Source organism: Orcinus orca, chromosome 15 (genome assembly GCF_937001465.1).
Source record: "Orcinus orca chromosome 15, mOrcOrc1.1, whole genome shotgun sequence".
NCBI lineage: Eukaryota > Metazoa > Chordata > Mammalia > Artiodactyla > Delphinidae > Orcinus > Orcinus orca.
In genome coordinates this window covers 74,466,333-74,536,405 of record NC_064573.1, presented here as the reverse complement: position 1 = coordinate 74,536,405, position 70,073 = coordinate 74,466,333, and the positions used below count along the sequence as shown (strand labels likewise).

Genomic DNA, 70,073 nt, shown 5'->3' with positions numbered 1-70,073 from the left:
GCACGGAGTAGACCAAGGATCTCCTCTGCTGCCATTGGTAGATCCAGGTGCAGAGAACCACAGTGACCACGTAGAACACGTAGAAGCCCAGGTAACCTGCAGACAAGGGCACACTGTCACCAAGTGGCATCCTGGCCACAGGGCCCAGAGAACAAGAGCTGCCAGTTCTGTCACTGGGGCCTGGTGGCGGTGGCTATCTGTGTAAGCCCAGCCCAGCACCAGTAGGCAAATGGCCATTTCCTGGAGCCCCGCCCCCTCCCCACCACCAATCTGGCAGTCAACGGTGGGTGTAACGCCTGGTATAGACAGTGGCCTCTAGGACACAATTCAAGTGTGAAGGGTCGGTGTCCTGCTCTGTGGTCTGGGAGGCTGAGTCCTGCAGACTGCATCACCTGAACCCTGGCTGCCCTGGGTCCACCCACGGAGCCCTGACAGCAAAACAGAAGGCAGTAGGGGAGGGTCTGGGGCGCTTCTTCCCTGCTCCCTCCCTGCTGTGGTACCCTGTCTCCAGCAGGGACTGTGACCCTCCATAACTGTCACTCATGTTGGGTGGTCCCAGGTCTGGGCCTGTAGCCCTCAGCAGGCTCCAGGCACCCCATTCTCTGCCCCTTCAGGGGCTCCCACTGTTGCTAGTCCCTGGTATCTCTGCATCTCAGCATCCCTTGTTGGCTTCCTTAACCCTCTGTAAATTGTCCCGCCATTCATGTCATTTGAACCATCTGGATGGAATGGACATGCTGCCGGGACCCTGACGGCCACAGTCAGCATCCTGGCTGTGCTGCTTGTTAAAACCTGAAATTGTGAAAATTCAGAACATCACCCCGACTCTGCCCTGCCCTCTTTGGTTATCCGAACCACGAGTCCCCTTTTTTCGCTCAAGCCACCTTGAGTAGGGTTTCCAACATCTGGAACCAAAGGTGACTCTGTGCCCTGCTGACCACTCCCTCCTGTGCCCCCATGCTTCCCACGCATCAGCCCTGGGATGACCCCACACTGGTCCTGTGGCCACTCACCCAGGGCCCATGCCAGCGTGACCCTGCCGCAGTAGAGTGCAGTGAAGATCAGAAACACGGCCACCATGTAGAAAATGATGTCCCTGAGGAAGGGCCTCGAGGCTGCTGTGAAGGGGTGCAGGATGGCGATGCCACCAGCCACCACGGTGGTAACCAGCACGCCTGCGCCTGGAGGAGAGGATGCCAAGCTTGGTCTACCCTGCGCCCCCTCCTGTTGCCCCACCCCACCCTAGCCGGGGCCTCTCGTACCAAACAGTGCCCCAAAGGCCAGGCCGGCTGTGCGCGGACCTGAGAAGGCCACCAGGGCGCTGAAGATATCCGGTGCCCCGTTCCCAAACGCCAGGAAGGTGACGCCATGGGGGGAGCATGTCAAGGGGCCTCAGTGCAGGGGCCTTTCCTGGCCATGAGCTGCCACCCTGTCTCCCAGCCACCCGCCCTAACTGCCCTCCATCCCTCGGGGACAAAGGATACTGCCACATTGTGGGAAAGCTTGAGTGTGGTCGAAATGGCTGACAAGTTAGGGCAGAAACTATGGAGAAAAGGCAAACAGTGAGTGTTTCCACAATGAGTGGCTCCTGCCCCCGTCCTTCCCCCAAGCCCAGGGTCACCCCAATGTCAACCTCCTGGGATTCCATTTTCCAATCTATAAGGTGGATATGAGCCCAAGGCCAAACTCACAACTTTGCCGCGGTGACTCCCAGAATCAGAAACAGGTAGAGCAGCCAAAAAGCCTGGGTTGGGGGGCCGGAAAGGGAAAAGGGCATTAAGTCCCGCCGGGGCCACCAGCCCCTCTCACCAGCTCCCCGGAGCGGGGCCTCACGTAGAGAGTGACGGCCAGAGGGAGGAGGTCGGGTGGGAAGTGGCAGAAGATGCCTTCAAGGTAGTCCAGGTAGCCCCCTTCACAGCGGCAGTCAGGGTTGGAGCGGACGAAATCACAGCGGCTAGAGGCATTCAGGCCACACACTTCTCGACACTGTGGGAAGGGAGGGGGGACATCAAGGTCCGACACCCTGTGGTTGACTGGCCCAGCCCCACCTAAGCAGTGAAGATAACCTCCTTCATCCTGGTCTCTAAGCCTCCCAAGGCCTCCAGGTGCCAGCTGCACACTTTAATTTTTAAAAATAAACTTGTGTTTGAAACTAACCCAAGTAAGTCCTGAATAGGTGTATTTAAAATGAAACAAAAAGAAACAATACATAAAGATTTCTAAATTCTCCCTTCTCATCCCTGTCCTCCATGATCCCGCCTCTCTCCAGATGTCCTACTATGATCAGTTTGAAGCAGACCCTTACAGACATTTCTCAGTTTAACGATATTTGTATATACATCCTAGTATACAGTTTATTTCATAGAAATGAGTCCATCCTGAAGCTCGTTTCTGCAACTTAACTTTTACCACTTCACGTATGTGCCATGTATTGATATATTGATGCACATAATGATGAGGAGGATGATAAAAGTCAAAACATTCTGAGGGATTTCTATATGCCAGGTACAGTGCTAAGAGCTTAAAATGTACCTCAATTAATCTGCACAATGATCTTATGAGGAAGGTACTACTAACCTGCCCATTATACAGATGAGGAGACTAAGACACTATCCCAGGGCCCACTCAGTGGTAGAGACAGAGTTGGAACCCAGGCAGTTTGAGGCTCTAGAATCCCTGTCCTTAACCGTTACCACCCTCGCCACCCCCTGCCACTGCAGAGTCTCAGGATTTCACATCATGGATGATACATAGTAGACGTAACGTTTCCCTACTGATGGGCAGTTGAGTGTGTCTACTTTTCATTATTACCAAAATCAACTTCCTTGCACATGACTGAGTACATGTGAGAATATTCTGTCAGGGAGAATTCTAGAAGTGAAAGTGCTGAGTCAGAGAGTATCCCAGTCTGAGTTCCTCCAGAAGCGACCCAGAGACAAGGATGTCTAAGCAAGCAGAATAGTTGGGAGGTGTATAGAACACAAGCACCAAGAGGGAGAAGAGACTCAGGGACGGAAATGCAACCAGTGAAGGCTGGTTGAGATCGTTCCCACCATGGGCTGGTAATCCCAAGGGCAAGGGAGCTGGGGTATTTATACACCAACTCCTATCAGTCATCAGGTGAGCACTGCCGGGGAGGGAGGTGCTAGGTCCCCAGCACTTCTGGCCTACCATGCTTATGGGTGGTTCTGAAAAAAGATGCTGGGAACTCGAAGTCCACAGAAGCCCACCAAAATGGCAGAGTCCAAAGGATATGGGCGGGGCCCTGATAGCGTCTGTTGCAGAGGGAGAAACATCTTAAACATTTGATGGATTTTGCCAAAAGACCCTCCCTAAAGCTCTACTTAGACACACTGCCACCAGCAATGGGAAAGGAGTTTACACCTGCACCCCTACCGGGTTAGGGTGGCTACCGTAAGTCCGGTTCCAGCCAATGTAGTAGGAATCTCCCTGTTGTTAAGCTGCAAGTCCCGGAGGACAGTGAAGTGCTCTTTTCGTGTGTTAATGGCCATTTGCATTCCTTCTTTAAACTGCTAGTTTTTTCAATTGTTTGCTTCTTCTTATTGATTTATAGAAGCTCTTTATATAATGGATATTAGGCCTTTGTGAGGTTATGCATGTGCTTAGGCATTGCCTAGAAGCGCCCCCTTCTCAAACTTTATGTTCAAAAGCTTTGTCAGTACCACCTCACACACATTAGGATGGCTACCACACAAACCAAATGAGCAAAACCAGAAAATAACTAGCGTTAGGGAGGATGGGGAGAAATTGGAACCCTTGTGCAACTGTTGTGGGTGTAAAAATGGTGCAGCTGCTGTGGAAAACAGCACGGCAGTTCCCCTCCCAAATTAAAAATACAATAACCAGTACCAGGGATGTAATGCACAAGGTGATAACTGTAGTTAACACTGCTGTATGGTATACATGAAAGTTGTTAAAGTATTTCCTAACAGTTCTCATCACAAGGAAAAAAAAAACCTCTTTCTTTTCTCTCTCTATGAGTTGATGGATATTCACTAAACTTATCGTGGGCATCATTTCACAATATACGTTAAGTCAAATCATTATGCTGTACAGCTTAAACTTATATACAGTGCTGTAGGTCAATTGTATCTCAGTAAAACTGGAAAAAACCCCAGAATTACCATATGATCCAGCAAATCTACTTCTGGGTGTATGTCAAAAAGAATTGAAAGTCAGGTCTCAAAGAGACATTTGCACACCCATATTCATGGCAGCATGAGTCACAGTAGTCAAAAGGTTTAGAAGCAACCCAAGTGTCCATCAATGGATGAATGAAGCAAAACGTGGCATATCCACACGATGGACTGTTATTCAGCCTTAAAAGAGAAGGAAATCCTGACGCAGGCCACAACATGGATGAACCTTGAAGACATCATGCTAAGTGAAATAAACCAGTTGTAAAAAGACAAATACTGTATACGTAGTTCTACTTATGTGAGGTAACTGGAATAGTCAGACTCAGAGAGACAGAAAGCAGAATGGTGGCTGCCAGGGGCTGGGGGGAGGGGGAAATGGGGAGTTGTTTAATGAGGAGAGTTTCAGTTTTGCAAGATGGGAGAGTTCTGGAGGTGGATGGTGGTGACGGTTGCACAGTGTAAATGTTTTTAATGCCGCTGAACTGTACACTTAAAAATGGTTAAGATGGTGAATCTTAGGTTATGTATGCTGTATTACAATTTTTTTTTTTTTTTTTAAAAAGCTCTGTCAAATCACAGTTCCACACCCTCCACAAGCCTTCTCTGAACTCCCACCAATGCCAAACTGGAGATGAGATTTCTTGTCCCCGAGCCCTCAGGTCATCTCCTCATCCCTTGCTTACTGGCTCTCTACAGACGCCACACTGACCCACCGTACCTATTTCACGCACTGTTCCTTCTGCCTGGTACACCTCCCTCAAAAGACCACCATTCATTCATCCTCCAATTCTTAGACGTTTCTTCCAGGAAGCCTTCCCTGATCACCCCCAGCGTAGGGCAGATCCTCCAGTTATAAGCTCCCATCACCCTCGGTCTTCTCTTACAAAGCACTTCTCGTGTTTTGAAATCCCCAGTTATTTGTAGGATCACAGACTTGTTTTAATGTCTGTCCCTCCCACCAAAGTCTTGCACACAGTATGGCCTCATAATTGTTTTGCCACACATTGTGCTGGACCCCAGCTCAGTCTTCAAAACAGACCTAGGGGGCTTCCCTGGTGGCGCAGCAGTTGGGAGTCTGCCTGCTAATGCAGGGGACACGGGTTCGAGCCCTGGCCTGGGAGGATCCCACATGCCGCGGAGCAACTAGGCCCGTGAGCCACAACTACTGAGCCTGCGCGTCTGGAGCCTGTGGTCCGCAACAAGAGAGGCCGCGATAGTGAGAGGCCCGCGCACCGCGATGAAGAGTGGCCCCCGCTTGCCACAACTAGAGAAAGCCCTCGCGCAGAAACGAAGACCCAACACAGCAAAAATAAATAAATTAATTAAGAAACTCCTACCCCCAACATCTTCTAAAAAAAAAAAAACAGACCTGGTACAATTGTTTCCACTTCACAGATGAGAAAACTGAGGCACAGAGAGGCAAAGTGACTTGCACACAGCCTACCACTGCTAGCTGGTTTCAAACTCAGGTCTCCCTGAAAGTTACTAGCTGAAGTTCTTGGGGAAACAGCTCAACTGAGCAAGGGCAGCCTCCTCTTCCTGCCTTCTTTCCCACCTCCTGGTCTTCACGGTCAGCCAGGGAGGACGCAGGGAGATGGTCCCAGCCCAGCTCGTCTCCATCTCCCTGACAGCAGAGTGAGTCAGCAAGGCGGGTCCCCCAAATCTGGTCTCCAGAATCGCATTTCTCTGCAGCCTACCTGCCCCCGTGCCCCAAGGTGGCCATCCCCTCCCTCGAAGCCCATCAGGACCTGAACCCAGCTCTGCCCAGGGGTGGTAGAGTTAAAGGAGCATTGCTCTGAGTCTGGGGTGGGTGACTTTTCAGACCATCTCATTCCCTTCTCATCCTCTTCCCTGAATCACTAAGGACACCCAGGGAATCCAGAGAGGGTCAAATATTTTCCCTTCTGTGAACAAGTTTCAAGGGCCAGGCTGGACAGGAAAGGGTTGCAAACTCAATGCCTTGGGGGCCAGGCAGATCATATAAATGTCTAAAACCACCACGGCTGCTGGCAATGGTGGTGAGCTGGAGGGTGCATGCCCTGCTGAAAGGCATCCAAGTTATAAAATGAAAGAAAACCCCTCCCCACACCGCCCAAAAAACTGAAACCCAAACCAAAATCATAGCAGCTAGACAAGCCCGTGGGCCGTCAGTTTTCAATCCTATACCAGTAAGACTGGTATGGGAGACAGGGTCAGCTGAGAGGAAGAGCAGTCCTGGGTCTGAGACCCAGCTTTGCCACCAGCTGGCTGGGTGACCTTTAGCAGCCCCTTAAGGGGTCTGGGCCTTGTTCTCCTCACCTACAGAGCGGCGTTCAACAAACCCACTCTGGCCGCTGGCAGCTTGGCGCCACATGTTTTGTTAAGTGCTTCTCCACACTCCCTTTATTACTGAATATCAGAACGCACACCATCAAAGTCCACGCTGGCTCCATTAAGAAGCCAAACAATTAAACAACTTCAATATTAAGGGGACAATTTTAAATCGTTTCTATTTTGTTAGTTGGGGCCCAACAAGAAAGGCTTGGGGGCTTCCCTGGTGGCGCAGGGGTTAAGAATCCGCCTGCCAATGCAGGGGACACAGGTTCGAGCCTTGGTTGGGGAAGATCCCACGTGCTGCAGAGCAACTAAGCCCGTGCGCCACAACTACTGAGCCTGTGCTCTAGAGCCCTCGAGCCACAACTACTGAGCCTGTGCTCTAGAGCCCACGAGCCACAACTACTGAGCCCGTGTGCCACAACTACTGAAGCCCGCGTGCCTAGGGCCCGTGCCCCGCAACAAGAGAAGCCACCGCAATGAGAAGCCCGTGCACCACAACGAAGAGTAGCCCCCGCTCGCCGCAACTAGAGGAAGCCCAGGCGCAGCAACGAAGACCCAACGCAGCCAAAAATAAATAAATAAAAATATTTTTAAAAACTAAGAAATTAACATTGGTACAATACCATTAATTAAACTATAGTAGGATTAAAAAAAAAAAAGGGCTCAGGTTTTCCCTACCTAGATGCCCTCTCCAAATGTTGTTCCTTGCAGCCAGTGGCCCCTCCTTGTGCAGGTGCATGGGCAGTACGGGGATGGCTTGGGGGATGAGGGGGCTGGGAGGGACATGTGGAGTTACAAGCTCCTGGTTCATCCTCCCTGGCTGAACAGTGGTCCCTAAAGATGTCCAGGTCCTAATCCTCAGAGCCTGTGGATATGCGACCTTACATGGCAAAAGGGACTCTGGCAGGGGTGATTAAATTGAGAGTCTTGAGATGGGGGGATTATCCAGCATTATCTGGAGGCCTTTAAATGTAATCACAAGGATTTTTTTAAAGAGGGAGGTGGGAGTGTCGGAGTCACAGAAAGAGACGTGATGGAAGCATAGGTCAGAGAGTCAGAGAGAGAGACTGAGAGAGATGCTACGCTGGTGGCTTTGAAGATGAAGGAAGGGGCCACAAAATAAGGAAGGAATGTAGGAAGCTGCTAGAAGCTGGAAAAGGCAAGGCAATGGACCTTCCCCTGGAGCCTCCAGAAGGAACACGGTCCTGCCCACACCTTGATTTTAGTCCAGTGAAACCCATTTTGGGCTTTTGACCTCCAGATAACAAAAGTGTGCTGTTTTAAGCCACTACGTTTGTAATAATTTGTTACAGCAGCAACAGGAAACTCAAACACTCGTCTAGAGTCAGTTAACTGCAGACACTAAAGAACTCTCAAAGACTTCTCACGTTCTTAACCTCATTTGATCAGCCCCCCAAAGAGGCACTGTAGATGTGACCTGGGGCTACAATTCCACTCTCCTACGTCCTGTAGCTACACCTCCTCCTATTTTCCCAACCCTGCAGCTGGACCCCAATAGGGCAAGTTTTCAAAGGGGTGGAAAAATCACAGGACTCTCACCAGGACACCAACCCAGGAGCAGAAAATGAACACTGCCATTTCCCAAAGGCCCCATGGCCTTGTGACAACTGCTCAGCAAGGCTGGGTGGTCCAGTGCGTATGAGGAGAGGGCTCTGGAACCATGCAGGCTGGGTTCAAATTCTCCTTCCCTACTCATAGCTGTGTGACTTTGGACAACTCACGTAACTTCTCTGTGCCCCAGTTCCCTCCTTTATAAAATGAGGCAGCGGTCGGCAAACTCTTTCTATAAAAGGCTAAATATTTTCCCCTCTGCAGGCCAGACAGTCTCTGTTGAAACCATTCCACTCTGCTTTGTCGTGTGAAAGTATCACCTGCAATAATAAACAGGCATGACTGTATTCCAATAAAACTGGACTTACGGACACTGAGGTTCAAATTTCACAGTTTTCATGTGTCACTTAATAGTGTTCTTTTAAAAAAATTTTTCAACCATTTGAAAATATAAAACCCATTCTCAGCTCCTGGACTACAAAACCCAGCAGTGGACCTAATTTGACCTGTGGGCTGAAGTTTGCCGACTCCTGAAATGAAGGATTAAGTGAGTTAATCCATGTGCTTAGAACAGTGCCTGGTACACAGTCAGTGCTCAGTAAAATGAGCTTTGATTACTCTTTTTTCCAGAGGGGAAAATTGAGACTAAACAGCTCCCTGCACCTGTTAGCTTGGGCCCCTCCACCCCCCCAAGGGTCAGCCCCAAATGTCCAGCCTCGGTCAGATCTGTCCTAAATGGAGATTTTTTTCCAGACCCTCCTCTTTCCCGAAAAGAGTGTCCTGGAACCACTGGCCCCTGGTGGTCTGATGCCAAACCTGTCCCTGGCCCCTGAGGCCACACTTGGGCCAGCCCGGGCTTAGGGCATGGGGCACTGGGTGGCCCAGCAGAACCTTGTCTTCTACTTCCCCTCCAAAAATCTTAATTTGGACCCCTTCCCAAAGCTGCTACCAGCATCTCACCGGATCGCTTTGCCAGCCTACTCTCTGCCTCCGCCCTTACAGTTGATTCTCCCACAGCAGCCAATGGGATCCTTGTAAAAACTGAAATCAGATCACGTCCCTCCTGTGTTCTAAATCCTACCATGGCTCCCGTCTTACCCCTAGGAACGGGCCAACTTCGCACAGCGGTCCAAACAGCCCCAGGCGATCCGGCCTCCATTACCTCTCCTGTCTCCTCTCTCATCCCTCACCCCCAGCTCACTGTTGCAGAGGCCTCTCAAAGTTCGTTTGTGACACGTCATTCTGCTCTTGCCTCAGGGCCTTTGCACTTGCTGTTCCCCTAGATCTTTGCAAAGCTTCAGGTCTCTGTCCTCAGAGAAGCCTTCCCTGACAGCCCGAGGCAGAGCGGCTACCCCTCTCCATCTCACTCCATCACAACCCACCCTGTTTTGTTCTCCTCATCCCCCAGTGAAATACTGTGGATTTACCTGTTGATTTGCTTCTCATCTGTGTCCCCCACTAGAGTATAAGCTCCATGAGGGCAGGAACTGAGCTTATCTGCTCCCTGATTTACCCCTCACGTGTGGCACTGTTCCTGGCACGTAATAGGTGCTCAATAAATATTTGTTGAATGAGTGACTATGCAAAAGGACCTAGGTGAGGAGTCGGTGGCCTTTCCCAGCCTGCAAGCTGGCCAGACAGCAGCCAGCCAGAGGCTGGCGGGACTTCCAGGAGGGCAGCCACCTGTGTCAGTCCTGGGAGGCAAGTGAACCAGAGGGGAAGGGTCTGGATTCAGCATGAGGCAGCCACGAGTTCACATCCTGGCTCTGCTACTTCCCTCGTGGCCAACTTCCCCTCCCTGAACCTCAACGTCCTCACCTATAGCACAGAGATAACCATACCCATCTCAGGGGTTTGGGTACAGGACTTGATGAGCTAGGCACATTGCTGGCCTAAGTGCTCAATAACTCAGAGAGATTATCTGACACAAGCCACAGTTAACCCCCGTTTTCCTGCCCCCAAGAGGCAGCAATTTTATAACCACAGTAACCACAAATCACTTGCCCATCTGTAGAACAGGCATAATTACCTGTCTGTCTGCCTCGAATCATGGGCATGAAGGTACTCTGCAGCCCCAGAAAGCTGGTGTGGGCGCTAAGCACTCTCAGCTGTCAGTTCAAGTGGGGAGGAGTTTGTTACTCCGCTTGTTCTCTCACTGAAGAGAATACAAAGAGAGAACTCCAGCCCCGTGCAGCAGGGGGTCATCTTGAGCAGCCTCCTGCCTTCAGATTTTCACTCTGGATCCACTGTGACCTCTCCTCCCCTTACAGATATCAGAACAGAATGATGCAAGTTCCGTTTGGCCTGTCTCAACGGCCCAAACCTCCCTGCCTTGGGAGGAAGCCTCCTTGCTCTCACCAAGCATCCCCACTGCTTCTCCATTCATACAAGTCAGTGGCACTACCATCCTCCTCCACCCCCCCACTGCTAAGGCCAGAAATCTGGAGCCATCCTTGACGCCTCTCTTTCTTCCACCACCATGCCCCTCCATCTAAGCCATCAGCATACCCTGCTTGTTGTGCCTCCAATACTTCCTCCAAATCCCACCACTTCTTTCCTATCTCCCACTACCACCATTACCTGGCGAGCTGCAGGAGCCTTCCCACTGTTCTCCCCGCTGCCACCCTCAACCCTCTCAATCCATTCTCCCCAGAGAAGCCAGAGACATCCCTTGAAGAAATAAATCAGATCTTGACATCCCCCTGCTTAAAACCTTCCACTGGCTCCCCACAGTCATAAAACAAATCCTACCTCTTAGCCTCAGCCTATAAGGTAATCTGACCACCACTACATCTCCATCCCCATTCTTAACACTCTCCCCCTCACTCACCCTGTTCCAGCCACTCTGGCCTCCTCACAGCTCCAGAAACTAAGTTTGTCCCTGCTTCAGGGCCTTTGCACGTGCCTTTCTCTCCACCTGGAATGTTCTTCCTTCTGATGTCTGTATAAGTGGCTTCCTTTCTCCATTCAGGGCTTGGCTCAAAGGTCCCTTCCTCACAGAGGCCATCTGTGACCCCCCCCCAAGCTGAAATAGTTGGAAATACTCCTTCTTCCTCACAGCCCCCACCCTCCAATATCACTTTATCCCATTATCTGCTGAGCACGTAGCATCTTACCACCTGAAATTTACATGCTTACTTCTTTATCCACTCTCCTAAGAGACTGCTGGCTCCGTGAGGGCAGGGATTTTTGTCTACAGTCTACGTGCCCTGGCATATCCCAAGGTTCAGCTCACATCTACTGCTACACAGTAGATGCTCAATACATACTTGATTGGCTGAATACACGCCCACCTGATGCCAGTTTCCCACCTGGACACTCACATCTACCACGGGGCTCTGGTTCACACCCGAGGCTGGAAACTGGGAGCTAATGCGGGTCCCTGCAGATGGGCCCCCAGCCCCCGACACTGTCTCCACCATCAGCAGCACACAGACCCAGCTGAGCACCCAGTACAGATTCAGCAGTCCTCTGGCCACCAGCCCCCAAGGGGCCTGGCCCTCACTCTCCGCTTCCCCTTCTGTCATGTTTCAGTTCCAAACAGCTGGCACCTCTAGTGGCCTGTAGGGTAGGGGTGAGAAAGACGAACAGTGTCACTGAAGACTGCAGGACCCAACAGGAGGGGCCTGAAAACTTTTTCAGCTGAAGAACTGCCCCTCCTCCTCCCCACACCAACGGAAAGCCCAGGTAGGAGCCCACATTCCGGATGGGCCTGAATCATTTAGCATGCAGATTAGATAGCCCTTCTTCCTGAACCCCCAGTAGTGTTCCCATGGAAACCCAGGCTAATAACTGCCCTGATGGGGAAATCAAGGCCCAGGAGGAAGTGAATTGCTCAAAGTCACACAGCCTGTCAGCAGCAGAGCTGAGCTGGACTTTAGCATCTGTGTTTTTCCCTCAACACCAGGGAAAAACCAGCTTTGTTTTTCTTCCAAAGAAATTAAACTGGAAAGAAAAAAAAAAGTCCCCGGCACACTAATTTTCTTCTTTGGCTCTTCCACATGTTGTAGTTGAGCATGTTTTGTTTTGCCTTCAGGAAAAGCAAAGCCCAGAAAACAACAAAGCCCAGATTTACCAACGTTTTTCGGTAAATCTTTGCTCAATGTCCCGGCAGGGGCAGGAGGGGGAGGACGCGGCTCTGGGGGAAGAAAAGGGGGCACAAGGGCCTGTCTCAGCACTCTTTCCTCACCTGTTGACAGGCCCTTCCCTCCTGCTGTTCTCTGTAACTGCACTTAGCACTGACTTGGAACCGGACTCTCCAGGTCTGCAATATAATCTCAGCCACGAACGAGCTGTGCGGCCTTGGGGAGGTCACTTCATGTCTCTGAGCCTCTGATTCCTCATCTGTAAAATGAAGACAAATGCTGGAGCATCAGAGCAAACGATAAGGGCTTAATCAGGGCTCGCGCCTCAGGTGTTCCCAACTTGAGGATCAGCACGTGTCTCCTATTTATTGGCCGCCGATTTCTCGCACTCATTCACAAGGGAGCATTTATGGAGCGCTTCACGTGTGCCTGTCCGAGGTCAGGAGTTCAGACGCTCAGATCTGCACACCCGACAGGAAGGGGCAGGGGCAGGAAACTGGGGTAGTAATCACTTTTGCGGCTGCACTTTCTAGGTGCCAGACCACGGGAACGTCAATGTACTCCGTTTCCCAATCCGGGCGGATGTTGAGAAGCTGAACTCCGGGCGCCAGTCCTCCCGCGGCGCCCAGGCGGGCGGGGAGGTTCCTCTTACCTTGCGAGGAGCCTCGGACCAGCAAACTCCGCACCTCGACCCCGCCGGGCTTCGCAGCCTTTCCAGTCCCTGCCCACCGGCCCGAGCCGCCCGAACTTCTGCTCCTGAAGCCGAGAGCCCGGGGTTCCCGCCTGCGGCAGTGTCCTAATCAAGCCCAGCCGCTCAGCCCTAGTTCGGCCTCCGCTAGCCCGGCGCCGGCCTCGCCCCTTATACAACCCGCCCAGAGGACACTCCCCCAAGGGCTCGTCCCGCCTCTTCCCTTAAAGGCACAGGCTCCCTCGAGGTCTGTCGGTTCTGTTTTCGCCGCTAAAGCAGAAGCTGAGATGAAACCTGGTGGGTATAAACAGTAGGAGGCCGGAGAGGTACATTGTAGGGTGAAACTAGAGGGTTCTGTTCCCGAGGGACGGGTGGGTGAGACGGCGTCAAAATGCTTCTGGTAATCAGTGGTGATAAGAAGTATTTGAGGGGCTTCCCTGGTGGCTCAGTGGTTGAGAGTCCGCCTGCCGATGCAGGGGACGCGGGTTCGTGCCCCGGTCCGGGAGGATCCCACATGCCGCGGAGCGGCTGGGCCCGTGAGCCATGGCCGCTGAGCCTGCGCGTCCGGAGCCTGTGCTCCGCAACGGGAGAGGCCACAACAGTGAGAGGCCCGCGTACCGCAAAAAAAAAAAAAAAAAAAAAAAAAAAAGTATTTGAGAAGATCCCAGGCAGGGAACGCTCCGCCTTACACACAAAAACTCTGGCTGTGCTGCCTCCCTTTGAGAGATCTCCTAACTGGGTTCAGCATTTCCCTCTAGCAGGGTGGCTTTTAAAAGAAGAATATGGGGCTTCCCTGGTGGCGCAGTGGTTGAGAGTCCGCCTGCCGATGCAGGGGACACGGGTTTGTGCCCCGGTCCAGGAGGATCCTACATGCCGCGGAGCGGCTGGGCCCGTGAGCCATGGCCACTGGGCCTGCGCGTCCGGAGCCTGTGCTCCGCAACGGGAGAGGCCACAGCAGTGAGAGGCCCGCGTACCGCAAAAAAACAAAACAAAACAAAACAAAAACAACAAAAAAGAAGAATATGTCAGGGAAATCCCCGGCAGTCCGGTGGTTAGGACTCCGAGCTTCCACTGCAGGGCCCACGGGTTCGATCCCTGGTTGGGGAATTATGGTCCCGCAAGCCGCGCAGTGGGGCTGAAAAAGAAAAAAAGAAGAAGATGGCAAATAAGTCAAAACAGGGGAGTTAGTCGATCTACTCGCCCTGACGGATATAGCCCCCCCCTCCCCAGTTTCCTAGCCTCCGGGGGAAGTTCTGGTCGCCTCCGTTTTCCTTCTGTTGGGGTGGGGAGGGCACCGAGGCTGGCACTGGGGATGTTGAGGCTGAGGTCACGCTCCTCCTCCTCCAGCAGCCCCACCCCCACTTCCACAGTTTGCGCGCATCTAATCCCACCACCTCCCTCACTCAAAGTCCGTCCTGCTTCCTCATCACCTTCAGCACCGAGGCCCAGCTCTGAGCCCTCTGAAGGGCGGTCGAGGCCCTTTAGCGTCCAGTCCTAGCGCACCTTTCCGACTTCATCTTTTATCCCCACTCTAGCCCCGGAAGCGGGGGACTTACACACGGCCACACCGCTGCTCCTTCTGAGCCCCCTTGCCCGGGATGCCAGCCTTTGCTTTTTTTTTCTTTTGCTGTACGCGGGCCTCTCACTGCTGTGGCCTCTCCCGTTGCGGAGCACAGGCTCTGGACGCGCAAGCTCAGCGGCCATGGCTCACGGGCCCAGCCGCTCCGCGGCACGTGGGATCTTCCTGGACCGGGGCACGAACCCGCGTCCCCTGCATCGGCAGGAGGACTCTCAACCACTGCGCCACCAGGGAAGTCCCAGCCCTTCCTTTTTCTACCTGACAAACTCTTATTACTCATGTGCCAGGCCCAGCTCAAATGCTACCATCTCTGGGTGGTCTTCCACCCTCCTCCCTGCCAGCCCCCGCCTTCCTTACCTTCCAAGCACTCTAGTTGCCCACCCTAGAGAGGACAACTGTGGTCTCTGTGGTGACCACCAACCCTGTGGTCTAGAGCACGATATCTTTGGAATCTTGGCATATAGATTACAGTGATTATTACAGAGTATAGCCATGTAGATTACAGTGAGTGTCCGCGTGCTTGTCCCATTTAATAGCCCTGTGGGGTGAGGGCTACTGAGATCTCCATTTCACAGAGAAGGGAAATCGAGGTTCAAGGAGATGAAACGACCTGTCCCCAGGACACCCACCGGGAAGTGGCAAAGATTTGCACCTAGGTCTGTGTGACCCCAAGTGAGTCCCCTTCACCACCATGGGCTGAGTGTCCTACATCACTCAGAGGTAAGGCTGGATCTGTCTGACATTCAGCCTCCCTATTCAGAAGGCCCACGGCCTGGGTGATGTCAACTGAAAAAAATGCACAACAGTTGAGTCTTGGTTTTATTGGGACCTCACTGAGGACTATAGTCAGAGAGACAGCATCTCAGAAAGCTCAGAGGAACTGCTCCAAAGAGGTCAGGGAGAAGCCAGTATATATATAAATTTTTTGGCTGGGAAATACATGTAGTCAAGCATACATCTCCGTAAAAGATTACTGCTAATCACTAAAATCAGACATCTCAAGTTAATGATTTTAGTGCTTTTCTATGGATGGGAAGATGCAAGAATCTGGGGTCATTGAAATCCTTCCCTAGATATGCATGTTGACCATCTGGAGGCCATATATCCAAAACACAGAATACTTCCTCCTGTTTTTCTCCATCCTGAATTCCCCTCAGGGTATACTGGAGGAGGGCAACTATAGCAGTTGATGACTAGATCCTTGTAGAACTGGAATGAGGCAACACTTTTTCTTTACAACTTAAAAATAATAAAATGGACAAACAAATGCCCTCCATTTAGGTTAAAAAACAGAGCTATCAGTACCTTAGGGGTCCCTTAAATCACCATCAACCTGCTGACTGTGTAAATCACTCCATCACTATAAGTGTAAAACTTAGTTTTATACACGTATTTATTCACACATATAATGTATATAATGTATCCTCTATAAGATATTTATATATAATACACATAATAAATACATTATAATGTATAAAATGTTATAATCTATGATATATATTATATATGATTATATATACTATAGATTATATAGTATATATAATCTATATAGATTTTATATACCTATTTATATAGCTTTACCACTATATAAGTATTCCTAAGCAATGACATTTGTTCTACCTGTCTTTGAAGTTTATATAAATCAGGGCTTCCCTGGTGGCGCAGTGGTTAAGAATCTGCCTGCCAATACAGGGGACATGGGTTCAATCCCTGGCCTGGGAAGATCCCACATGCCTCGGAGCAACTAAGCCCGTGCGCCACAACTACCGAGCCTGCGCTCTAGAGCCCGCAAGCCACAGCAAGAGAAGCCACCGCAATGAGAAGCCTGCGCACGGCAACGAAGAGTAGCCCCTGCTCGCCACAACTAGGGAAAGCCCCCACGCAGCAACGAAGACCCAACGCAGCCAAAAATTAAAAAAAAAAAAGTTTATGTAAATCAAATAGTGCTTTCTCTATTCTTAGGTGACTTGCTTCTTTCTAGCACCATCCTGTTCGTGAGCTTCAACCCTGTCGTCTGTGTGGTGACAGTTTGTGCGTTTTCCGTGCCGTGTAATGAACAGTTCATGGCAGGACTACGTCAATGTTTATCTATCCATTTTTCTGTTGATGGATATATGTGTGTTGTTACCAGGTTTTTGCTACTGACGGCATCTTTTTAACACATCTTATGGTGCACTTGTAAAATAATTTTTCTAGGGCATTGTGTCGGTCACTGTTCAACCAGAGAAACAACCTCAGTAGGAGACCCACGTTAATAGGTCCGTCATGGCTTCCCTGGTGGCGCAGTGGTTGAGAGTCCGCCTGCCGATGCAGGGGACACGGGTTCGTGCCCCAGTCCAGGAAGATCCCACATGCCGCAGAGCGGCTGGGTCCATGAACCATGGCCGCTGAGCCTGCACGTCCGGAGCCTGTGCTCCGCAATGGGAGAGGCCACAACAGTGAGAAGCCTGCATACCGCAAAAAAAAAAAAAAAAAAAAAGGTCTATCGCAAAGAATCGATTTATGGACTGTGGAGGCTGGCTAGGCAAGTCTGAAATTCACAGGATGGGCTGGTTGGAAACTCGGGGGTACCAGCCATCCTCAGGCAGAACTGCTTCTTCCAGGAAGACTCAGCTCTGCATATAAGGCCTTTCAACCAATTGGATCAGGCCCACCCAGATGATCTAGAATAGTCTCCCTTACATAAAGTCAACTGATTATGGACTTTAATCACATCTACAGAATCCCTTCACAGCAACACCTAGCTTAGTGCTTTTTTTAAAAAAAAAAAAATTATTTATTTTTGGCTGCGTTGGGTCTTCGTTGCTGCATGCGGGCTTTCTCTAGTTGTGGCGAGCCGGGGCTACTCTTCGTTGCGGTTACACGGGCTTCTCCTTGTGGTGCCTTCTCTTGTTGTGGCTCGCGGGCTCTAGAGCATGGGTTCAGTAGTTGTGGCGCACGGGCTTAGTTACTCCCCATGTGGGATCTTCCTGGACCAGGGCTCGAACCCGTGTCCCCTGCATTGGCAGGTGGATTCTGAACCACGGTGCCACCAGGGAAGTCCCTAGCTTAGTGCTTATTGAATAACTGGGGACTGTAGCCCAGCCAAGTTGACACATAACACTGACCTTCACAGTTATAAACCCGGGAGTGGGATTGAAACAAAAGGAGTCACAAGTGTGCATCTTTATACATAATATCATTTCATTTGTCACAAGTGTGTCTTTCCTTTCTTATTGGAAGAACAAAAAGAAATGTTTGTTAAACTCTGAAAGTCAATAAAATAATGAAATTAACTCTGCCCTCTACCCCCTTCTAAGGACCCACCACACGCTAACCCTGTCCCTGCCCCGACTCAGATAATTAAAGTTAAGAGCAGGTGTGTGCAAATACACACATACAAGAATTCTAACTTGGATTTCATGTCACTTTTGTAAAAAGTAGGCTCGCATCATTGACGTTGTTCTGTAACTTGCATTTTTTAAAATTAATAATGCTTCATGGGATCCTCTCATGCTGGTACATTTAAGTCTAAAATCATTCATTATAATAGTTGCTTGATATTCTGTGGGATGCAGGAAGGTGCCATAACTTTGCAAACACTCCCACGTAGGTGGGTACTTGCTGTGTTTCTGGGTTTTGCCCCTTGCAAACAATGCTCCATACACATCCTTGAAGACATTTACCTTTGGTGCAGATGCTTTTATTTCTGTAGGACAGAATCCTGAAAGTGGAAGGCAGATCAACAGGCATGCATATTTTAAATGTCAACAGCTGTAGCAGATCCCTTCCTTAAGAAGCTGTAGCAAGCCACACTCCCACCAGCAATGTCCTATCAGGGAGTATCCATTTCCCTGCTTTCTCATCAGCACTGTTTTTTTTTTTCCAACATCTTTATTGGAGTGTAAGTGCTTTACAATATTGTATTAGTTTCTGCTGTATAACAAAGTGAATCAGCTGTACGTATATCCCCATATCCCCTCCCGCTTGCGTCTCCCTCCCACCCTCCCTATCCCGCCCCTCTAGGTGGTCACAAAGCACCCAGCTGATCTCCCTGTGCTGTTGTCCTCAAGCCCATTCTCTACGTCTGCGTCTTTATTCCTGTCCTGCCCCTAGGTTCGTCAGAACCATTTTTCTTTTTTAGATTCCATATATATGTGTTAGCATTCGGTATTTGTTTTTCTCTTTCTGACTTACTTCACCCTGTATGACAGACTCTAGGTCCATCCACCTCACTACAAATAACTCAGTTTCGTTCCTTTTTATGGCTGAGTAATATTCCATTGTATATATGTGCCACATCTTCTTTATCCATTCATCTGTCGATGGACACTTAGGTTGTTTCCATCTCCTGGCTATTGTAAATAGTGCTGCAATGAACATTGTGGTACATGACTCTTTTTGAATTACGGTTTTCTCTGGATATATGTCCTGTAGTGGGATTGACCAGCACTGATATTTTAACAATTGGGTTACTTCTTAGCAACACAATGGGTAAAAAATACTTTCTCATCATTGCTTTGATCTGTATTTTTCCCTGTTGGCAAAGCTGACAAGCTTCCATCAGCTTAGTAACTATTTGCATTTTCTTCTCCGTGAACTGTCAGCTCATTCTTTGAGTGTTTTTCTATGGGGCCATTGCCATTGCGCCATTAGCAAAATTAAGTCAGTTTTGGGAGGACTCTGCACATCAAAGCATTTCCCATTTGGGGGCCCCCATAGGCAGCAGATAAGAATTAGTTCTTTGGATCAGCGAGATCCATGTCCCCTGCTCACTTGAGTTTGTTCCTGGGGGAAGTTATCTCTCTTCTTGGGCTCCAGTTTTCTGTCTTTAAAATGTGGTTAAGGGTTTCCTGGCACTCTTAGGGTTGTTGATTTAAGGAGAAAGATTTAAGGGGAAAATGCATGTCATGTGCCCGGCAAGTGGATGTCAGATGTTGTTATCAGGGGTCAAGTCTACAGGAACATGGAATTGCTCGGTGGTCACGTGCAGCACACCTGGGGTGCTTTGTCAGCAATAGCCACAGGGGGTCATATGACCCTTAGGAAGGATCAAAGGCCGTGCACTGGGACAATGCTGTCACAGCAGAAGGGCCTGCTTCTTGCTGACTGGGCCATCCCTGAGTAGGGCCTAGGTACTCTCTGCCCGGGAGCCCCATTCTCTTGAATGATGGGGACCTCAAAAACTGGCTGGAACAGGGTAGCCTGTAGACAGGGGCCCTCGTTGGGTGGGGGGAGAGGAGAGCACAGGCCAGGATCCTGAGTATGTAAGGTCTGCCCCTTTGCCGGGGGACCCAGGCAAGCTCCCATGTCTTCCTGGCTTCTGTAGTGCCTGGCACTGCACACAATCCTCTTAACAAGCCCAAATGATGCAAATGATTATTATCCCATTTTTACTGGGGCTCAGAGAGGTGAGGTCACTTCCCCAAGATCACGCAGCCAGCAAATGATAGAGCTTGGATTTGAACCCAAGTCTGTCTGAACCCCCAACTCCATGCTCCAAGCCATTACCCCTCACAGTCTGGCTAATGAGGAATGTGACTGCCCTTGCTTCCAGTGGGTCAGTCCACAGTGAGCACATGGACCAAATGCCAATGGGATTCTCCATGGAGAGAATTCTCCATGGAGCGGCTTTAGACAAGCACAGCGTGCTTAGAAGGCATTAATGCTAAAAAGTAACGTTAACTGAGTGTTGTTTCAGGTGCTGTGCAAGGGTCTTATTTAATCTCCTGGCAGCCCTATGAGGTGGTAGGTCCTGTTCTTGGCCCCTTTATAGAGATGAATAAACTGAGGCACAGAATGGCACATCAGTTTGGCCAAAGATCCCCAGGGAATGAGGGTTGGAGTGGGGACAAAGGGCCAAATCTGTCGGCACTACCTTTCGGAGGGCGGCGAGTAATGTTATCATAATTGGGAAAATAGTTTGGAATTGGTGGAGTGTGCCCTCTGATGGTGGCCACAATGGGCAGCGTCCACAGTGCTGCGGAACTTAGTTCAAATCTCCGTTTTGACATTTCCTGGTTGTGTGACCTGGGCAAATCACTTCACCTGCTTGTACCTCAGTTTCCCCACCTGTAAAATGCAGGTAGTAACAGTGGGGACTTCTTGGGTAGCTGTGAGGATTCCGTAATAGAAAGTGTTCACAGGTTATGATTGACAATGACGGTTACTAATGCCAAGGGAGTGTCCCTTTCCAGAGATGGGAAGGGAACTAGCGTGACCACTCTTGTCCAGCTCACCAAGGGTATGGGGAGTGGTGGAAGGGCACCCTCAAAGCTTTAGAAAGTTACTTTGGGGCAAATCAAGGACATCCCATTATCTCAAGCAACTCTCTTCACTGGCCTCCTTCACTGGCCTCCTTTATGTTTTTCCAAGACCACAACCGCCAGGACGTGTCAGAGCAGCCCAGTCTGCCTCTCCCATCATGGCTGTGACCACTTACCACATCTTGGCCCACCTCCCCCAAACCCTGTCTTTCTCATGCCCTTCACTCCCCAGCTCAGAAACCATCCATGGCTCTCCGAGGCTCCCAGAGCTCACCGTCCACCGTCCACCTTCAACCTACTCTTCCGAACTACCTCCCACTCTCATCCTCCGTTCACAGCAAGTCCACAAGCACATGCTCTGCAGGTGCCGAGCTCTGAGCCAGGCTCGGGGCAGGGAGAAAGCTGAAGATGGGGCTTGTCATCGGATCCAGCCAAGCCGGTTTACTCCCTGCCCCAGAATCAGCCTTGTAGAGGCTATACCCACTGCTGGGAATGCCCTCCCTTCTCTTTGATTCTAACCCTAACTCTATCCAAAGTTAGAAACGACAGAAACCAGCTGTGGGAAACCAGAGTGTGATGGATCTAACCTACCATTGCTTAAAGATGTAGATGCAGACATTGACATATGAATAGACATAGGGATATAGACATATAGAGAGAAACATATGGGTAGACAAATGGATATACTTACAGGCATATAAATAGGCATACACCTATTATGATCCCACCAGCAATGTACATGAGTTCCAATTTCTTCACATCCTCTCCAACTGTTATATTCTTTTTTCTTTTTAAAATTATAGCCATCCTAATTGACGAGAAGTGGTATTTCACTGTGGTTTTGACTTGCATTTCTCTAATGACTAATGATGCTGAGCATCTTTTCATGTACTTATTGGCCATTTGTATATCTTCTTTAGAGAAATGTCTATTCAAATCCCTTGCCCACATTTCAACTGGGTTTTTGTATTTTTGTGGTTGAGTTGTAGGAGTTCTTTATATATTCTGGATTTTAAACCCTTATTAGATGTATTATTTGCAAATATTTTCTCCCATCGTGTGGGTTGTCTTTTTACTCTCTTGATGCTGTCCTTTGAGGCACGGAAGTTTTTAATCTAATGAAGTCCAATTCATCTTTTTCTTTTGTTACCTGTGCTTCTGGGGTCATATTTAAGAAACCATTGAAGTCCCCAACAGGGACTTCCCTGGTGGCGCAGTGGTTAAGAATCCACCTGCCAATGCAGGGGACACGGGTTCAAGCCCTGGTCCGGGAAGATCCCACATGCCTCGGAGCAACTAAGCCCGTGTGCCACAACTACTGAGCCTGCGTGCCACAACTACTGAAGCCTGTGTGCCTAGAGCCTGTGCTCCACAAGAGAAGCCACTGCGATGAGAAGCATGCGCACCGCAACAAAGAGTAGCCCCACTCGCCACAACTAGAGAAAGCCCCCACACAGCAACGGAGACCCAATGCAGCCAAATATAAATTAATTAATTAATTTTTACAAAAAGAAACCATTGCCAAATCCAAGGTCATGCAAATTTTCCTCTAGGCTTTCTTCTAACAGTTTTATAGTTTTAGCTCTTAAAATTTAGGTCCTTGATCCACTTTAATTTTTGTGTATGGTATAAAGAAGGGGTCCAACTTCATTCTTTCATGTGGATATCTAGTTTTCTCAGCACCATTTGTTGAAGAGAACATTTTTCTTCATTGAACGATCTTGGCACCCTTGTCGAAAGTCAACTGACCGTAAATGTAAGCCTTTATTTCTGGGCTCTCAATTCTGTTCTATTGGTCTATATGTCTGTTCTTCTGCAAATACTACTCTGTTTTGATTACAGTCACTTTGTACCAGTTTTGAAATCTAGGTCCCTTGAAACCCCTTATGAATTCCAGGATGAGTTTTCCCATTTCTGTAAAAAAAAAAAAAAAAAAAAATACCGTTGGGATTTTGATAGGGATTGCACTGAATCTTTAATCTGTATATCCCTTTGGGTAGTATTGTTATCTTAACAATGTTAAATCTCCCAATTCATGAACAAAACTCCATTTATTTTTTTAGGATCTCCTGATTACCATTTTAATAGGGGATTCTTAAAAGTGGGAATGCCTACAGAATTCAAAGACTTGAATCCCTAATGGTCAAATTTGAGGTCGATGGGAAAGACTCATTTCTCTAATAGACACAGCATAGAATGATTTCAGAAATACCACAGATTACTTCAGTAGAATCTATCCAGTGTCCCTAGGCTTGGGGGAAGCCGAATTAAAAGACAAAAGTTGTTTCAGAGCCTTTGGTCTGCTTTTCCTTCTCTATTAGTGAGCAGTTAACAACAGTATGTGGAAATAATAGCTTGCTGAAAGATGCTTTATTGCATAGATCATGACTCAGAATGAACCTCCTGCGATTGCACCACAGTGGCTTTAAGCGCTAACCATTTTCTAGGACTTTCCTGCTTTCTGCACAGGCTAGTTTAATTCTCTCGAAGACCACAAGATGGCAGCAAGAGCACGTCTACAAAGAGTTCAGGAGTGGAGGAAAAGATGGGTTGCACATGGTGGACCTGGGACTGACTATGAGTGGGAAGCTGCCCGAGGCCCATGGGTGGACACGCTCAATGTAAGAATAGCTATGGAATTGTTAGAATACCAACATTTTTCTATATTATACACCTGTAACTTATATAAAATTGTACATCAACTATACTTCAATTAAAAAAAAAGAAACAAAGGTTTACGTACAGACAGGTGTGTTGTGGCCATTTTTCAAAAGGCAAAATCTTTTTCGAAAATGTTCAACAAAAGAGAATGACTAAATTACATTCCCATGATGACTTATCCATATGATGGGATACAATGACATCCATATGACGGAATATTATGGTGTTTTCAAAGAACATGAGAAAGGACATGTCATTCTCGTGATGACATGAGAAAGTATCCATGATTCCGTACTAAGTGGCGAAAGCGAGACGCTCTATAATAGAAGCATGATGATTCCATCTTTGTAAATATACATGTATTTGTATGGGTGCATAGAAAAACAGATGGAAGTTTAACCGAGATCCTTCCTGGGTGGTAGGGATCAGGGGTGACCATTAGAAGTGGGTTTCATTTTTTTCAAAATTCTCTAATACACCTGAATTAAATGTATAATCTGAAAAAAATACACACACACACACACACGAAAACCAGTATTTTCCTTTAATACTGCAGGTGGAGGAAATGAGGGGAAAATTAGGGATAGTAAAGATCTCTCTCCCCCATGTGAAGACACACCAAAAAGGCAGCCACCTGCAAGGCAGGAGGACAGCCCTCGCCAGCTCTCCCCCAGTTATATAGCCTTTTATAATAAGCTGGTAATCTAGTAAGTAAACTGCTCTTCTGGTTCTGGGAGCCATTCTAGAAGATTACTGAGCCTGAGGAGGGGGTCGTGGGAACATCCGATTTATAACTAGTTGGTTAGAAGTACCGGAGGCCTGGACCCTGAAGTGGAGGTGGCGGCCGTACTGTGGGACTGAGCCCCTCACCCGTGGCGTCTGACAAGGACTCCGGGTAGAGAGGGTCAGGATTGAATTGAGTTGTGGGACACACAGCTGGTGTCAGAGAATTGCTCAGTGTGAGAAAATCCCCCCACTCCCAATCTGGTGTTGGAGTATTGGGAATTCTCGGGGGGTCCAGCGGTCGGGACTCGGCACTTTTGCTGCCAAGAGCCCGGATTCGATCCCTGGTCGGGGAACTGGGGTCCTACAAGCCGTGCAGCACAGCCAAAAAAAAAGAAAGAAGCACTGGGACTGGTGTCAGAAATACTGAACGCCGAGGAAAAAAAGAGTTTTCCCTCTTACGTGTGAGTCGCCTTCCCTGGACACAGGCTGGGCAGGCATGGAGTGACTGGTCCCGGAGCAGGGGAGGCCGGCTCCCCTCTGGGCCCAGGCCCCCAGCTGCTTACTGCCACCTGCCTGTGAGGCAGCAGCCGCTGAAACAAACGATCACACATTTAGTGGCTCAAGACCACACAAGTTCATCAGCTCACAGTTCCGTGGTCAGAGGCCCAGCACGCCTGGCTGGTGTCTCTGCTCTGGGCGGCACAAGGCTGAAATCAAGGCGCTGGCTGGGCTGCGTTCCTTACCTGGAGGCTCTAGGGAGGGTCCGCCTACAGGTCACTCCGCTGGTTGGCTGAGTCCAGGTCCACGTGACTGCAGGACGGAGGTTCCTGTTTCCTTGCGGCTGTCAGCTCCTAGAAGCCTAGAACATTCCCTGACTCGGCCCTTCGAGCCGGCAACAACGGCTCCGATCCCTCACCTGCCTCTTCTTGAGCTGAGTCTCTCTGACTTCAGGTGGGACTGCTTCTCTGCTATTAAGGGCTGGCGGAATTAGACTGGACCCACCTGAACCCACCTGAATAACTCAGGATCATCTCCCCATCTCCAGATCCTTAATCACATTTTCAAAGTCCCTTTGCCACGTAAGGTAACATATTCACCGGTTCCAGGGATTAGGATGCAGACATTTTTTGGGGGTAATTATTCCACCTGCCACACCCCCTCTTGCTTTCCCAGGTCTCTTGTGGTTTGTGGCAGTTTCCCCTCTCGCTGTCAGAGCTCATCGGGGTCACCCACTGGCTATCTTGTTCTCCCATTATTCTGGCATCACCATGGCCAAGTCCTGGGGAAGGATCCCTTTTCCTGACCAGCACCCCCAGCACAACAGCTGAGCCTTCTCCCTTCTCCGGGTGATGACTTCCTGCTCCGGAGGAAGTGTGTGAGAGCAAAAGATCATGGAATTATGGGAATAAAGGGGCAGGTGAAGGGCTTCACTTTGGGAAAAGATCCCTCTTCTAAGACTTGAAGGCAAAGGAAGGAGTTAGTAATTGGGAAAATACAGAATGGTTGACAAATACCGTGCACATAAACCTGGACGAGAGCAAATGTTTTTAATAACGGAGGTCACACACGGAACGAGACTTCAGCAAGGCGAGGTGAGACTTTACGAAGGACGTGGAGGTCTTGATTTCAAGAGGAGTTGAAGAAACGAGGGAAGGAGCAGTGGGGGCCGTCAAGGGAAGAGTGGGCTACTCTTTCACACAGTGAACCGGTTCTTTAAAAGCAACTGCCTGTCAGGGGTGGGGGAGGCCATGGACGTGCGTTAAATTGTTCAGATGAGATTACAGAGAAGGAAGAGGACCAGAGATTAGCTCCTCAGAACCGCCTCCTCAAGGGGCCTGAATGTGGCCAGTCATGGTATAAAGCACATGGTGGGATTTCCGCTCTCCTCTTCTGCCGAACAGAGCGGGCAGAGGGGGCGTCGTGCTTCAGACAGTGTTTGCGAGGACAAATAAATTTTGTGGGCCGACCCATTGACAATGATAATAACTTTTCCTAGAAAACAGCCTCGTGCCTTAGTCATAAACCAAATTTCTAATCATACCAGTCACCTGAAAAACATAGATTGTGGCCATCGGTCAAGCTATTTTGAATAGATTAGATAACTTAATAGTATTATTAGAAAATCAAAGCCCTATCTAGCAGGCCTACAGCAGTGCTTATAAGTCATCTTTCTAAATAAAGCACAATATTTATTATGTACAATGATTTTTGCTACCAGTCATGGCTAATATGTTATACCAATAATGATAATATGAAGTAGAGTAATACCGTTCATTCAGGCTTGGGTTTGTAAATTTTGTAGTTTATTAACCATAAAAAAAAAAAAAAGCAGTTGCCTGGTGGTCTCTAGAAGTTTCTTCCAGCATTATTATTCCAGGAATCTACACCTTCTGAATAAGTGCATCTCACTGACAATAGAATGTATCCCTGCTCCCCAACTTCCTGGTGACTGCACTGTCCAGAAAGAAAGAAATATACGTGCGAGAATAATACATATCCAAGCAGTTAGAACCATTGGTTAAAAGAGACAGAAAAAAAAACCAAAAAGAAAGAAGGAAGTGTATCTGAGAAGGTGACTACTACCAGGGACAGTTTTGGGTACTTGTTGACAGAGAACCTGATGGGGGAACCAAGTATACCTGGTGGCAGGTATCTTGGTTGGCGGTGGAGCTTTGGACAGGGGTGGCAGGCACTCTTGGCTGGCTGGCCCAACTCTCAGCCTCCTTTCTGGAGCCACTTTTCGGTTACAGGTAGCTGCAGCTTGAAATGTAAGAGAGTTTGCTGGATGAAGCTTCTAATAAGATACCTGGGTGGGTATCCTCCCCCTTTCTGTTCCTCCAACCTCACCATGGACCCGCCACCTGGAGGTGCACTAGCCACTCTCAGTGCCATGAAGACTCAAATGAACGGCTAAAGAGGGCGGAGCCAGGAAGAGCTGGGCATGAGTGTGCCCCAGGGGACCCTCGGTCGCGTCTGGAGGCATTTTTGGCTGTTGCCCTCGGGGGTGGTGCTACTGCATCTGGTGGGTAGAGACGTAACACTGCCCAAGACGGCCCCTACCACGAAGAGCTATCCAGCCCCCAGTACCAAGTGCCACGGTGGAGGTGATCTGCTCCTGGGGAAAGTCCAGTGGAGCTGTTGTGCGAGTCCTAGGTCGCCTGCCTTAGGATTTCTTGTTATGGGAAGAAAAAACCCAGTCGTTTAGGCTCCTGAGTTGGGTTATCTGTTATTTGTGGCCGAGTGAATCCCAAGTTGCCATAGCAGGGAAGCACTTTGATTTCGGCCTGTCCCAAGGTAATCTCCAGATGACACTTCCTTTAGATGATTCCTACTGGCACGTTCCACGATTGTATGGGACAACCCGACCCGTCTCGGAAACAGAGAGACAACAGCCGTTCAGTAGCTTCTTCTGCTAGAAGATGCCAACACCAACGGTCCCCTCCACCCGCGTCGCCAGTAGGATCGGCTGGGTCCGAGATCACAGGCCTAAACGAGAGATGAGAAGTCATTAGAGGCATGCTTTTTAGAACCAGTGGCCTCAGAATTGGGGGCCCATTCTACTCTTCGTAATAAAACAATGTGTCTTTCTAGCTTAGATGTCCGTAATTCAAATGTACCAATACAGTTCAAAGTGATTTCCTAGACTTAAATCATATTTGTCAGAAAAGTTTTGAAAGCTGTTCATTCTTATACACATGAAGGCATTCTATAAACATCTCTCCATGCTAGGGCAACTGAAATATAATGTATCATTTAATCAACTCTACTGTCAAGTAGGTCACACCCATGGTAGGCAAGCCAGGGTATCTTGCTGTCTTTTTTTTTTCTCCTCTATTCTTTCTCAATGTTTCTTTCTTTTCTCTCTTCTCTTTTCTTTTGCTTCCACTGTTTTGGTTCCCTGCTGCTGGTGCTGAGTGGATACACTAAGATTCCTTCCTATTCTTGAAGGATAAAGGTTTTGTGGGATGGAGATTGGAAAGGGGAGATAAAACCTGATCTAATAAACAGCCTGCAGGATACACCAGCAGCGAATAATAGCATTATTTCTCAGGAATACACTTCCAACTTCCACACCTTTTAGACCTGCTAATGAATCCATGCTTTTCCTTCTGACCTAGAAAGATGAAAGCAACTCAGGGACCTGGTACCTTGGTCCTTCCTTCTTTGTTCCTCCTGATGACCTTTCTCCTGCCTCCCTGGGATTTTACCCCTGGAGACTGTGGGCGGTTCTGACGGTCAGCACATTCCCTTCTCAGTTTCACAGGAGGAATAATGGATCAGGACCCCGCGGGAGGTGAATTCAGGTCACCAAAATAGCGTTGGAGGGAATCAGGTTAAGAAATGGAGGGGGCTGAGGTTTGGGGCACCCGGTTCTCTGGATCTGGGTCGGGAGGAAGCTCCTCACAATCTCATCATCAAAGTTGTAGTTTACCATCCACAAGACACAGAGATGCTGCTAGTTTGTGACCAACTCCAGGACCGTCCGGAAACCTTCAGCCGTGTCAAAATCCTGCGCCCCGCTCCCCTGCTCCCAGGCGTAGATGGTAAGCAGGTCCAAGGCATATTTGGGGGGCAGAGACCCCTTTTGCTTCAGTTTGCTTCCACACTGAGGGAAGAGTGGGAACATCAGACGATACTGGTTAAAGCAGGAAGGCGAAATGAGCGTAGCAAGAGCCTTAGAGGGTGCACGTGAAGGACTGCTGGGGCCGCAGTAGGGCACCCAGGTCTCGAGACGCAGCGCTGGGACTGGTCTGGGAAGGGTCACTTTGCAGCTTAAAGGCAGCCCACGCAGGCTTCTTTGTTGTGCTTTGGCTGTATGTACCGTCCTAGAGTTATAACATAGTACCATTTACTAAAGACCCACTGTGTGCTAATTATGGGGCCAGACATTCCACCTACATCATTCACTCCTGATCCCCCAGCATCCCTACACAGCGGGCAGAGGTCGCCATGCTGAAGTCATGGGGAAGTGAAGCGACTTGCTCAAGGTCACCCTGCAGCCCTGAGCACTCTGAGCACCCTGGGGCTGGGTGTAGACGTGGAAACCACAGGGTTCAGTCTCCTCGGGTTTCAGGAAGCTGGACACAGAAAGGAGACATCTCCTGAAAGAGGTGCTGTTGTGCTGGGTGTCTGCTGTCATGAGAATACTTAGAAACTACCCTGTGGCAGACGGATGGAAGTGGAGGGAGGCGAACCAGTATAGAAAATGCAGCCCCTGCTGCTGCCTGTCGCTTCAACCTGCCTTCCAAGAGGTAGCATCTGTGTCTATTAATTATGGACACCTAGCAGCAGATAAGCCACGCTGGTGACTTGCAGGCATGAAAATCCCAACTTCATCTGCCCTTTGGAGGCACGATAACTTGGATTCCTGCAGAATTCTTTGGATGTCAGAGAAAAAGCAAAATAAACCATGTGTGGCAGCTTTGTTGGGAGGAGATGCTTACATCTGACCCATCTCAATGGGGTTAGTGATGGGAACTCCACAAAGATACTCAGGGTTAGGCATGGGAAGATTCTGTAATGTGGTCCAGCCCCCAGCATGGGAGACAGTGAGCACAAGTGCCGGTTTCATGGTCACAGAGTACTGATAAAAATAATAACCAGGTGGCCAGGACAAGAGCTGTCGTACCCATTTGTACCAGTCAGGCAAATCAAATCCTTCAGTTTGGTGTGTCGGGAGCAAACGAAATTGCACTGTAGCTCCATGAAACAGGTAGAAAATTCTCTCCCCAGGCCGTCTGAGGATTTATGCAAATAGATGAGGTCAGCATAGATCCTGGGGCTGGGTGTAGAGTCAGACTTCAGTTCACCTAACATGCGGAAGAAATTTACATTATGCTTTAATCTGTATAGAAAGTAACAGATTTCAAAACACTGTTGACAACTATAATTTAATTCTGGGAAATTATTTTGAACTCTATTAGTGTATGTGAATTACTGATGTCTAAGATATCGGGGGCATCTCCAGAGTAATGACATATTAAAAGTTACATGGTTTATATGAGTATAGGTGGTATTTATTATTAAAGCGTTTATCTAGACCTGCACTGTCCAACAGGGTAGCCATCAGCCAAGGTGGCTATTTGCATTCAAACTCATTAAAGGAAAATCAAATGAGAAATTTAGTTCCTTACTCGTACTGGCAACATTTCAAGCTCTCAATAGATACAGAACACAGATAGAGGACATTTTCGTTATCCCAGAAAGGCCTTCTAGACAGTGCTGATCTGAAGTTTGCCAACTCTGGCCCCCAGACTAAATCTGGCCGCCTGCTTGTTTTTGTAAATAAAGTTTCATCGGAACACAGTCACGCCCACTTATTAATGTATCGTCTATGGCTGTTTTCAAGCTACAAAGGCAGACTTGAGCAGTTGTGACAGATACCTTATGGTCCTTAAAGCTGAAAATATTTGCTATCTTGCCTTTTATTTAAAAAGTTAGCTGACCCCCTATCTATATACTGTCATTTCCTCTCTAAAGACCCTAAGAACCATTCAGAGGGAAGGTACCAGAGTCTTCTTGATTTTGATTTGGAAAATGCCTGAAATAGCCTTGGTTTGTTTTTTTTTTTGGCGGTACGCGGGCCTCTCACTGTTGTGGCCTCTCCCGTTGCGGAGCACAGGCTCCGGACGCGCAGGCTCAGCGGCCATGGCTCACGGGCCCAGCCGCTCCGTGGCATGTTGGATCCTCCCGGACCGGGGCACGAACCCGTGTCCCCTGCATCGACAGGCGGACTCTCAACCACTGCGCCACCAGGGAAGCCCTTCCTTGGTTTCTTTAATACACCATTGTGTATCTGTCACTCATGAATTGAATTTCTAAAGGAGTTTTTGCCTAAGATGGAAGGCGAACACCCAGATTTCCTGTCTTTGCCTCAGAATTTCTCCCACAGTCTGTTTTTTCATTTCCTTCCCTACTACTTGAGGCATTTTATCTATAAATGTGTACTGAATTCCCGTGTACCCCATTCTTTGATAGATGTTGTGAATGACACCATGGGAGTATAAGATGTGGGTTCTGGCCGTCGTAGGATTAAAATAAATGAGAATGAAAATGTATACAGGTGTAAGGTATTGCTGTCATTATGAATGCCACCTGTTGGGGCACTGGACCAGGTCCGATCAGTAAGTCACGTGACTTCCCGCTCCCCCACCTCCCCCCATCACACCAGAATCCCTCTTCCTCCTCCAGAAGCTCAAATCTTAGGAGTCTTACCTAGGGCATTAAATGCAGGCAGCACATCAAAGTCAACACTTTCGTTGAGGACTTTGGATTTCAGAGTTAAGCTCAGCACCGGGGAGCCTTCCATTTTGAAATCTCAAACTTCACTTCAAAATCCTTCTCCTGCTGACAGGCTTCCGGTTGCTTATGGATTTCCTTGATGATGTTGCATCTGTCGTTTTTCTGGGAGGTGTAGCTTTTCAGCGGGTCCGCGAACACAACAAGGTCGGCATCGGAGCCGCTCTTCAGAGCCGTGCCTTTGGCGGTTGACCCCTCCCCCCCCACCCAGGGAAGCAAAGGCAACTGGAGATACAGCATTTTCTAGAGCCTGAGCCCTCACCCCCATGGGCTGGCGCCCGTTGGGCTAATTAATGAGGTTGCCGGGAGCGGTGCCACGTTCGAGTCTCCAGTTAGGGCTGATTCCGAAGCAGAGTGTTTCATTTTCCAAACAAATAGAATCATCTGGTTCCAAAGGTGGCTCATCTCATGCCATTTGATGTGTGAATTTGCCCACAAACAATGGATGGGCTAGTTATAAATGACCCGCTTCTCAAGTCAACTTCCTAAAGGTTTCTGGTAAGGACTAACGTAGCTTTACAGACTCACAGACATGGAGAACAAACTAGTGGTTACAGTGGGGAGAGGGAAGTGGGGAGGGGCACTACAGGGGTGGGGACGTAAGAGGTATACACTATTAGCAGTAAGATAAGCTACAAGGTTATATTGTACAACATGGGGTATATAGCCAATATTTTATAATAACTATAAATGGAGTATAACCTTTAAAGATTGAGAATCACTATACCGTACACCGGTAACTTATATAATATTGTACAGCAACTGTACTTCAATAAACATAAATACATTTTAAAAAGAGACCATAGTGAGAAAAAAAATCCTCAATAGTGAAAATCTAAAATCTTCCCCCTAGATAAAACAAAATTCAAATGGATCAATACGCAATGAGCAAATTTTAAACACAAGGCACTGTATTAATATCAGCTGAATGTGCTCTGTTAGACACTATATAGATCCCTTTGCATACTTGATCTTATGAAATACAGTCCTCAAGATGTCCATTTACAGTATACTCTGGACAAACAGACAAAAAAGAGTATGTAGCTTTATTTGAATTTCTGTGACCTGAAATAAATCAAACTAAGGCAAGCCTGACGTCATCTCTTCCCTCCTGCAATCTGGGGACCATTGGATGAATATTCATCATTTAGATGCAGGGGTCGGCAAACTTTCCGTAAAGCATTAGCTGATACATATTTTAGGCTTTGTGGGCTACGTGTGTCTCTGCCACATAAGCTTCTACTTCCCGCTCCTCACTTTTCTCCCCCCCATCCTCCTCCTTTTCCCCTTCCTCTTCCTCCTCTCCCCTCTTCTCCTTCTTCTTCAACTATGTAAAAATGTAAAACCGGGGCTTCCCTGGTGGCGCAGTGGTTGAGAGTCTGCCTGCCGATGCTAGGGGACACGGGTTCGTGTCCCAGTCCGGGAAGATCCCACATGCCGCGGAGCGGCTGGGCCCGTGAGCCATGGCCGCTGAGCCTGCGCATCCGGAGCCTGTGCTCCGCAACGGGAGAGGCCACCGCAGAGAGAGGCCCGCGTACCGCAAAAAAAAAAAGTAAAACCACTCTTAGCTCGCTGGCCCTGGCTTGCCAAGCTCTGCACGAGGCAGCTTAGGCAGGCACACAGGTTCATTCTGTCTGTTTTGTGAAGTTCTCCCTGAAGGCACAGCTCCTTAGCTGATGGGCTTCTTTGAGGGTGAGTCGGGGAGAAGCCAGCTTCGCAGGGAGCTCTCTCAATGCCACAACTTGGTGGGATTTGCTCTGAGCATCAACCCTCATGCATGTTTTCCTGGTTTTCCCCAGAAAGCTCATTTGATTTCTGCAACAGCAATGTTTATTTTACCCATGCGTAGTGAATGCCTGGCTACACGGCCTAGGAGGCGAGGGGAGGGAGTGGAGCTTCCTGTACACAGGTGCTCCATTCATCCCTGGTCCATGCCACTTCATTTATGCAGCTGGTCTCCCGGGCCACAGCCCCCTCCCTGCATCCTCCAGGTGGCACCTCCCCCATCACCTCAGCAGACAACTCTTGCAACCAACTTCAGGAAGATAGAAAGCAACTTCTTATCGGCCAAAGGCTCTCTTCCTATTTTCTTCTTTGCTGTGTCATTAACGTTTCTTATTTATTTACTATCATGTTAATGAGAGGCTGGGGAAGCAGAGGACAAAATGAGTGCTTCAACAATGGTTCACTGACCATGAACACAGCCAGTCTTGTTTTCCCTCAAATTAACCTCATGAGACATTTTACTCATGGCGCGTGGGACATCGGTACTGGTCCCCAGACCCGTCCCAGGGCAGCATGCACACAGATCTGTTTTTTTGCATCACGGCAAATGTTCTTGCTCACAGGTCAGCACTTTTCCCCCTCCCTTCTTGTGACCCTGGACACACAGTTATCTGGTTGGTGGCCAACAGACGGAGGCAAGTGTGTCAGCACGTGACCTTGGAGTCTTGGACAAGAATGGCCCCATCTGCTGAATCTCTAGCTCAGTTGATGGGATGAATTGAAATTAGGAAGACTGTCACTTTTTGTTTTAATACACATGGAGCTTAGAATCTGCTGTGGTTTGAATGGTGGCCCCCCCAAAAGAGATGTTATCTGGAAAAAGGGTCTTTATAGATGTAATGAAGTTCGGGTTCTGCGGGCCCTAAATCCAATGACAAGTGTTCTTAGAAGGGAAGAGAAGAAAGACCCAGAGGAGAAGGGACGGGGAGAGGGAGGCAGAGATTGGAGTGAGGCACCACAAGCCAAGCACCGGCAAGCGTTGCCAGCAGCTCGCGGAGGTTAACACAGAATCAGAAGTCTACTGTGATTAGAACTCGGCACTTTCACTGCCGTGGGCCGGGCTCAGTCCCTGGTCGGGGAACTAGGATGCCGCAAGCCGCACAATGTGCACCCCCCAAAAGTCTATTGCGAATGACGTAAGCAGTGCATCAGCACCCTCCACTGAAAACCAGGGTCCTAGTTGCCCATCTCCCCTGCTTCCCTCCCTCACCCTTTGTCCTCACATTTCCAGTGGTCACGAGCATTGCAGAGTTACAGGAACGGCTTAGTCCCCGCCAGTAACAAAGAGAAAGGCCATTGCTCACCTTGACAATCTTCTGACACTTTGTAGTTGAATGTCGAAAGCAATTTTCTTTAAGAAACTTACAGATGATGTCAACAGCTTTCTTGATCTGATCTAGGAAAGTCCTGTTGGGCTGGAGAAGGTCCTTGATGAACTTGTCTAGAAGATGGCCTGGGGTCATGTAGAGCGGCGCAGGCTGTGGAAGGAGCCCGCTGTGAGACGCCCCCTGCCAGCCGCCTGTCCCCCACCCCTGCTTCCTCCCCTGCCTGTCCTGCTCCCCCATCTCTCCCTCCTGCTCTCAACTCTCCTGCTGCTACCTTTGTCATCCTGAGTTCTTGCATTGACATATCCCAAGAGCATACCTGAGAGTTTCGGGTGGTACCCAAGATCCCCCAGAAACAGAACCTCTCCTAGTTGCTCCTTTTACCCTCTAGAAGGGATCTGGATCCTTCTCCCAACAGGTCTGTGAAGACCTGGCTCCAAATTACTGTCTAGTTTCCACTTTCTGTTCTGGGACCGTCCACAAATGGCCGGCACCTCTTGGCTTCTCGTACTGCTCTGTTCCTTCCTTATTTTCCCATTTATTACAGGTATTTTTGACTTCTGATGATCACATTATTCCTTTTTCAAGGTTCTATCAGCCTCTGTTAAACACCCTGTGCCCCGGTGGATTGGTTTCCCTGAATGGCCGTAACAAATCACATTTCTAGACGTCTGCAGTCGAAGTGTAGGCAGGGCCGTGCTCCCTCCAAGGCTCTAGGGGAAATCCTTCCTGTGTCTTCCAGCTTCTGGCAGTCCACGGCCTTCCCTGGCTTGTGGCTGCATCACTCTGACCCCTGCCTCTCTTGTCACGTGGCTTTTTCCCTTCTGTGTCTGTGTCCCTGTGTGTCTCCTTATAAGGGCGCCAGTCATTGGATTCAGGGTCCACACTGATCCAGGATGACCTCTTAACTGGTAATACCTGCAAAGACCCTACTTCCAAAGAAGGTCACATTCTGAGGATCCGGGTGGACATGAATTTTGCGGGACACTATTCAACCCTCCACACCAGGGGATGCTGTTCCGTCTAAGTGTGTTGAAGAGAAGGGCCGTCCTGGAGTCAGAGGGGCTGTGTGTTCAGTCTGAAGGGACAGTTACCTGTTCTCTAATCCAATGGGACCGTGGAGGGTGGGACCTGCTCACTCCCTTGTACCTGTGGTCACTTTTGGAAGGAAACCATATTCTGATGTCTAAATGGGGTCTGACATCTGCATAAAAGTGAAGTTCTCTCCTCTTCAGTAGAAAACATCAGATGGGGTGCGCTCCATGGACCACAGGTCATGACACCTCACCTGAGCATCTTTTCTTCCCTGTTCTGCATGCTCTGGTCAGGCCTCAGTCTGCAGAGGCAGCCTACTTCTTGCTAGTGGGAGGGAGAATAGTGATATCCACCCCCACCACCCAAAGTCCACGTCCTGCTCTATGACTATGTTACTCTGTATGGAAAATGGGACTTTGCAGATATAATCAAATTTGTGTTGATAGATGTGCTTCTCCTTTGGGGGATGGGAGGGGAAAACCCAATGCATCTGGCCCTTCATTAGTTCTCCCATTTGCAGCCTCACTTCTCGCTCTCGCCCCCAACGCCTGCTTCAGTAGAGCTCAGAGGTTGTCCCAGCATCCGCAGGGGTGACTGCCACCCACGTCTCTTGGGCTCTGCTCCATTTCATCTGTCACCACCTTCTCACCTGCTTTCTCTCTTGCAGAAACTAATTGAAATCTCTCATCTGCAGGTGCCCGCCTTTTCTCTTTGTTCAATTTTGCACATTACTATCATTTTAATGGAAGGGGAGGTCCCTAATGGTGTGTTATAGACTGAATTGTGTCCCCCTAAAAGATATGTTGAAGTCCCAACCTCTAGGCCCTATGAATGTGACCTTATATGGAAATAGGGTCTTTGCAAACAGGTAATCAAGTTAAGACGAGGTCATTACTGTGGTCCCTAATCCAGTACGGCTGGTGTCCTTATAAGAAGAGGAGAGAGACACAGAGACAGACATGCCTGGAGGGAGGACATTGTGAAGACACACAAGAGAAGGCCATGTGACAACAGAGGCAGAGATTGGAGTGTTGCTGCCACAAGCCACGGACCGCGAACGGCCACCAGAAGCTGGAAGACGTGAGGAAGGACATTTCCCTAGAGCCTTCAGAGGGAGCATGGCCCTGTCCACATCCTGATCTTGGATTCCTAGCCCCCCAAACTGTGAAAGAGTAAATTTCTGTTGCTTTAAGCCACCAGTGCATGGTGCTTTGTCATGGCACCTCTGGGAAACCAACTCACGGTGATCTTGGATAAGACTGCAGTCTGAGTATCGGGAGGGCCCTGCCTGCAGCAGGACACGCCCTATATTGAAAGCCCTCTCACCAGAACATTCCAGGACAGTCCAGGTGACTCGTTCAGCCTGAGAGAAGATAACCCGGTTTGAGCTTCTTGTTTTAGCAGCTGCCAGCAGGTGTTATCTTCGCTCACATTACTGGTTGGGTCAGTTGGATCCAAGATTACTGGCCTATGAATTTGATTAAAAAAAATCAGTTGGGAGAAGAAATCATCTTGGGGGAAAGAGGCCTGGACTGGGCATCTGGAAACCTAGATTTTTACCTCCTGCAGTTCCTCCCAATTGCTGAAGTGCTCTGTCTAAATGTCTAGCCTCTCTGGTCCTGGTGTTCTCTGTGTCTAGTGTTCTCCGCTTTACAGGCATGTCCCATTCATAACCTAATAAAACGGTCTCCTCTTTCTGCTGACCCCTCCTCTCTTTGCCCCTTCCTTCTATGAGGGGAAGTGTTTGCTTTGGGACAAAATGTGACAATGGTTTAGAATGTGAAAAGCATCGAAGCGTCCCTCTTTCAGACAGACCTCTCTTTGCCTCCCTACCCACTGCTGCTGGCATTCTTTTGGTGCATGCTTGGCTGGGAAAGACAGGGATGCACCCTCATTCTAAGGGGGTACAGCCTGGCATGTACATAAAGAGGTAAGGAGAGAGGGCCGTGGGAAGCTTGGTACCTCGGGGATCGGAGGTGGCCCAGCAGGATGTTGCGGACAGTCTTATCCTCAAAGTTGTAGTTGACTGTCCAGTAGACACATAGCTGCTCCTGCTTCCTGATAAGCTCCAGAACAGTCCTGATGCCTCAGTTATGTCAAAGTCTTCTGCTCCACACCCCTGTTCCCAGGCATAGACCGTAAGCAGCTCCAGAGCATACAGGGGCAGCAGGGATGAATCCTTCAGCTTTTCCTGGCACTGTGGAAGGAGAAAAGTGTAGCAGATAATTTGGAACGCAGTTCCGCCCATGCCAGGGGTCTGAAATCAAGAAACTAGAAGTCGAGGCTTCCCTGGTGGTGCAGTGGTTGAGAGTCCGCCTGCCGATGCAGGGGACGCGGGTTCGTGCCCCGGTCTGGGAAGATCCCACATGCCGCGGAGCAGCTGGGCCAGTGAGCCATGGCCGCTGAGCCTGCGCGTCCGGAGCCTGTGCTCCGCAACGGGAGAGGCCACAGCAGTGAGAGGCCCGCGTACTGCAAAAAAAAAAAAAAAGAAACTAGAAGTCTATAGGAAGTCAATGTCCCCTGTCAATGATTGAAATGATATCATGGCTAAAATTCGATGGACTGACAACAAGTGTTGATAAGAATGTGGAGCACCTGAAATTGTCATACACGGCGGACAGGAGTGGGATTTGGTACAACCATTTGGGAAAACTATTTGGGTGTATTTACTAAAGTTATATATATATATATATATATATATATATTCCACAAATTTATTCATATATGCATGTGTATATGTATACACATATACATATATATTCATATATGTATATATACACAGATAAGGTATATATAATGTATATATGTAATGTGTGTATATATATAAGGTATATGTGTGTGTGTATATATGTATATATCTATACAGACACACACACACATATATAAAGTATACCTTATAGCACAGCAGTCTCACTCCTGCATATTTACCCAAGAGGAATGACTGCTTAAATTCACAAAAAGACACGTAGGGGAATATCCACTGTAACCTAATTCATAACAGCCCCAATTTGGGAATGACCCACATGTCCCTCAGCAGTAGAATGCATCCATGTACAGTGTATTAATGCAATGGAATAGTACAAAACAATGAAGAACCACTACTCCCTGCAACAACACAGACAAATCTCTCAGGCATAATATTGAGCAGAAGATGGCAAACACGAAGTACATGCAGTATGATTCCATTAACATCAAGTTTAAAAACAAGCAAAACTAATTTGTGGTACCAGATTCTAGTATAGTGGTTTGTTTGGGGGAAGCATGGACTGGGAGTGTGCATCCTGCTGGAGTGCAGGAAATGTGCCCTATTTTGATCTGGGTGTTGCCTGAAAGGCTATAAAAACACATTGAGCTGTATTCTTTTTTTTTTTTCTTTGCCCACACGGCATGTGGGATCTTCGTTCTCCCACCAGGTTTGGAACCAGCACCCCCTGCACTGCGAGGACAGCATCTTAACCATGGGACCACCAGTAAATCCCTGAGCTGTATTCTTAACATTGTTGTACTTTACCGAACGTGAGTTATCTCAGTAAAAGGGAAACGGATAATAGCAATAGACATGCAATTTGAAGTTTACCTTTTGACACCAGTACTTTACCAAGAGGATCAAATCCTTCAGCTTGCTGGGATGGTTGCTAAAAAACTTCTCCTGGAGTTCAGTGAAGCAGATCGAGAACTAACCGGGGCTGGCTTTCACCATATCCAAGGATCTTTTGAGCTCTCGATAGGTGCAGAGGCTGGGCTTCTCACTTAAGCCTGGTGTGAAACAGAAACAGAACTTTTGGTTTTCATGGAACCTGGCCTGGGTGAGCCCACAAAGAAGGCTGGATGTGGTTTGGTAGCACACGTTCATTGCTTCATCTGTAAGAGGACTGGTGCATTTGCATAAAAGGTGAGGGGTGGCTTGTCCTGCTAGATAATAAAATGTAGTTAGGCTAATATTTAGTACAGAAAGTAATTTAAAAATTTCTCAGTAGTTTACTTTTCTCAGAAAGCGACCATTATTGTTTCCGTCTAGGAAAGGTTATCTGTTTGGAATGTGTAGCTCTGCCGCTATCTGGTGGCAGCTTCTCGGTACTACATGTGAGGAAGAGCTGATTTCTCGTTCTCACATCGTTCTTTGCGAGATGGAGTGCAGCCAGCAGAGGGCGCTCTGGCCTAATCTCCAGCCACCGTGCTCTGAACCAGAGGACAGAACATAGGATTTCCTAGGAATTCTGAGTCACACGCTGTCTCTTCACCTTGACTCCAGCCTTCCTTTGAGTCAGGCACGTATACTCAACCCTTATCATCCTAAAGGTCCTGCAAGTTAGCTGTTTCTAGCTTTGATCTTACAGTTGGCAGAAGTGGGTTAGTAGCAAGACCAGGATGAGAATTCAAGGCTGCCTACCTTGCAAACTGGTGCATTTTTCTCTGCACTAGGTCACCTTTCTGTGAATGTAAGTCGTCAGGGTGTGTGTGTGTGTGTGTGTGTGTGTGTGTGTGTGTGTGTGTCCACCTTGAAGGCCCTGGGCCTGGGGCTTAAAAGACCTGGGCTTTTATTCTAGTTCTGTCAGTAACTGGCTGTGTGGCCCTGGACACATTCATTTCGTTCTGCTTCCTCACTTGTTTTTTTTGTTTGTTTGTTTTTTGTGGTACGTGGGCCTCTCACTGTTGTGACCTCTCCCGTTGCGGAGCACAGGCTCCGGACGTGCAGGCTCAGCGGCCATGGCTCACGACGGGCCCAGCCGCTCCGCGGCATGTGGGACCTTCCCGGACCGGGGCACGAACCCGCGTCCCCTGCATCGGCAGGCGGACTCTCAACAACTGCGCCACCAGGGAAGCCCCTCACTTGTTTAATGAGGGGTTGAATTCCAGCTCTGGTATTTAAGTTTGTGATAATATATGTACCTATGCTTGAGACTAAGCTGTAACGACGCTTAGTCTCACCCATTCAATCAACCATCCATCCATCTATCCAGTCAACCATCCATCCATCCATCCAAACAGTTGCCCATGGAAGATCTCCAGAGTCTAGAACATTTCCTCCAAAGTCAACTAGGAGATAAGGGAGAAATTCTACAGAAGAGAGTAAGCTCAGGGTAGGAGGAATCTCCTCTTTCGAAAGTCAACGGTCTCTCGGGACTTTCCTGGTGGTCCAGTGGTTAAGACTCTGCACTTCCACTGCGGGGGGTGCAGGTTCCATCTCTGGTAGGGGAACTAAGATCCTGCATGCCACACAGTGAGAAAAGAAAGAAAGGAAAGAAAGAAAGGAAGGAAGAGAGAGAGGGAAAGAGAGGAAGGAGGGAAAGTCTACGGTCCCTCATTTTGGAAAGCACCAGGGGTATTTATTCAGATGCCAGGCTATCTACCACCCCTTTTTCTGGCTTTGCTCTCTTGACAAAAGCCCCTCCAGACCTGAACCTACACACACCCCCCCCCCCCACACACAGCGGGGCTCACCCAGAGCGTTGAAGGCGGGCAGCATCTCAAAAGTGATGCTCTGCTGTTCTGTGGACAGCTGGATGGTGAGCTTGCCACAGATGCTCTGGATCTCCATCTTGGCTGCCAGCTTCATCGTGAGCTCACAGCGTTTCAACTGTGCCCAGATTTTGCTGAGGAAGTCATGTTGGCTTTTTTTCTGATCCTGGAATTTTTCAAGGCCACCGATGAAGATGACGAGGGTACCATCGGAGTTGCCCCTCAAGACCGTTCTCCGGCCATAGGAGCCACTCTGCCAGCAACAGAGAAGTGGATGTGAGACTCTGAACCCTTTGGGGTCGCAGGGCACCCCGACAGGCAGAAATATCTCTCACCTCAAGCAAAAGCCCCAGATGTCAACATAGTCTAAAAGCGGAGTGGCAGATGTTCATTTGTCCACCCAAAGAACTGAATCAGGATACCCATAGCAGCACTTTTTAAAAAAATAAATTTATTTATTGTATTATTTATTTATTATTTTTGGCTGTGTTGGGTCTTTGTTGCTGCGCACGGGGGCTTTCTCTAGTTGCGGCGAACGGGGGCTACTCTTCGTTGTGGTGCACCAGCTTCTCATTGCGGTAGCTTCTCTCATTGTGCAGCACATGCTCTAGGCACGTGGGCTTCAGTAGCTGTGGCACGTGGGCTCAGTAGTTGTGGCTCACGGGCTCTAGAGCACAGGCTCAGTCGTTGTGGCACACGGGCTTAGTTGCTCCACGGCATGTGGGAGCTTCCCGGACCAGGGCTTGAACCCATGTCCCCTGCATTGGCAGGCGGATTCTCAACCACTGTACCACCAGGGAAGCCCCATAGCAGCACTTTTCCTACGAGCCCCAAACTGGAGGCAACTCGAACGGCCATCAGCAGTAGAATGGACAAATGTGGTGTATTCATACAGGGAACACATGACAGCAATGAAATGATAAACAACAGCTGCACACAACAACATAAATTTCGTCAACAGATGGGTCAAAAAACCCCACACACTAAAGCCACACAGTGCATGATTTCTTTTATACAGGGTGACCAACCTGTCTGGTTTACCCTGGACATGCTCAGTTTTAGCACCAAGAGGCCCATGTCCCAGAAAACCCTTCAGTCCCAGGCAAACTGGGATGGTTGGTCACTCTATACAAAGTTTAAAAATAGGCAAAACTAATCTATGCTATGCTGTCAGAAGTCAGGAGAGTGGTTGCCTGGGGCTGGGGGTAGCGACTGGATGGGGGGTTCAGGGGCTCTTGGGTCGGGGGTGGGAATATTTTATTTCTTGATCTGGGTGTAGGTTACACATGTATGTTGTTTGTGGCAATCCATCAGGCTGTACACTTAGATCAGTGCACTTTTTGTATGTATGATTAATATTTTAATTAGAAAAAAGTTAACAATATTGAGAGGTAGGATGGTATAGTGGTTAAGGGTGCATGCTCCCAAACAGATTACCTGGGCTTAAAATCCCAGGTCAGATGCCAACTATTAAATAACTTCTCCACGCTTCAGTTTCCTCATCTGGGCCAAAGTAGGAGACACCAAGTGTCCAGGTATCTTTACTGCTAGGGCTAGTGGGTGTGTGTGAGGGCAGAGGCCAGAAAGCACTGTGACTACAGAGAAGTGGGATTTCGGTGCCGGAGAGCATGGGGTTTGTGGTGGGCATCCATAAGCCCCTCCCCACCCTAGGGTCCTGGCCCCTTCCCAGCACCCTTTCTTCCCCAAAGGTCCAGAATCTTCAGGCTCAACCCTGGGGTTTGTGCCCATAGCACCAAATATTTCTAACTGATGACAGCTCCCCACCCCTTGCTGTTGAGAAGACACAGAGCATCCTTGGGTAGTTTTACTGAAGTCTTGTAGACTCAGTTTACTCCTCTGTAAAATGGGGAGAATAAAAACAATAAAAGTAACCACAGCTAATTTACTGCACTAACTTTGTACCAAGCCCTGTGCAAGAACATTATGGGCTTAAGCCTCATAACGCTTTGCAATGAGTATTATTTCTCTCCCATTTTACAAATTCAGATACCGAGGCACAGAGAGGTTAAACAACCTGCCCTGCGTCACATAGTAGTAAGGGGTAGAACCGGCTCCCCAACCTGTACTCTTAAACTCTACACCATATTCCACCATCTCACTTGAGTGTGGGGCTAGACAAGATGGTCTCTTGTGTGCCAAGGGCCCGGCACACGGTAGGTGCTCAGCACCAAGTAGCTCTGCCTTCTGGGTCCCAGAAGCCCTGACCCCAGCCTTCTACTCACTTTGGCCACGCCGGTCACCAGGGGGAACTGCTCAGCTTCCTGCAGGACTGCACAGATGGTGTCCACGGTCTGGTCGATCTGTTTCTGACAGTCTTCAAAGGGCCTCAGGTTGTCCTGGGTAAACTCACCCAGTTTCTGGGCAGGCCGTTCGTAGAGATGGGACTCCCAGTTTCCCATTGCTCTGGCTGGCTGCTGAGATGACAGCTAATGGCAGAGCTGGAGGCAGAAGAGAATGAGGAACTCCTATGCCCGGAGACTGAAACCGAAACTCATGTCTGGGGAAAAGGAAACTCACAGAAACTTCCCAAGCCGGCTGCCTCAATCCAGGGTTTTGCCCTCCCCCAAGCTGTGAAGATCAGCCTTTCAGCTGCTCTCAAGGAATACTGACGGTTAAAAATGCAGCCTCCAGGGCTTCCCTGGTGGCGCAGTGGTTGAGAGTCTGCCTGCCGATGCAGGGGACACGAGTTCGTGCCCCGGTCCGGGAAGATCCCACATGCCGCGGAGCGGCTGGGCCCGTGAGCAATGGCCGCTGAGCCTGCGCGTCCGGAGCCTGTGCTCCGCAACGGGAGAGGCCACGACAGTGAGAGGCCCGCGTATTGAAAAAAAAAAAAAAAAAAAAAAAAATGCAGCCTCTGGAGCTGGACTATGAGGGCTTGATACATGCGACATCTGTGTCCTTGAGCACATTGCCAGTCCTTTTCGTGCCTTGATTTCCCCCTCTATAAAATGGGGATAATAATGGTACCTGTCTCACAGGCTTAATGCAAGGATTAAAGACTTGCAAAGTGCTTAGAACAGGACCTGGCACATGGCTAGAGCTGTAAAGTGTTTGTTAAGCAAATAACTTCATAGGGGGCCAAGGGTCATCTTTTTTCTTTTTTTTTTTTTTTTTTCTTTTTTTTTAATTGAAGTATAGCTGATTTACAATATTGTGTTAGCTTCAGGTATACAGCAAAGTGATTCAGTTATATCTATATATAGTTTTTTTAGATTATTTTCTCAGAGGTCATCTTTTGAGGCTCTTTCCCCTTCTCCCTGTTCCCAATGGCCTGGGAACTCAGAGTTAATGAGAACAGCGAGGAGAAAGAGACCCAGAGAGGGCGCTGACTTGTTCAGGGACACACAGCAAGGCAAGGGCTCAGCCACTTGGGTTTTAGTTCTGCCACCGAGCAAACACAGGTCCCAAGAGGTCTGTGTCTGTGTGCCCAGTTCCTCAGCACACACATGGACACCTGCCAGGTTTCATCGGGCACTTACCCCACCCAGCAAGGAAGGAAAACAGGCCCAGGAGCACGCAGGCCAGAGGGGAGACAGACGTGCAACTCTTGTGTCCAGGACCATGAAAATGAAACTCCCAGGCAGCTCCCACTGGCTTCCTCTGTAACACAGAAGGCAAACATCTCCAAGGTGGGACAGAAGCAGACCCCCTTCTCTGTTGTGATGATTAATTTTGTATCAACTTGGCTAGGACCATGGTATTCAGATATTTGGTCAAACAGTCTTCTAGATCTTTTTTTGAAGGTATTTTTGAGATGAGATCAACATTTAAATCAGTAAACTTCAAGGAAAGCAGATTACTCTCTATAATGAGGGTGGGCCTCATCCAATCAGGTGAAGACATGAATAGAAAAAAGCCTGGGGACTTCCTTGGTGGCACAGTGGTTAAGAATCCGCCTGCCAATACAGGGGACACGGGTTCGAGCCCTGGTCCGAGAAGATCCCACATGCTGCGGAGCAACTAAGCCCATGCGCCACACTACTGAGCCTGCGCTCTAGAGCCTGCGTGCTGCAACTACTGAGCCTGCATGCTGCAACTACTGAGCCTGTGCGCCTAGAGCCTGTGTTCCGCAACAAGAGGAGCCACCACAATGAGAACCCCGTGCACCACAACGAAGAATAGCCCCTGCTCGCCGCAACTAGAGAAAGACTGCGAGCAGCAACAAGGACCCAATGCAGCCAAAAATATCAATTAAAAAAAAAAGAAAAAAGAAAAAGGCCTGATCTCCCCCAAGGAAGAGGGAACTCTACCAGCAGATGCTTCCCTGGGTTTCCAGCCGGCCAGCCTACCCTGCAGAAATTGGACTTGCTGGCCCCTGCAATGGCACAAGCCGATTCCTTAAAACAAATCTTTCTCTAAATCTAGATCTATAAAACCTATAGTTCTGTTAACCTCAAAAGTAAAACAGCCAGTTATTTTACCAGTAAAATGGCTTTATTCGGGAACAGCAGAGAATTTCAATTTGGGACAAGCAGGCTATAGCAAAAGCCATAGGCAAGTCCAACAAACAAAGAAGAGGAACATTACTTTATAGAGAAAAAGGAGGAAGTTGGGAGGGGTTGTTTTGAATGAGAGTCCATTGGAGAAAAGCAAGAATTCAGGCTGATGACAGGTGACTGGCTTAGTTGCTGGGGTAGTCGGTTTCCTCCAAGAGGTGCAATGTACATCTTTCCTGTCCAGGCCTGTCATCGGCAGTTTTTTCCTGTTGATGCTTCTTGTTGGGGTCTGTTGAAAGACTGTCTTTCCTATGACTGAATTACGGTGGTACTTGAGGTGTGTGAGAGCGCCCCCTTCTGGTCTCCTGACTCCACTTAAAATGAGGTTTCCCTTTATGTGTTCATTTTCACTGTTCAGTTTCTCTGGAGAAAGTTGCTTATCACACCTGCGCATTAAGGGCCCTTCCCTGCCTTTATCTGACTTCTGCTGTAACACCTAGAGGTAGGCTGGGTGGGCAGAGGTCATAAGCCTTCTTTTCTAGATAAGAACATAGAGGCTCAGAGAGTTGAAAAAATTTGCCCAAGGTCACACAGCTTGTAAGTTGTCTGACTAGGTTCTAACTACCCGTTTTCCAAAGTCTATGCTTTATTTTTATTTTTAAAATATTTTATTTTGAAATCTTTTGAAACACAAAGAACTCTCTCATATCCTTCATCCTGAAAGTCACATTTGCTCCTCATTCTCTATGTATCAGTATCATTATTACTGAGCCATTTGAGTGCATGTTGCAGATAACTGGGCAGAAGCCAAGAAATTTCCTGTATACTGCACCCCCCCCCCGCCTCCTCCCCCTCCCCCAGCCACACAGCCTTGCCCACTACCAATATCCCCCAGCAGAGTGGGAGAGTGGGACACTTGTTACAAGTGATGAACCTTCATGGACACATCAGAATCACCCAGTCCCCTTTACTCTTAAATACTTCCATATGTATCCCCTAAGAATATGGGTATCTTGTTACATAAACACAGAATGACAACCCCATTCAGAATTGTACCTTTGATACAATGCTATCATCTCTTACAGCATATACAATGGATATATTCTTATATTCAATTTTTACCAGTTATTCCAATGTTGTTCTTTATAGCAACCCCCCCTCCCCCAAATCTAGGATCATGTTACATTTAGATGTCATGTGTCAGAGATGGGTCTCCTGGGAAGCCACTGGGAAAGGGATGGTGACTTTTTATTGGGGGAATCTCTCAGTGTTCTAATGGTCCATCCTTGAAGTAGTTTGATGGGGCAGATTGAGCGTCCCTCGTTTGTGGCCCATTTAGTTTGGCCCCAGGGACACCATATTTTATGACCAGCTCCTTAATTCTCTGTGGGTCAGGCCATCCTGACTGCCCCTCCACCCTACCACTCACGAAGAGAAGTGTGTCCACGTCACGGGTAACTGTTGTCTCATGGCCGCTATGATTTCGGGGTTCTACCATCCCCAGTGCTGTTAGGAGGCCTGTGACAGCATCTTCTATGGAGGAGGCCACCCGAGCTTCTTAGGGATGCTGAGTCCTCCCACTGGCGTATTCTTTATGGCCTTGGTAACGCTGTATTCTCTGCTTTTCCACGGGAGATAATTTGGTGGCTTTTCTGGACTTATATAGCACATCTACCCAAGCATATCCACTTCCCTGACCTTTGAATCCCATCTTCCACCATCTCCCATGGGAATATCAGCATTTTGTTCTCACCCGGCAGAGGCTCTCACTTTTTCCATTCTAAGAGCCTGGCTAACAGCAACTCTGCTCGGTCTCCTGGGGTCCTTGCCAGGGTGTGAAGTCCTGAATTCCAGGAGGGGACTTCCAAGTCAATAAACTCTTCCGCATCTGACCTGACACTGTAGCCCCTTGATCAAGTGCCCTCGGGGTCACTTCCACACACACCCAGCTGACTTTTGCTGCTACATGCTGACCGGGTCTTCTGGCTGTTTGGGATATAGGTCCATCCCTCCCTCAGCAGGCCCAGCGCGCCCCCGGCTGGGCTATTTTGGGACTCAACCCTACTCAGTCCTAGTGGGCAGGAGGGCAAGTGGGTGCCGGTCCTGCGGGGTCTTATGGAAGAGAGACCTCTGCAGAGTCTCCTTGCAAGGGGGGAGGTGCTAGCTTTTAACAGAAGGGGTAGATGGGACATTTCTGAACCCCAGGTTCAGAGGAGTCTGGGGATTCAAGATTTTCAGGGGCTTCCATTCTTATGTCCGCAGTCTATGTGTCAGGGTCCCATTCTTTCCCAGGTAGGGTCTTGACCTTGCTTAGCAGGCCCGATTATTTTGAGAGTATATAACTCTTTTACACCAACTAGGATGGTGATAATCAAAATGATCATGAATTACAAAGTGTTGGCAAAGATGTGGAGAGACTGAACCCCCCATTTATTGCTGAAGGGGATGTAAATGGTGCAGCTGCTATGGGCTACAGCAAGGTGGTTCCTCAGATGGGGGTGCAGGGAGGGACTCCACCCTTATCTCCTTTGGCTAAACATTAGATCTGCCGGTTTCTGTTTCCCCAGAAGGAACTGCCCAGAATGGGGCTTTCTCTCCGGGGAATCAAAAATTTATGACTCCGGTGCTCCAATTTTCATTCCAGCATTTCCGTCATCCCTTACACAGGTGCTCCTCTGTTTCCAAATCTCATGAATTTGGACTTGAACCAACAGCTCCCAATACCAGTGCCCCAGACTTTTCTATAACCTGGGCCGGCTGGCTTTGCACAAACTATCAGAGCTCAGCTGAGAGAAATACTTATTAAATTTTTTTGTGCAAGAAACATTGCTTTATTATTTCTTGTGGTCATACAAACAGTACAAACTTATGGCCAAAAATTAATAAAATCTGAAAATTCAAAAAAGTATAAAGATTAGCACATCTCGATTGGGTCCAGCTACATTTCAAGTGCTCAATAGTGATTACTGTATTAACACAGGGCAGTTCTAAAACTTTTCCTGGATAAATAATCAGAGATGTGGACAAAGGGTGAACCAAAGATGTTTGTCTCAGGATTACCTGTAATTGAAACTTGGAAGGATCCTAGTCTATCCAACAGTAGAATATTCCACAAAATGTCAGCTCCATGAGGCAGGGGTTTTTGTCTGCTTTGCTCATTGCTATGTTCCAGTGCCCAGAACAATGCTTGGCACATAGCAGGTGCTCAATTAATATTTTAAGTTGAATCAATGAATACGCACACACACACACACACACATATAATATGCAGATATACTTCTTGGCTCTGTGCCTTGCGGTTAATTAACACCCAACAAATGGCATTTGCTACTATTTTTGTTGTTATTGACAATAAATTGGACCACAGCTCTCCCACCAGGTACAGAGAAGAGCGTGAAGACTGGGATTCCTCTCTTTTGTCTGAGTCTCTCCTGCTGCCTCTCAGAGGATATTGTCGGAGAACAGGCTCTGGTGGGGAGGGAGCTGTGGGAAAAGGCTATCTGTAAAAGAAGAGAGAGCACAGAATGGCGGGAAGGATGGGGGTCAGGAGACCTGGATTCTGGACCCAGGTCTGACACCAACTCATGGCTCTCTCGGGATTGAGGCCCCCCGCCCCGCCCCTAGAAATGAGAGGTCTGGCCCAGATGGCCCCGGAGACCTTACCTTTAAGAGCTTCTGGCGTTCAGAGGATCGCACATGTCCAGTTCTCTTCCACCTGGGGAGGGGCTCCTCCCTGGAATGTGAGTCTCGGAGAGGTTCCATAGCTCTGTTTAAAACCACAGGCCTCGTGCGTCCGGTGACTATGGTCTTGGGGCTGAAAGGGTGAAGCACATGGTCACACTGGAGAGCTGGGCCTCCCACCTTGGCACTGGGTCTCAGTGAACATTTATGGTGGACAGGTGGACACTGTGATGTGCCACCTGGATCCCCTTCGAGGAAGGACACACCCCCTCCTGAGTTGTCCATTCAGTGGCCGATCCATGTTAGGGTATAAAAGACCTGCCACCTCAGCCTTCTGCAGGACAACTCTGAAGGCCGTTGAAGCTCCAGGGCTCCCCAGCTGCACCTCTCCCTGTGCTGGTACCTGCTTAATTCCCCTCCTTTACACAGGTGTTGGATCCAATGGTCCTCCCCTGAAACATCCTGCACATAAACTTCATCCCAGAGTCTGTTTCCTAGGAAACCCATCTATGACATCATCAACCCTCCCCACCCCGGCATGAGAAAGATCTCTACTCTTTGAGTGGGAAGATCAGACCCTCAGCACCTACTTAGCTGGGTGACATGCCCACGTCCTCAGCTGCTCTGAGTCGCTCATTTGTCACATGATATTGAGGGGGGAGGGGATACAAGGCAGGATGTTTAGCTCAGTGGAATAAACACTGGCGTTAGAGTCTACCGAGTTAGGATCCCAGCTCTACCACTCCCTAGCTGAGTGGCCTTGAGCAGGTGACTTCACCTCTCTGAGCCTCCTTTTCTCATCTGCAAGATGGGAGTAGAAAACATATCTCATGGGGTGTTGTGAGGATTTAATGAAATAATGAAATTTAAGGGGCTTAGAACAGAACCTGAGCCCAAAGCAGGTATTTACTAAGTGGTGGTTGTTATTGTTTATTTTTCTTCTTAGTGGAATGAGCCAACTGGAGCTGTTAAAAAAGTTACTTCCAGACAAGGAGGCATTAATTAAAGAATGAACTCTGGGTGAGGGATGTGAGAAGTCCAGGAGCTCTCTGTATGGGGCCAAAATGATTGTAAAATAGAGAGCACAGCCTGACACTATATGAATGTGAGTGACCTCTAGCAAGAGGCAATTTCTTAGGAAAGAATGGTCTCTATCTACATGCCCCATGCTGTGTGGAGGGGGTGGGGGAAGGACGGCAGGGAAGAAGCAGAAGGTCTCACCGACACATCCCAGGAGCCTACTGGAGACCCGTCCCAATTCTTTAAGCATGGGTAACTCAGCCAGGCTCTAGCCTCTTGTGCCAGCCGATGCCAGCTACATGGGTCTCCACCAGCAACGTTTCCTGTAGGGTCAGCCGGGTCCAGAATCACAGGCCTGAAGAGCAATATTTAGAGAGAGAATAGGTGAGAAGCTGGGCTATGTCTGGGGGGTCTAGATGCTTCTGGAAGAGAAAAGTACCAGCCTGGCACAGGCTGGGACTCAGGGCAGCAGGAGGGGTCCAGCAGGGCACTGCTCCCTGGGGTGTGTCCTGGGTGCCCTGCCCTATGGAGCACAGTGAACAGAGGGAGGAGCCTTGCATTTGGGCTTTCATGGACTTCTGTTTGAATCTTACCTCTGCCCTTTATTAGGGGTGTGACCTTGGGCAGGTCTTTTGACCTCTCTAATCCTCAGTATCCTCATCTGTGAAATGGGAAGAATTGAACATCCCTACCTCAAAGGATGTTGTATGAGGATCTAGACAAGCATGTGAAATGCTCAGCACAGTAATTGGGACATAATAAGGGGTCAATACATGGCAGTTACAATAATCATAATTTTTACAATGCTATTAGAGTGTGTTAGTCTTATAGCAAGCTCTTAGTTCCTGGGAGCATTTATTATTGTTGCTGCAGCTGTTGTTATTTTAGTTGAAATTTCAGCTGTTTCACTCATTTTTTGTTAAGGTTTGGACAAGCTCTTTACCTTTCAGAATCTTGGTTTAGTCATCTGTAAAGCAGGTAGCATAGTGCCTGCCTCACAGAGTTGCTTGCACATTGTTTTTAAAATTAGATGGAAAGGCTTCCCTGGTGGCCCAGTGGTGAAGAATCCACCTGCCAATTCAGGGGACATGGGTTCAATCCCTGGTCCGGGAAGATCCCACATGCTGCGGAGCAACTAAGCCCGTGTGCCACAACTACTGAGCCTGCGCTCTAGAGCCTGTTCTCTGCAACAAGAGAAGACTGTGCACTTCAATGAAGAGTAGCCCTTGCTCGATGCAGCTAGAGAAAGCCTGCACGCAGCAACGAAGACCCAAAGCAGCCAAAAATAAATATATAAATATATATTTTTAATGCTTAAAAAAATTAGATGGTAGTAGTAAAGTGCCCAGCAGAATGGTTAGTACCAGAAGATGATCAATAAATGTGGAACTCTCCCACTTCCTACATTTCCAATCTGCCACAGCTGTAATCAGGGGTTCATTTATGTGGGGAGCTAAGCCATTTGGGGATAGAGTACCTGGGTTTTGCAAGTTGCCTTCTCAGGTATTGTCCAATAATAGGGTTTTCAAAGTTGTAATAGTTTTTCCAGTAGATGCAAAGCTTCTGATGCTTCAGGACTAATTCTAAGACGGTCTGAAATCCCTGAGCTGTGTTGAATCTTGTTTCCATGCTTCCTTGCTCCCAAGCATAGACTGTCAGAAGCTCCAGGGCATACTGTGGGGGCAGCGGCTTCCCAAGCTTCTCCTTACACTGAGTAGAGGAAAAACAATCAGAAAAGTGGGTTTCTCTAGCTTTCGTGTAAAGCACATTTCTCATGGACCAAATTCAGCCTGCCACTTGTTTTTGTGTATAAAGTTTTCTGAGAGCAAATCCGCACCTATTCATTTATGTGTAGTTTATGGTGGCATTCATGCTACAAAGGCATTGTTGAGTATTTGTGACAGAGACCGTGTGACTTATAAAGTCTAAAGTATTTGCTAACTTGCCCTTTACGAAAAAGTTTATCAGTAAACCAGTAAACTGGTTAAAGGCTTGCGCTCTGGATTCTGACTGATGTGGGTTTGAATCCTGGCTCCACCATTATCTGATTCTGAGCAGACAACGTAGACTCTTGGAGCCTTATTTTTTCTCATTTGCCAAGTGAATGGTAATAATTGCACCTTCCTCAGAAGGATACTATGAAAATTAACTGAGAGGAAGGACTTGTAGTGTTCCTAAGAGCTTAAAGAAGCAAACTTTTTTTTTTTTTCTGGAGGAAGATATTTAATCCAAAGTCTCCAACTCTTTCACAGATAACTTTCATGTACAATGACCATCACATAAGTATCCAGGCACACAAAGAAACAAGACACTCAGAGTGATGACTAACAAAAACAAAAAAGAAAATAGTAATAAATCTACAAAACTTTAAATATTGAAGATTTAAACACAGGCTTTAAAATAACTAGGAACATTATGTTCAAATATATAAGCATTTGAAATAGTAGGTACCTAGAAGCCAGAAAAAGTAACATGGCAGACTTAAAAAAGAATGAAATAGAAATCCTAGAACAAAAAGGACAAAAATGTAACTAATAGCTCAGTAGCATAGACACAGTTAAAGGAAAAATTAGTGATTGGAAGGTAAATTAGAAGAAACTATTCAGAATAAAGCATGGAGAGAGAAAAAGATGGAAAATGTAGAACAGGGGATAGAGATTTGGAAGAGAGAACGAGGAGGTCTAACATACATTTTATGGGAGTTCTAAGAGGCAAGAAGAGAAAGGGAGAATGATAATATTTTAGGAGAATGGCTGAGAGTTTCCAAAACTGATGAAGGATATCCACAGATTCAGGAATCCCAGTGAAGGACCCCATGAACCCCAAGCAGAACCAATAAAAAGGGATCATCATTAAGACACATCAGCTTGAAACCAAACAAAATCAAAGTAAAAGTGAAACATATAAATGCAGCCAGAGAAATAAGATAGATTACCTACAAAGGCACCACAGTGACACTGACAACTGATTTCTCACTAGCAACACTGGAAGATGGAATGATATATCCAATGTACTGAAATGCATACCAATCCAGCAAAAATACCTGACAGCAATGAAGGGAAAATCAAGACATTTGCAGACAAACAAAAACTGCCATATTTACTATCAGAAGACGGTCACCAAAAGAAATCTTAAAGGGCATATTTCAGGAAGAAGAAGAACAATCCCAGATGGAAGGTGAGAGAGGTAGGATAGAATCGATAGTGAAGAAAGCAGTAAACACGTGGGTAGATTCAATGATCATTGGCTCTGTAAAACAATACTAATGCTTTGGGGCACTTGACAATATTGAGAGACTTAAATATACAACAAAAGTTGGATGTAAGTTAAAGGTGGTGATGATGGGGCTAGAGGAGTTAAAGTATTGTACGATTCCTCTATTATTCTAGAAGAGAGAAGAGAGAAAAAGAAAGAGGGGAAGGAAGAAAGGAAGGAAGGAAGCGAGGGAGGGAGGGAGGAATTAAAGGAGAAAAAAGGAAATAAAGAGACAATTCTTTGTTGAGTAGGACTGTCTTGCTCATTGTAAAACAACTAGTATTCCTGGCTTCTTTCCACTTATTATCAGCAGCATCTTTATCCCACATCACAAAAATGCCTTTATGAAGCTTCAGTATGTCTTGGGGGGCAGTGCTGCACTTGTCAAGAACCACTTTTGTAAGTTCTAAAACGCTCAAGTGCCATGATCAAAATTCTTGCAAAGCAAATTGAGATGTCCAGCAAATGTTTTTAAAGTAGGAAGTTTATCCTTAATTACTTTCTTTAACTCAATTTATTCATCTAAATATATATAGAATGCTTATTACATGTTAAGTAAACTCTTCAGTCTGAAGACCCAAATGCTGTTTTTGTTTTTGTTCTGCTGTTTATTAGCTGAAAGTGTCTTCTGGCACTTAGTTTCTCTTTCTGTAAAAGGGGTTTAATAATAATACCCTTAACCAGGTCACAGAATCACCACGATGCTTAAATAAGATATGGGACATCTGAAAGTAAACAGAAATGAATATCACATCCACAAAATTTTAAATATGATGAATCTGGCATAAGCTTAGTGCACAATCCATGTTAGCTTTTATGATGTGTTTTCCTGTGGCAGCTCAGAGAAAGGACATTTATTAGGACCGACTATATGCCAGATATCACGGTATGTGATTTACTATTGCTGTGCCATGTTACTCTTTGCAAATGAGAAAACAGGAACCACAGAGATGTTAATTCACTTGTCCAAAGCCAGACACCTAGGAAGTGAACAGAAGTGTGTGTGTGTGTGTGTGTGTGTGTGTGTGTGTGTGCGCGCGCGCGCGCGTGTGGTGATGGTGTGGGGACGTAGCACTCATTAATTCATCTAACAATTATTTTTTGAGCTCCTATTACGCACCAGGCACTGTTCTAGGTCCCTGGGATACAGCAGGGATTCAAACATAAATCCTTCTGTTCCTGTACATTTTTAGTGGGGAGATAGACAATAAACAAACAAATAAGCACATGCAAAGGCCCTGAGGCTGGAGTAGAGTTTCCCTCCTGGAGGATTAATGAAGAGGAAAGCATAGCCTGGGGGTGGTGGTGAGGGGGCAGAGACTGGGGCTCAGAGAGGTCGAGGGCAGATCCTATGAGCTTCTCAAGATGACCTGGACCAGGGTGAGAGTGACACAGGAGATGACGATGGATGAATTATAAATATATTTTAATACAGGACCAACATCATTTGCTGACAGGTTGGATGGGGGTGTGTGTGGAGAAGTCAAGGATGACCCTCGGTTTTGTCCAGAGTAACAGGAAGGATGGAGTTGTGATTTCCCTTCCCTCCCGACTCCTCTCCCCTCCCCTCCCCTTCCTTCTTCCCCCTCCCGATGCCTCATCCTTGCTTCCTCCCCACACCTCCCCCTCCTCCTTCCCTCCCTCTATTCCACCCCTCCCTCCTCCTCTTGTCCTTACTCTCTTCCTTCTCTCCCTCCTCCTCCTCCTCCGCTCTCTGTCTGGATGGGACATGCCATACCTTTTGGTACCAGTGCTTCACAAGGCAGATGAGGCTCTTCAGCTTGGTTGGACGCTCCTTCAGGAAGGCTCGCTGCAGCTCCGTGAAGCAGGGGGAGAACTCGCCCTCTTTCCCCAGGGACTTGCACTCTTGGATAAGCTGGACGTAGACTTGAGGGTCAGGCCTGTAGTCTTTGGTCACCTGACCTGTTGGGAATTAATCCATAATGTGAAGATGTCAGCTTTTCTCTGAGTTTCTTTCAGTTCCTCTGAGGAGACAAGCTCACTGACCATGGGGTGCAGTGGAAAGGTCAGCAGGCCCAGAGCCAGGAGGCCTGAGGGTCATCCCCAGTCCTCGCCACTCCCATCTCCACTGCCGTCACCCCATCCAAGCCAGCATCATCTCTCACCTGGACACAGCAGAGATGGCAGCAGCCTCCTTCCTGGATCCTCCACAGCCCATTCTCTACCCAGCACCCACAGAGGCCTTTTAAAACCTGATCCTTCCACTTCTTGCTTCCCAGGACATCCGAATAAAATCCAAAGTCCTCGCAGTGGCCCAGGAGGTTTGGTGTGACCTGTCTCCTGCCACCTCTGCCGTCTCACCTCTTGCCTTGATCCCTTTGCTACTTACTCCCCCGGTTATTTCACTTCTTCAAATATGCCAAGCTCATTCCTGTCTCAGGGCCTTTGCACTTGCTGTTTCCTCTTCCTGGAGCCCCCAGATCTTCCCAGGTTTGGCTTCCTCTCATCCCTTGGGCCTCGGGTCAGCGGTCACCTCCCTTGTTGCCCTGTCTAAAAACTCCCTCTAAGCCCCATCATTCTCTTTTGAATCACCATATTTAGTTTTTGTCACAACAAGTTATCCTTTCATTTATGGTATTTAAATTATTATTGTCAGGCTCCAGGAGAGAAGTTCCCTGTCTGTCTCATTTATGGCCATAGAACAGTGCCTTGCACATGGAAGGTACTCAGTGGAAATGAGCCTCAGAGATGTACTGCTTCCTGTCCCAATGTTCCTGCAGATTGTCTACAGATTCCAACCCTCAGATAAATTTGATATTTCCTTATGCTTTGGATAAAAGATGAAATTAACATACTGTGTTTACACCAGACATACGCTGCCTCATTTTTAGAAAAAGAAGATTCACACACTTTGCCAAGAGTAAAACTAGTAAGCTTGGCAGGTGTTCTATAAAAATATACTGCTCCCAAATTGTACCAATTTGTTGTTAATGTCACTGCAGTGGCTCAGTATGACCCTAAACATTCTTGCCCCAGAAGAGATGCTAGGATCTCCTCCCCACTAGAAGGGATGCCCTGTTTAATAAGACTCTCAAAGTGAGAGAGATTTCTGCTCAGAAACATGAAAAGAGAGCAGAAGAAGCCCTGACATAGGACAAAGGCTGAAACACCTTGTGGCTGAGAGTGCTCACCCAGGGCATCAAAAGCAGGCAGGACGTCAAACTCCACCGACTTGTAGAGCTGACGGGATCTAAGCACGAAGCTGAGAGCACGGGGATTCTCCCATTGCTGTTTCTGGACCTCAAACTTCACTTCAAATATTTTCTCCCTCTGACAGGCTTCCAGCTGTCTCCTAATTTCCTTGATGAATTCTCCTCGGCGCTGAAGTTGTTCCTGAAAACTTTTAAGATTGGTGAGGAAGATGACGAGGTCAGCATCTGATCGGCCCCTGAGGGTTGTGCCTTTGCCTGAGGAGCCACCCTGAAAAAGGTGATGAGAATGAGAACTGATATTTATCATTGAGAAGAGCCTCCCTAAATAAAATGCTGAGAACAATCACTAACATTTTGAGTACTAGCCACTGTTCTGAAGGCATTACCAGTCTTAACTCCTAGAATGCTCACAAGAACTCTGTGATTTAGCTACTATTATTATCTGTTCCCATTTTCCAGATGGAGAAACAGATGCTGAGAGAGATTATGTATCAGCCCAATCACACAGCTAGTAGGTGGCAGAGATGCAATTCAGTCTGTTTTCTTTACTCCCTGTTCTTTACGACCTTATATAATTAATACTGTAAACTGGCCCATGGCTTATTTTACTTGATCTGCAAGCCCTGCAAAGTACTGGGAATTATGGATGATGAAACTGAGGCACAGAGAGGTTAAGTGACTTGCCCAAGATTTCACAGCAGCAGGTTCTATCTGCTTTCAAATCTTATACTCTTAACCAGCTCATGAATCTGCAGGAATGGTGAGTTCTCAGCCTGGTCAATGATTAGCGGATTGTTGATACAGCTGGGCTTCAGTTTGCCTATCTCTGTGGTGGACGTGACATAGGTGGTTTATAAACTTGACCTGGGCATTTGTTAAAAGCTTACAGATGGAGGCCCTCACTCCAAAAGCTATTTTCACAAGCTGTGGTTATAGTTTTGGCATGGATAAATCAGAAACCACCAGCCCCAGAGACCTCAACCTTTTGCTCTCTGTCTCTGTGGAAACACTTGCTCATTCAGCCCCCTTCTCCCCAGCCAGGCAGTTCTGGACTCACCTTCACAACTTTGGACACCCGAACAGGGTGGGAGGCCCCCCTGAAGGAGTGGAGGAAACACCTCTCCTTCAGGAAACTGCAGATGATGTGGATGGCTTCATTGACCTGTGTGTAGAAATCCTCATCTGGCAGGAGGTGGTCTTCGATGAACTTGTCTAGATTCCTGGCCGGGGTATCACTGAGCTCCATCATGATGCTGGGACAGGAGAGCCAGAGAGGGCAGAGCTGGAGGGGAAAACCTTTTAGCTTCTATCTCTTCTGCTGCCTGGGTCCAGGAGGCTGTTAGTTTCATTTCATTGGAAGGGAGGAGGTGTTCCCTGAGTCTGGGCTGCTGTTGGTTTCGTTTCCTTGTAAGGGAGGAGCTTTGCCCTGAGTCTTTGTCTCTCAGCAAATCAAACATTCCTTTGATTCTGAACCCTGTTCAGTCTCCTAGCTGTGCAGCTTTGAACACGAGTGTAACTGGGCATGCCTCAATGTCCCAATCTGTAGAGAGGGCAAACTTTTCTCACTCACAGAACTGCTTCTGAGGATAATCTGAAAGAAGAGACACAAAAGGGGATTTGAAAGGTATCAAATGCTGAGCAAAAATAAAGGACAGGGACTTCCCTCTCGGTCCAGTGGTTAAGACTTTGCTTTCCAGTGCAGGGGGTGTGGGTTCGCACCTGGAACAGTTCTTTGCTCAAAAAGATAAAAAGTTTTGGAAAGATGGAATTATGAAGTTGCCTGAAAAATGGAAGAAGGTAGTGGAACAAAAGGGTGATTACGTTGTTCAATAAAGTTCTTGGTAAAAATGAAAAATGGGTCTTTTATTTTTACTTGAAAACCGAAGGTACTTTTTGGCCCACCCAATGTGATCTCCTCCCCATTTTTTAGGGACATCTTATTTTGGTAAGGCTCTCAAACTGTGCGGGCTCTCAAACTGCTCGGAAATATGAACAGAGAGAGAAAGGAGCCCTGATATAGGACAAAGGCTGAGACTCCATGTGGCTGGGAGGGTGGAAGGCAGGTAGTACATCAAACTGCACCCCACACAACACTATAAAGCAACTACACTCCAATAAAAGTTAATAATAATGAAAAAAATAACTGCACCCCCTGGTGGGGCTAGGGCACCTGACCACGATGCTGAGTGCCCAGGGCGGCTCAGAGAACTCCACCCTCATATCTGTTGCTTCAACCTTAGTTCTTCCCAGTTTCATTTCTTCAGCAGGAAGTTGCCCAGAATGGGGACTCAGCTCTGGGCAGTCAGGAATTTATGACTCGGGTGCTTCAAATTTCATGAGAGCATTTCCGTCACCCCTAACACACTTGCTCCTCTGCTTCTGAACCTCATGAGCCAGCAGCTCCAAACTGCAGCACCCTTGAGCCTTCTGTCGCCTGGGTCTGCCAGCTTTGCCCAAACTATCAGAGCTCAGCTGACAAATACTTATCACAAAAGGTTTTGAAACAAAATGCTTTACTGTTTCTTGTGGTCATTCAAGCAGTATAAATTTACAGCAAAACAAAAATCACAAAATTCAGAAAAGTATAAAGCTCACTTGCTCACCGTGCTTTAATCATATATACCCACTGAAAACATTTAGGTCTTCATGAAACCAACCATCACAAAATGAAATTAAAGAAAACCTACTAAGTACAATAACATAAAAACAAGTATCTAGGAATAATATGACAAAACACACTTAAGACCAATGCAGGGAAAAACTATAAAACATAGTTACAGAGTAATTCAAGAAGAGGAAAATTAATGGAAAGAAGCTCCAAGTTTGTGGATTGGGATTCTCAATAGATGTCATCTTCCCTGAACTAATTTATGGAATTCTAATCAAATGCCTCCCTGTATTTTGGGTGAAATTTCACAAACAGAATACAATATTAACATAGAAATAGAGCCAAGAGAAGACATTGGTTTGGATAAAAACAGAGTTTTCTACAAGATATTAAGAATTAACACCAGGCTAGAGTAATTAGTCAAGGTAGTATTAACTCAAGGATGCCAAAGTTGACCAATGGAACTACACAGACTCACACACAGACGGGCTCTGGACATATGTTAGAGGTGGCTTTTACAGAACAGTGGGGAAAGGATGGTCCCTTCAACAAATGCTGCTGGAATGTTTGGTGACTCAAGCAAGTGCCCAAATCTCAGTGTATTATTATGAGAACAAGAATAAGACCCATCTCACAGGGATGCTGGAGGACTCAAAGGAGGAACAGTAATATGGAGAAGCCAAAGACTGTTTCCCAGCTATACACGTGACCAGTGACTCAGGTGGTAAGAACATGCTTGATCTTTTGTGCTTCCTTAAGGGAGTTTTTATTGACTGGACTTTTGTAAATGACAATGTGAGTTGGTAAGCCTATTGTCTAATCCGGTGATTCATTCTGGGGTAGAACACATGTGTAATTTTACATTTTCTAGTAACCACAGTAAAAGAGTACAAAGACAGAGATGAAATTCAATTTGATTTAATGCAGTATTTCTAGAAGTTGTTATTTCAACCTGCCATTAATATCAGGTCACATGAGGGAATCAGGAGGTCACACCGGCACCTTCCAGGTGCTGACTGGAGACCCATCCCAATTCTTACAGCATGAGTATCCCAGCCAGACTCTAACCTCTTGTGCCAGCAGCTGCCAGCTATATGGGTCTTTACCAGCCACATTTCCAGTAGGGTCAGCTGGGTCCAGAATCACAGGTCTGAAAAGCAACAGTTAGAGAGGGGCAGGTGAGTATGTGGGCTGTGTTGCGGGGGTCTAGAGCTCCTGGCAGAGCAAAATACCAACTTGGGCAGACTGGGACTCGGGGCAGCAGGAGGGGCCCAGGAGGGCACTGCTCCCTGGGGTGTGTCCTGAGTGCCCTCCCCTACGGTGGGCATTGAACACAAGGAGAAGGAGGCTTGCATTCGGGCCTTGATAGACCTGGGTTTGAATCTTACCTCTGCTCTTTATTAGTGGTGTGACCTTGGGCAGGTCACCTGAATCTCTAATCCTCAGTATCCTCATCAGTGAAATGGGGAGATTTGAATAACCCTACCTCAAAGCATGCTGTATGAGGATCTAGACAAGCATGTGAGGTGCTCAGAACAGTAACTGGAACATAATAAGGGGTCCATACATGTCAGTATTAATAACCAAAATTTTACTATTCTGTTCGAGTGTGTTGGTCTTACAGCAAGCTCTTACTTCCTGGGAGCAGTCATTATTGTTGCTGTAGCTATTGTTATTTTAGTCAAATTTCAGGTATTTCACTCATTTTCTGTTAAGGTTTGGACAAGCTCTTATTTCTCCAAACCTCAGTCATCTGTAGAATGGTTAGCATATTGCCTGCCTCACTGGATTGGAGGTTATTATTTAAATTTATTATTTAAATCAGATGGTAGGAGTAAAGTGCCCAGCACAGTGATTGACAATAGATGATGATCAATAAATATGGATCCCTCTCACTTCCTACATTTCCAAGGTGCCACAGCTGTATTCATGGGTTCATTTATGTGGGGAGCTAAGCCATGTGGGGATAGAGTACCTGGGTTTTGCAAGTTGCCTTCTCAGGTATTGTCCAGTAATAGGGTTTTCAAAGTCATAATACTTTTCCCAGTAGATGCAGAGGTGCTGGTGCTTCAGGACTAATTCCAAAACAGTCTGAAATCCCTGAGCTGTGCTGAATCCTGTTTCCATGTTTCCTTGCTCCCAAGCATAGACTGTCAGAAGCTCCAGGGCATATTGTGGGGGCAGTTTTTTCCCACGTCTCATCTTACACTGAGAAGAGGAAAAAAAATTAGGAAAATGAGTTTGTTCAGCTTTTATGTGAAGAAGAGTTAATGCCTATTCTTCTCAAACTATTCCAGAAAATTGAGGAGTAAGAGATGGTTCCAAACTCATTCTACACCAAAACCAGACAAAGATATTACAAAAAATTATAGGCCTGATGATCATAGATGCAAAAATCCTCCACAAAATATTAGCAAGGCAAATTCAACAATATATTAAAAGATCATACACCATGATCAAGTTGGATATATTCCACGGATTCAAGGATGCTTCTGTATCCACAAATCAATCAACGTGATACACTTGCATTAACATAACGAAGGATAAAAAGCATATGACCATTTCCACAGATACAGAAAAAACATTTGAGAAAATTCAACAGCCATCTGTGATACAAAATCTTAACAAGGTGGGTATGGAGAGAACATAACTCAATATAGGCCCTATATGACCAACCCACAGCTAAACCATACTCAATGGTGAAGGCTAAAAGCATTTCCTTTAAGATCAGGAACAAGACATATATGCCCACTCTCCCCACATATATTCAACATAGTATTGGAAGTCCGTCCATGGCAATCAGGCATGAAAAAGAAACAAAATGCAGGGACTTCCCTGGTGGCGCAGTGGTTAAGAATCCGCCTGCCAATACAGGGGACACGGGTTCAAGCCCTGCTCCGGGAAGATCCCACATGCCACGAAGCGACCAAGCCCACCCCGTGTGCCACAACTACTGAGCCTGTGTGCTGCAACTACTGAAGCCCACGGGCCGAGAGCCCGTGCTCCGCAACAAGAGAAGCCACTGCAATAAGAAGCCCGCGCACTGGAACGAAGAGTAGCCCCCACTCGCTGCAACTAGGGAAAGCCCACGCACAGCAACAAAGACTCAACAGATCCAAAAATAAATAAATAAAATAAATAAACTTTTAAAAAAACATTAAAAAAAGAAACAAAATGCATCCAAATTAAAACAGAAGAAGTTACACTATTGCTATTTGCAGATGACATGATACTATACATAGAAAACCCTAAAGATGCCACCAAAAAACTTTTAGAACTAAAAACTGAATACAGGAATATTGCAGGATACAAAAATAATATACAGAAATCTGTTGCATTTCTATACATGAATAACAAACTATCAGAAAGAGAAATTTAAAAACAATCTCATTTACAATTGCATCAAAAAGAAGAAGAAAACTAGGAATAAATTTAACCATAAAAGTGAAAGACCTGTACCCTGATAAGACTTTGATGAGAGAAACTGAAGATGACAAAAATAAAAGGAAAGATATACCATGCTCATGGATTCAAGGAATTAATATTGTTACAATGTGCATACTACCCAAAGCAATCTACATGGGCATCACTGTGGTATGTGATTTACTACTGCTGTGCCATGTTACTCTTTGCAAGTGAGAAAACAGGAGGGGCAAGATGTTAATTCATTTGCCCAAATTCGGACAGCTAGGAAGTGAACAGAAGAGTGTGTGTTGGGGGGTGGGGGTGTTAGCACTCATTAATTTGTTGAGTAATTACTTACTGAGAACCTATTATGTGCCAGGCACTGTTCTAGATTCTGGGGATACAGCAGTGAAGAAAATATACAAATCCCTTCTTTTATGTACATTTTTAGTGGGGAGACAGGCAATAAACAAATAAGCTCATGCAAAGGCCCTGAGGCTGGAGTAGAGTTTCCCTCTTGGAGGACTAACGAAGAGCAGAGCATGGCCTGGGGGAGTGCTGAGGGGGCAGAGATGGGGGTTCAGAGAGGTCGAGGGCAGATCCTGTGAGCCTCCCAAGTGACTTGGACCAGGGTGGGAGTGACTGAGGTGGTGATGGTTGATGATAATGGGTATATTTTAGATACAGGACCAAGCCATTTACAGACTGGCTGTGTGTGTGTGTGTGTGTGTGTGTGTGTGTGTGTGTGTGTGTGTGTGTGTGTGTGTGTGTGTGTGTGAAAAAGGTAAGAAAGAGCCATGGTTTTGTCCAGAGTAACTGGAAGGGTGGAGTTGTTATTTCCTGATACGGGAAGACCAGGAAGAATGAGACACCTGAGTCCACTGGCACCTGTCCCGGGCCCTACCCTTCTTCTCCCTTTCCTTTCCCCTCCTCCCCACAACCTCTACTCTTCCACCTTCTTCCTCTCATCCTCTCCTTCCTTGTTCCCTGCCTTCTCCCCTCCTTCACGCTCTTTCCCTCTTTTCATCTCTGTCCATCTCCCTCCTTCCTCCCCTATCCTTTCAGATTCCTCTCCTCCTCCCGCTCCTCTTTCTTCTCTTCCCCACTCCTCTCCCCTCCCCTCTCCTTCCTTCTTCCCCCTCCCGATGCCTCATCCTTGCTTCCTCCCCACACCTCCCCCTCCTCCTTCCCTCCCTCTATTCCACCCCTCCCTCCTCTTGTCCTCACTCTCTTCCTTCTCTCCCTCCTCCTCCTCCTCCGCTCTCTGTCTGGATGGGACATGCCATACCATTTGGTACCAGTGCTTCACAAGGCGGATGAGGCTCTTCAGCTTGGTTGGACGGTCCCTCAGGAAGGCTCACTGCAGCTCCGTGAAGCAGGGGGAGAACTCGCCCTCTCTCCCCAGGAACTCGCACTCTTGGATAAGCTGGACGTAGACTTTAGGGTCAGGTCTGTACCCTTTGGTCAACTGACCTGTTGGGAATTAATCCATAATGTGAAGATGTCAGCTTTTCTCTGAGTTTCTTTCAATCCCTCTGAGGAGACAAGCTCACTGACCATGGGGTGCAGTGGAAAGGTCAGCAGGCCCAGAGCCAGGAGGCCTGAGGGCCATCCCCAGTCCTCGCCACTCCCATCTCCACTGCCGTCACCCCATCCAAGCCAGCATCATCTCTCACCTGGACACAGCAGAGATGGCAGCAGCCTCCTTCCTGGATCCTCCACAGCCCATTCTCTACCCAGCACCCACAGAGGCCTTTTAAAACCTGATCCTTCCACTTCTTGCTTCCCAGGACATCCGAATAAAATCCAAAGTCCTCGCAGTGGCCCAGGAGGTTTGGTGTGACCTGTCTCCTGCCACCTCTGCCGTCTCACCTCTTGCCTTGATCCCTTTGCTACTTACTCCCCCGGTTATTTCACTTCTTCAAATATGCCAAGCTCATTCCTGTCTCAGGGCCTTTGCACTTGCTGTTTCCTCTTCCTGGAGCCCCCAGATCTTCCCAGGTTTGGCTTCCTCTCATCCCTCAGGCCTCGGGTCAGCGGTCACCTCCCTTGTTGCCCTGTCTAAACACTCAAGCCCCATCATTCTCTTTTGAATCACCATATTTAGTTTTTGTCTCAACAAGTTATCCTTTCATTTATGGTATTTAAATTATTATTGTCAGGCTCCAGGAGAGAAGTTCCCTGTCTGTCTCATTTATGGCCATAGAACAGTCCCTTGCACATGGAAGGTACTCAGTGGAAATAAGCCTCAGAGATGTACTGCTTCCTGTCCCAATGTTCCTGCAGATTGTCTACAGATTCCAACCCTCAGATAAATTTGATGATATTCCCTTATGCTTTGGATAAAAGATGAAATTAACATATTGTGTTTACACCAGATATATGCTGCCTCAGTGTTTTGGGATTTATCTATTTTTTTAAATTGAAGTATAGTTGATTTACAATATTGTGTTAGTTTCAGGTGTCCAGCAAAGTGATTCAGTTACAAATATATAAGATATATTATAAGATATTGAATATAGTTCCCTATGCTATTCAGTAAAACCTTGCTGGTGATCTACTTTATATGTAGTAGTGTACATCTTTTGCTGCCTCATTTGTAGAAAGGTAAGATTCACACAATTTGCCATAAGTAGAACTAGTAAGCCTGGCAGGTATTGTATAAGAAATGTCTTGAGCTTCCCTGGTGGCGCAGTGGTTAAGAGTCTGCCTGCCGATGCAGGGGACAGGGTTCGTGTCCCGATCCGGGAAGATCCCACGTGCCGCGGAGCGGCTGGGCCCGTGAGCCATGGCCGCTGAGCCTGCGCGTCCGGAGCCTGTGCTGCGCAACGGGAGAGGCCACAACAGTAAGAGGCCCGCGTACCGCAAAAAAAAAAAAAAAAAAAAAAAAAAAAGTCTTACCCCCAAATTGTACCAATTTGTTGTTTAATGTCACTGTGGTGGCTGAATACGACCCTAGTTATCTTGCTCTGAGAGAGATGCTAAGATCTCCTCCTCATGTTGAAGGCATGTTTATGTTTTAATAGACTCTTGAACTGAGGAAGATTTCTGCTCAGAAACATGAAAAAAAAAAAAAAAGAGGAAGAAGCCCTGACATAGGACAAAGGCTGAAACACCTTGTGACTGCTAACACAGGGCATCAAAGGCGGGCAGGACATCGAACTTTACCCCCTGGAGGAGCCGAGGGGACCTGAGCACGAAGCTGAGAGCACGGGGCTTCTTCCTTCACCGTTTCTGGACCTCAAACTCCACTTCAAATGTTTCCTTTCTTTGACAGGCTTCCAGCTGTCTCCTAATTTCCTTGATGGATCCTCTTCGGTGCTGAAGCTGTTCCCGAAAACTTGTGAGACTGGCGACGAAGACGACAAGGTCAGCATCTGATAGGCCCTTGAGGGTCGTGCCTTTGCCTGAGGAGCCACCCTAAAAAAGGTGGTGAGAATGAGAACTGACATTTATCACTGAGAAGAGCCTTCCTAAATAAAATGCTGAGAACAATCACTAACATTCTGAGTGCTAGCCACTGTTCTGAAGGCATTACCAGTCAACTCCTAGAATGCTCACAAGAACTCTATGATTTAGTTACTATTATTATCTGTTCTCATTTTCCAGATGGAGAAACAGATGCTGAGAGAGATTATGTATTGGCCCCATCACGCAGCTAGTAGGTGGCAGAGATGCAATTCACACCCTGGTTGCCTTTTCTTTTTGACCTTATATAATTAATACTGTAAACTGGCCCATGGCTTATTTTACTTGATCTGCAAGCCCTGCAAAGTACTGGGAATTATGGATGATGAAATTGAGGCACAGAGAGGTTAAGTGACTCGCCCAAGATTTCACAGCAGCAGGTGCTATCTGCTTTCAAAACTTACACTCTTAACCAGCTCATGAATCTGCAGGAATGGTGTGTCCCCAGTCGATGATTAGCGGATTGTTGATACAGCTGGGCTTCAGTTTGTCTATCTCTGTAGTGGACGTGACATAGGTGGTTTATAAACTTGACCTGGGCATTTGTTAAAAACTTACAGGTGGAGGCCCTCACCCCAGAAGCTACTTTCACAAGCTGTGGTTATAGTTTTGGCATGGATAAATCAGAAACCACCAGCCCCAGAGACCTCAACCTTTTGCTCTCTGTCTCTGTGGAACACTTGCTCATTCAGCCCCCTTCTCCCCAGCCAGGCAGTTCTGGACTCACCTTCACAACTTTGGACACCCGAACAGGGTCGGGGGCCCATCGGAAACACCTCTCTTTCACGAAACTGCAGATGATGTGGATGGCTTCATTGACCTGCGTGCGGAAATCCTTGTCTGGCAGGTGGCGGTCTTCGATGAACTTGTCCAGTTGGTTGGCTCGGGTCTTTCTAAACTTCTTCATGATGCTCAGGCAGGGACAGGAGAGCCAGAGGCAGCAGAGTTGGCTGCCAAAACCTGTTAGCTTCTACCTCTTCCGCTGCCTGGGTCTAGGAGGCTGTTAGTTTCATTTTCTCGAAAGGGTAGAGCTGTGCCCTGAGTCTGGACTGTCACTGGTTTCCTTTCTTTGAAAGGGAGGAGCCATAACCTTGTTCTTTGCCTTTAAGAAATCAAAAACCCCTTCGACCCTGTGTCTCCCAGCTCTTTCCCCTGCTCTCTGAGACTTACTCTGCCTTTATCCAGCCCCCTAGAACATCAGGCCTTTCTTCAGACTGTTCTGAAAATGTTGCTTTTCAACCCAGCTTAGTACCTCACCCAAGAGAAGTCATAAGTAAAAACTTTTGGGGGGGTTTCCTTTGTCTTTTTTTGTTACCTACAAAATTGGTTTATGGTCTCCTATGATCTTTACAGCAGTACCTGCATATTATAAAAAGAAACATGTCAGAAAAATCAGGGAGCATAAAGACCATCCAGGATCCTAAACTTTGAAGACTACATCTATAAACATTTTGGTGGAGATCTTTCCAGATATTTTTTTCTAGGCTAACGCACACACACATACACACAAACTCTAACCATGTGTCTATTTTTTGTTAAACGACATTGTCCTATTACTTTTCCCCCTTTTGATTAATAGACTTTATTTCCTAAAGAAGTTTTGGGTTTAAAAACTAATTGAAGTACAGAGTTCACTTATGTCCTCTCTCCTTCCACCCATAGTTTCCCCTGTTATCAAATTTGGTGTGGTACATTTGTTGCAAGATGAATTGATATTGACATGTTATTATTAAATAAAGTTCAAAGTTTACTTTAGGGTTCACACTACGTTGTACATTTTATGGGTTTGCCAAATCATAATGTGTTGTCTCCACCAATTATGAAATCATTGCAGAATAGTCTCACCTGTTGCTCCACGATCTCTGAGATTAGATGTTTCTTCTCTTCTAATATATGCATTCAGTGCTAAAAATTCTCCTCTAAGCACTGCTTTCACTGTGTCTCTAAATTTTATTTTATTTTTTCTTTTCCTTGAGTGTAAAATATTTTTTCAATGTCTCTTGAGACTTTTAGACCCATGTGTGTGTTAGAAGTGTGTTATTTAATCTCCAAAGACGTTGGAATTTTCCAGATCTTTCTTTTCTTGATTTCTTGTTTAATTCCATTGTGGTAAAGAGCATACCTTGTATGCTATCTATGCTTTTGAATCTGTTAAGGTGCGTTCTATGGCCCAGATGGTAGTCTATCTCGGTGAATATCCCAAGTGAGCTTGAAAAGAATGTGTATTCTGCTGTTGTTGGGTGAAGTAGTCAGTGCCAATCACCCTTGTCTTAACCAGCTCATCAATTAATTGACACTCCCCACTCCTTCTGTATAACATAATGACTTAATGCCTAAGGCATGTGGAACCATGAAGGGGATGGACATTCATCTATGTGACACTCTATACATACAGTTGGAATGTATGTTTATCAAAGATTCTGTTTGCTCCCAAATGCTTTTTGGGCAATCGTACTTGTTAATGAAATATATACTTTTGACAAAATATATGTAAACAAATCCGACATGAGTGCGAAAGCTATCTGTCCTTAGAAAACCAGCACTGAATTCTTTGTAAAGATGTAATAAAGCCTAGTACCATAAAACAGTGCAGAGAATTAGGTATGAGTGAGACAACTCTAAAAGAACTGAGGGCATAATTGGAAAAATCCAGAATTAGGCCCTCATGTCTTTGCAGGTGACTTTACGTTCTTGTTTTCTTTAAAGAAACAGGAACAGGAAATTATAGATGGCTCATTCTTGTGTGTTTTATGCAAAACACATAATGCAGGACTGCAGTCAGGGGATCTGCCCTCAACGAGGTCTAGGTCTTCTTTGAATGACTGGGAAATGAACGCATTATTTGTGGGCCCGGGGGACCACAAACGATGTCCTGCCTATACAGTTGAAGACCCACAGGAGGAAGGGACTTGCTCAAGCTCACATATCGTCCCCATTTTCCAGATGAGGAAACCGAGACTCAGAGAGGTTAGGTTCCACAGCTAGTAAGTGACAGTCAGGATCTGAATGTTGCACTGAGTGGATTAAAAAGCTGGTGTGCTTTTCTGGTCAGGTGATTTCTACCACACCACATTGCCTCTTACACTATGTTTGGTTTCAGTGGGGAAAAAAAGAAAATTAGTCAAGTTAGGTGTACTGATATTTATGAAAACTTTCCTCATGTGTATTCATCTCAGCCTGTTAAGCATGTCCCACGCCGAGGGAAGGAGATCTACCATTTCAGAGGTGGAAATTAGGCTTCTTCTCAGCTGCCTATGACTGACTGGCGGTGGCTGCCAGGGGTAGACTGCTGTGTTGAGAAGAATGCAGATGCTGCTAGTGGGTTCTGTGGGAAAAATGCCATATTGATTAGTGATCCACCATGAGCACAGGGAAAGAGCGCAGCAAGTAGGGTTTCCTGCCATTCCGAAAGGCCTGTGTGGCCCTAGCTGGCACCCCTCTCCACTTAGTGGCAGCTGACTGAATCGTAGGTAAAATGATGGACTTTTAGGGCAGTGGTTTGCAAAGTCACGATAGAGGTGGGAAGCCCAAGCCATCAACCAGGAAATATTTTCAAATATACCTCTGGTCCCCGGGGTGTAGCAGAATCTGCAGGAAGGGGCGATGGTGGCAGGGAGAGCATGGGTAGTTTGAAAAATATATCTCCCCAGGTGATTCTAATATGCCAACTTCTGCCCCCAACAGTGAGAACCACCCTTCTGGGAGTGAGAAAAGGAAATTGCCTCAAACTTGGCATGGAAGAGAAATTTCCGTTGGATGGAATTGTCAGCTCCTTCTGAGAAGCAACCAATCTTCCTGATGAGTTGCTTAAGCTCTTTTGATGTAAGCTGAAAATCTCACTTGTAGTGAGTTTAAAAATCCTTCTGGAAAGTTAGTTACTCACTAGCTCACTTTCAGGACTGTTGAGAATCTCAAGTAAGGGGTCATTTCTGAAAAGGCTCATCGCAGGATGGAAAGTGCTTCAATATAAAAGAGGTGTTTGGTGATCTGCCTTCTTATCATCAGTGCGTTAAGAGCATTGCACAGGGGATCCAACGATCTAGCTCCTTTCCTGGCACTGCAGCCATGAG

General features: G+C 47.3%; 4 protein-coding genes across 9 annotated transcripts in view; all 4 read right to left on the bottom strand.

Moving 5' to 3' along the window:
• Positions 1 to 12,986, bottom strand: part of SLC8B1 (solute carrier family 8 member B1) — a 31,495-nt gene extending 18,509 nt beyond the window's left edge. For 4 of the 5 annotated variants that reach the window (XM_033408731.2, XM_033408734.2, XM_033408735.2 and 1 more), the window contains exons 1-9: positions 12,786 to 12,986; positions 12,238 to 12,392; positions 11,360 to 11,609; positions 1,834 to 1,986; positions 1,692 to 1,744; positions 1,485 to 1,542; positions 1,263 to 1,368; positions 1,014 to 1,181; positions 1 to 96 (exon numbers count right to left, since the gene is read on the bottom strand). The exon at positions 1 to 96 is cut by the window's left edge and continues 12 nt beyond it. In XM_033408731.2, coding sequence (XP_033264622.1) covers positions 1 to 96; positions 1,014 to 1,181; positions 1,263 to 1,368; positions 1,485 to 1,542; positions 1,692 to 1,744; positions 1,834 to 1,986; positions 11,360 to 11,575 — 850 coding nt within the window. In that variant the 5' untranslated portion in view covers positions 11,576 to 11,609; positions 12,238 to 12,392; positions 12,786 to 12,986. The remainder of the gene's footprint in view (positions 97 to 1,013; positions 1,182 to 1,262; positions 1,369 to 1,484; positions 1,543 to 1,691; positions 1,745 to 1,833; positions 1,987 to 11,359; positions 11,610 to 12,237; positions 12,393 to 12,785) is intronic. The other variant, XM_033408732.2, reaches the window with a different exon arrangement.
• Positions 12,987 to 26,313: 13,327 nt separating this feature from the next.
• On the bottom strand, positions 26,314 to 46,209 carry OAS2 (2'-5'-oligoadenylate synthetase 2). Its single transcript, XM_049697803.1, is given in 14 exon segments — positions 26,314 to 27,518; positions 28,400 to 28,638; positions 29,662 to 29,675; positions 29,678 to 29,842; positions 31,248 to 31,325; positions 31,328 to 31,526; positions 34,421 to 34,594; positions 36,803 to 36,944; positions 37,439 to 37,565; positions 37,568 to 37,673; positions 39,054 to 39,232; positions 40,919 to 41,189; positions 43,180 to 43,395; positions 44,437 to 46,209. Coding segments are annotated over 13 exon segments (2,040 nt in total). The 5' UTR covers positions 43,357 to 43,395; positions 44,437 to 46,209; the 3' UTR covers positions 26,314 to 27,349.
• Positions 46,210 to 48,200: 1,991 nt separating this feature from the next.
• LOC101289192 (2'-5'-oligoadenylate synthase 1) lies at positions 48,201 to 58,010 on the bottom strand. 2 transcript variants are annotated; one of them, XM_004281453.4, is made up of 7 exons: positions 57,580 to 58,010; positions 56,502 to 56,790; positions 55,088 to 55,272; positions 51,572 to 51,804; positions 50,296 to 50,449; positions 49,057 to 49,207; positions 48,659 to 48,893 (listed from the first exon to the last, which is right to left on the bottom strand). In XM_004281453.4, the coding sequence occupies exons 1-6, from the start codon at positions 57,769 to 57,771 to the stop codon at positions 49,076 to 49,078; spliced, it is 1,185 nt and encodes a 394-aa protein (XP_004281501.2). In that variant the 5' UTR covers positions 57,772 to 58,010; the 3' UTR covers positions 48,659 to 48,893; positions 49,057 to 49,075. The 2 variants fall into 2 exon arrangements, with proteins under 2 accessions (XP_033264671.2, XP_004281501.2); XM_033408780.2 differs by lacking the exon at positions 49,057 to 49,207 and having other exon boundaries at positions 48,201 to 48,893.
• Positions 58,011 to 60,032: 2,022 nt separating this feature from the next.
• LOC101277623 (2'-5'-oligoadenylate synthase 1-like) lies at positions 60,033 to 67,152 on the bottom strand. Its single transcript, XM_033408781.2, is given in 5 exon segments — positions 60,033 to 60,280; positions 61,106 to 61,338; positions 63,824 to 64,008; positions 65,667 to 65,955; positions 66,731 to 67,152. Coding segments are annotated over 5 exon segments (1,047 nt in total). The 5' UTR covers positions 66,911 to 67,152; the 3' UTR covers positions 60,033 to 60,120.
• Positions 67,153 to 70,073: the final 2,921 nt, after the last annotated feature.

What these genes read in the sequence shown, in the direction of transcription:
- LOC101289192 (XM_033408780.2), bottom strand. Translation starts at nt 57,771, where the DNA reads ATGATGGAGCTCAGTGATACCCCGGCCAGGAATCTAGACAAGTTCATC. An exon ending in GCCTGCTTTTGATGCCCTGG is followed by an intron (nt 55,273 to 56,501) that starts GTGAGCACTCTC and finishes AATTCCCAACAG; the next exon opens with GTCAGGTGACCAAAGACTAC. An exon ending in TGAAGCACTGGTACCAAAAG is followed by an intron (nt 51,805 to 55,087) that starts GTATGGCATGTC and finishes TCCTCTACTCAG; the next exon opens with TGTAAGGAGAAGCTTGGGAA.